General features: G+C 44.0%; 3 protein-coding genes across 4 annotated transcripts; 1 reads left to right on the top strand and 2 right to left on the bottom strand.

Moving 5' to 3' along the window:
• Window positions 1–24889: 24889 nt before the first annotated feature.
• LOC133886996 (DAG protein, chloroplastic-like) lies at window positions 24890–30169 on the bottom strand. The gene is made up of 5 exons (XM_062326908.1): window positions 29721–30169; window positions 28055–28152; window positions 27894–27959; window positions 26171–26850; window positions 24890–25120 (listed from the first exon to the last, which is right to left on the bottom strand). Exons 1-5 carry the CDS (start codon window positions 30092–30094, stop codon window positions 25109–25111), a joined length of 1230 nt encoding a protein of 409 aa, XP_062182892.1. The 5' UTR covers window positions 30095–30169; the 3' UTR covers window positions 24890–25108.
• A 15880-nt stretch (window positions 30170–46049) lies between these two features.
• Window positions 46050–54472, top strand: LOC133887088 (methylthioribose-1-phosphate isomerase). Its single transcript, XM_062327003.1, has 9 exons — window positions 46050–46233; window positions 46324–46379; window positions 51864–52019; window positions 52185–52284; window positions 52914–53056; window positions 53152–53257; window positions 53569–53707; window positions 53790–54058; window positions 54185–54472. The coding sequence occupies exons 1-9, from the start codon at window positions 46168–46170 to the stop codon at window positions 54251–54253; spliced, it is 1104 nt and encodes a 367-aa protein (XP_062182987.1). The 5' UTR covers window positions 46050–46167; the 3' UTR covers window positions 54254–54472.
• A 389-nt stretch (window positions 54473–54861) lies between these two features.
• Window positions 54862–66829, bottom strand: LOC133887087 (uncharacterized). Of its 2 annotated transcripts, XM_062327001.1 has the most exons (18): window positions 66648–66829; window positions 66056–66230; window positions 65302–65434; window positions 65008–65159; window positions 63057–63140; window positions 62921–62983; window positions 62217–62354; window positions 61933–62142; window positions 61550–61663; window positions 59494–59543; window positions 58914–59073; window positions 58709–58831; window positions 58182–58310; window positions 57990–58088; window positions 56759–56848; window positions 56526–56610; window positions 55945–56075; window positions 54862–55463 (listed from the first exon to the last, which is right to left on the bottom strand). In XM_062327001.1, the coding sequence occupies exons 2-18, from the start codon at window positions 66179–66181 to the stop codon at window positions 55329–55331; spliced, it is 2022 nt and encodes a 673-aa protein (XP_062182985.1). In that variant the 5' UTR covers window positions 66182–66230; window positions 66648–66829; the 3' UTR covers window positions 54862–55328. The 2 variants fall into 2 exon arrangements, with proteins under 2 accessions (XP_062182985.1, XP_062182986.1); XM_062327002.1 differs by lacking the exons at window positions 54862–55463; window positions 55945–56075 and having other exon boundaries at window positions 56716–56848.
• Between the last annotated feature and the right edge of the window lie 4568 nt (window positions 66830–71397).

The raw sequence follows: 71397 nt of genomic DNA, 5'->3' as shown, positions 1-71397 counted from the left end.
CGGGAGAGAATGGAGGGAGCGACTGGTTGGCTCAAGCCAAAAAGATAGAGAGGTTGGGCTAGGTTAGATTAGGTCTTCTATTTTCATTATTTTCCTATTTCTATTCTATGTCTATTCTAAAGCAAAGCAAATCAAAAAAAACAAAGCCAAATAAAATCCAAACAAAACCAAGTAAACCCTACATGCCTATTTCTAGCATGAATACACTCAAACAAATAATAATAATCTTATTCTAATTTGAATTTGAATTTAGAAAATAGGCTTTTACCGATTCTAATTATTAAACCTATAATCTAATCTTGGAAAATTTTAGAAATCTGTAAAAATTGAAAATCAGGGTTTGACACATGACTAGCTCGCCTCCTGCGTCCATCGCGAAACCTTATTTCCATATGCATTGTTCTCTTAGCTCTAATGTCCCGCATGACATCCTCGATCACCACGACCTCAGTTCCTCCTGAACCTAGTCGCCGAACCTCAGTTCCTCCCGGAACCTTGTTCATCGATCCATCATCGATCATGTTTGCCTTCGAGCAACACCTGCACATGAATCAAACAACAAACAACTACAAGCACAAGTCCTTTCTGACTTAACTCAAGATCAGTTCATGCAACACCACGCAAACTCCAAGCAAAACCATCATGCTAACATAAGCATACCCAACTTCTTATAGCGCATCAAACCATCTATGCTATCCAAGCATATCCAAGCAATATCTTAACAACTCATGAACATCATCCTAATGTCATTATGCTAAATCACTTTCCTCCGCCAATTTCAATTAGGGATGGCAACGAGGCCAATCCCTACCGGGGAATGCTTCCCCATCCCCGTCCCTATTTAGCTATCGGGGGGAAGATTTCTCCCATCCCCATCCCTGCGGGGAATTTTGTGGGGATCAGGTCCCCAATAGGGATGTAAAATTGAATTATATTTGATTATTTCTATATATTAACAATGTGTACATAGTATAAATAAGTAATTTATTGATGCATACGAGGGTAATTAATACAAGATTGATGCATAGGAGGGTAATTAATACAAGATTGATTAATATCGCAGGTTAGACAAAAAATAATAATAGTAATTTATTATTTACTCAATGTAATATAATATTTGCTCATTTATATACTAAGAAAAACATGTATTGATGTGATATCGGGCATATAATAGGGAGCGGGGACGGGGAGCGCCTTCCCATCCCCGTCCCCATATGAGTACATGGGGGACGAAATCTCCCTATCCCCGTCCCCTCATAGAGGAATTCCATATGGCGAATAGGGGATCGGATCCCCATTTACATTCCTTATTTCTGTTGGAGCAAGAGATCATTTGCCCCAGCAAGTACGGCGAGAGTTTCTTCTTAGGAGGAGCCTCAAGCTTGGAGATGAAGTTTGAGAAGAAGGAACACCACAAATGTATTGATAGTAGAAAAAATGGATCGGCCTAGGGGGAGTATCAAAGCATGACTTTGTGTTTGTGCACCTCTGTGTCTTGTGTATTACCCTCTCCTCTCCCAGATGACCATGGCCTCCTATTTATAGGGTTATATGTAGCTTAGCGTACAAGTTATCGCTATGTGCAAAATATCCAGGACCCGCCCTAGTTAAATGGTCATATCCCGGATAACTACTTTTTATCCTACATAGAAGATCAATATCTACCATGATGACTATTGTGGTGCCTGCACCCTGAGGGGTGAGCCAATCGCCAATATTGGCCCGGCGCCGTGCTGCCAAGGGTGTCAGGATAACCTCCATTGTACTGGGGTGTTAGGACGGCATCCACTAGCCTAGGTACTTAATGTCGGTCACTTCCTTGCAAGCAAAGGATGACCGGCATTCCCCTTCTGGCAACTCTTTCTTGAGGCTTGATGACTCACCCCGTAGCTTTTGGGAAGCCTGCCCGAGCCCCAGAGACAGGGGCTCTGGGGGGCATGGCTCCTGGAGGTGGAGGCTTCGGGAGGCATGGCTCCGGGAGATGGAGTCTTCAGGAGGCATAGCTCCGGAAGATGGAGGCTTCGAGAGGCATGGCTCCGGAAGATGGAGTCTTCGTGGGGCATGGATCCAGGAGATGGAGGCTTCGGGAGGCATGGCTTCAGGAGATGGAGGCTTCGGCAGATATGGCTCCGGGAGATGGTTACTTCGAAGCCTAGAAGTCCAAAAGTGGTCTTCGAGAGGCTTGGGTCCATGGGCATGGGCTAGCTAAGCCAAGGGGACGTCGGGGGTCCTAAACAACGACCCCCAACAGTAGCCCCTCGCGAGGGCGGCTAGCGGAGCGGTAGTGCCCACGGTTATTTTGGAGCAACACCTTCGGCGGTCCCTGGTTTTGCTATTTGATGGCTCATGGTCCCTAGTATCTCTTGGCTTGCCTTGGAAGATTTGATCCACTTGATCTGATCTGTCTATTCGACGATGTTGGTAACAAGGGGCATTGAATGTGCCCAATAAAAAAGGCATGATCGCACCTTGTCAGGCGGACATTGGACGTGTGGCGTCTTGTGGTTGGGGGTCGTGGGGGTGGTTTTGCTCCCCCATGATCGTGGCCTGGCAGGCGAAGGGACAGGGCATGCGCCCATTTTTCTGGGAGAGGTAATCTCTCCCTTATCTTTACTAGGAGAGGGATTACCCTGAGCGGCCTTCTCACGTGCCCCTCGTTCTCGTCTGCCCTTTGCCTCCAGTTGTTCTTGCTTTGCACGTGCATCCATCGATTGCTGCACTTCTTTCTTTCCTTCCATCCAGCACCTTCCACCATCCTCCTGTGATCCGTATGGCTAGCTCGAGTGCCCCAGGTGGAGTTGGAACTTAGGCAGCAAGCGAAGCCGTTGGTGCGGCAGTGGCGGGGGCCCTCCGATGGCATTGGTTCTTCTATTGTTGATGTGGCCAGCACAAAGCTAGGAGCGGTACAACTGCGTCTGCTTTCACCTCGGAGTGGGGGCTCCAGCATGACGAGATCCGCCGGAGCCTACGTCCGCTGGGAAACGAGTGCGTGATGCTCCTGCGACCTCCACAAAGCCAATCCGAGCCCGGCGGCCTTCTATCTCTGAAGGTTCGCATACCAGCTCGATGCTCAAGTCGTCTGACACGTCGCTTGTCCGTAGGAAGCATCTAAGGCGGGTTGAGAGTGCGGGCGACCCATCCGGAGGTGAGGGTCATCTCAGTGGTGGTGACCGGGGGATGGGCTTTGCCTCTCCAGATATTGTCGGCCACAATCAGAGTCGGAGAGGAGGTGTGGCCTTCGTGGAATGTGATTTTGGGTTCACCGGTTCAGATTTCGATGATGTTATGAGCCCTTCTATGAGAGGGTTCGAGGGACTTGGTGAGGTGTCGTTACTTTGTTAGCTATATCCTATTTTGGTCATGCACGAGGATCTTGATTTTTTTTATTGGTATTTTGCACCGATCACCAAGGTGGATGCATCTTTGACTCCTCCCCCAGAGGCTTCGGAGCCCTAGCAGGGGTCAGGGACTCCTCCGGAGCTGTCCCTGAAGGCCGCCTCGGGGGACATGGCCTTGTCTCCGTGGAGCCCTGAGCCAGCTAGTGATTTGGCCCTGGCAGCCAGTGCTGGGGGTACTGTGCCCTCCGTCGGGGCTCCCTTTGCAATGGCCGAGGGGGGCCCTGGCCTTGGGGTCTTAACTCTAGATGACTTCACGTTGTGCCTAGAGGCGTCAAGGGCCTTCGTTGCGGCCTCCTCTCTTCTCCGGAGTGGAGAGGTAGAGCGATCGTTGGCCTAGCGTCCTTTGGAGGAAGTTGAGGCACGTTTGGTAGTGGTAGCTCTATAGGTCAGTACTTTAGTTGTGATTTGCCAGGTCTGGTCTCTGGTTCTGAGTAGCTCATTTTCTCCTTTTTCATCTTATGTTTAGCCTCATAGCAAGTAATTTTGATGAGGGCACTGGGAGATGGGCGACGCTAGGCCTTTGTCGCGGCCCGTGATGAGGTTGAAGGCCTTTGTCAGGCCTTGGAGGAGGCCCGGAAGCAGGTGGAGTCTTCAGAGGGTCGTCTTCAGGAGGAGATGGCGCTCCGCGAGAATGAAGAGGGTCTCCGGCGGGAGGAGGTTTTAAAGAAGGAGCACGTGGAGCCTGAGGCGTGAAAGGCTACCGAAGACCTCCGGGAAATGAGGGACTTCACCGACACAGCCAACGCAGCCCGTGTGTTGGCCAAAGGTGATGTTGAGACCCTTCGGGCTGCGGTGGGCGAGGTGCAGCAAGAGCTAAAGGAGGCTCAGGCATCGGAGGGGGTACTACGCTCAGAGTTCTAGCAGTTAGCTACACTTGTGTTAGAGGTTGCCCGGATTACCTCTAATGCCCTGAGTGGCCTTGGGGCCAGGCGTCCGCCACTACCCACCAACTCGGAGGCATCAGTTATACCACTCTTCTAGCTTCAGTCTACTGCGAAGGTCATGGTTAGGGCTGCAGAGACCTACACGAGGTCTAGTGCACTCGTGGCCACAGCGCTCTAGCTGACCCTGCTGCACCAAGTGTGGGTTGGTCCCCTCGAAGTACTAGAGCAGCAGGTGCCGGACTCTGTGATCGAGGGTTTTTGCCAGAGGCACCTCTAGTGGAGATTCGCGCGGCTCTGGAGAACTTCCATCGTAACTTATGGGCGAGGCATGGCTGGAGTGTGACGTTGCGGTACATGGCAGGTCAGGTGGCTCTAGGTGCCCCATGGGGTATCCACTGGGTTCTTTGTCAGGAGGTCTGGCCTTTCATCTGGAGCCTGCAGGCGCGCCGCGGCTCTCTAGAGGACTTTCGCTTCACGCCGTTGCTCCGCAGGAGCAATCTCTGCATGTGGACGCCCTAGAGGTGTAGCTCTATTGTAGGCTGTCTATTTTTTGCTCTTTTTTCTTTCCGAAGGGGGTCAAAGTATTAGTATGCTAACTACCCCCTTCTGCTTCATGTATTTGGGCTTTTTCTTGTCTAATAGAGCCATGTCTGTCTTGGTGTGGTTCGCCTGTATTGTTCTAGAATGTTCGTGTCTTTGAGGCTAACTGGAGTCTGATCTGCGTATATAGGTGCGGTGGTCCGAAGCCAGAGGGGGCCTTGCTCGTATCTAGGATGGTGCCTCCAGGGAGGGATTGAGTGCATCCAGAGTGTCTGGGGCCACTCCGTCCGTCCGATGGCGGAGTCGCTTCGTTATGCCCCGCAATTCTGAGGGACGCGTGTATCGGAAGGTGGCCACCGATGTCTTGGTCAAGGTTGAGCCGGAGGACCCCCTTGTGTCTGCTCCAGATGTATATTTTGTTGCAAAGGACGACTGGGGTGCAGCCCAAACAACCCGGGAGGTTGCCGGCTCATGCTTCTTTCAACGCTTCATCCTCCCCTGGGATTCTGACGGAAGGGTGCCTTCGGAAATCCTTGAGCCTATTATGGCCGAGGTGAAGGTGGAGGAGGTACAGGCTGTGGAGTCTTCAAGGTGATGGAGGATTATTACTTTGTATGAATCCTTTTTGGCACGGAGGCTAGGCCTTCAAGATGCCGGAGAGGTTATCTCTCCACGACGTAGGTCAGCCAGGCCTTAAAGATGACGGAGGGTCTTTTGCCTGTCTGGTATGGAGGCAATGCCTTCAAGATGTTGGAGCGGTCTTTCCCTCTCCGCCATGTATTTTAGCTAGACCTTAAAGATGGTGGAGGGATATATGCCTATCTAGCACGGAGGCTAAGCCTTCAAGATGCTAGAACGGTCTTTGCCTCTCCGCCACGTAGATGAGCCAGGCCTTAAAGATGACGGAGGGGTATACTTCTTCGGCACAAATGCACTGCCTCCAAGATGCCAGAGGGTTTTTGTTCTCTGGCATGGAGGCAGTGCCTTCAAGATGCCGGAGGTTTTTACCTATCCGGCACAGAGATAGTGCCTTCAAGATGTCGGAGGGTCTTCGTAGGCTTTGTGTGGGGTTGTTGTGGGGTAATGGCTTCTTTGGGAGGTAATACCTCTAGGTTTGGTGGCTATTTGTGGGTGTGTAAACCTACGGTTTTTATTGTGCTAGACCTTTGGAGTGGACTGAGCCTGGGGTCCCCTACACAGTATTTGCAGAGTGTCTCCACGTTCCAACTGTGTTCGAGGGTGGTCCCTTCTGTATCGGCCAAGCGATAGGAGCTGGGCCTGTTAGACCTGAGGACCAGGTATGGGCCTTCCCATTTGTTGCGTAGTTTTCCCGAAGCTAGGGCATATCAAAGTACTAGGTCGTCGGGCTTGAAGTTTCGTGGCCCAACCTTAGGATCATACCAAGCCTTGGTTTTCTTGATGTAGTGATCAAGATTATGTACAACATGGAGCCATGTGCCTTCAGTGAGATCGAGGGAGAGCTCTCTTTCTCCGGTAGTTTGTGGAAGTTGCATCCTGAGCGAGCATCCGTTGACCTCGATGGGAGTCATGGCATCGTCGCCATATAGGAGGCGGAAGGGGGTGAACCTGGTGGCTCATGTGATAGTGGTGTGGAGGGACCATAAAACCTTGGGAAGCTCTTCAACCCATAGGCCTTGAGCTAGGCCAATGAGTCGGCAATTTAGACGGTCATGTTGGACTGAGGATGTCAAACAGCCGTGAAGCATAATTCGATGCCGAGGTCGTTGCAGAATGTCTGAAAGGCCCGGAGTCAAATTGTGTGCCGTTGTCAACCGTGAGCTATCGTGGGACGCCGAAGTGGCAGATTATGTTCTTCCAGAATAATTTCTAAACATTCTTTGATGTGATCGCTGTGAGGGGCTCGACCTCGACCCATTTCGAGAAGTACTTTAATGCTACTACTATTATTGAAGGTTGCCTTTGGCACAGGGGAATGGTCCAATGCGGTCCATGCCCCCAACGAGCCAGGGGCCAGACAGGAGCGATTGGCTGTAGGGGAGCTAGGGGTCGGTGGTTTCGGCGTCCCATCCACTGGCATCCTTGGCAGGTGCGGACGAGGTTTTCTGCATCATACATGATTGTAGGCCAATGGATCCCCTGGCGAAGTGCCTTACTGGCTAGGGCGTGAGGAGCCAAATGGTTGCCGCAAAGACCTTCATGTATCTCCCGAAGGAGGTTGGCCCCTTCTTGTCTAGTAATGCAGCGAAAGAGGGGAGCACAGACACCTGTCTTGTAAAGGGCACCTTCTATGAGACGATAGCCCCTGGCGATGCTGAATGCGGCAGAGCACAATCAGGTCTTCCTGCTCTTCTGTTCCACTGAGGAAGGATAAGAGGGGAGCGGGAGCTCTCCAGTTGGTGGTTTCAATGGGGAGGATGGCGATGACCATCTCATCAAGAGTTTTAGCAGTCGGCGAGTGTAGAGTCTCGAAGAAGGTGCCCAACGGTGGGTCTACCTCTGGCGGCAGCTTTTGCCAGGGCGTCTGCCTGGTCGTTGTCTGTTTGCAGTATGCTCCGTATTGATATGCCGCGGAAGTTTGCTTCGGCCTTACGAATGTCTTCGAGGTATCTTGTCATGTCTGGATGTCGAACTTGGAAGCTCTTGTTGACGTGGCCGGTGACAATATGAGAGTCGGTCCGAACGATGACTCTGGCTGCCCCCAAGGCTCGGGCCTTCCGGAGGCCCAATTGGGCGGCTTCGTATTCGGCTATGTTGTTGGTCGTCTTGAAATCCAGGCGAGCAGCGAATTGGACTTGCTGGCCTGTGGGGGAGATGAGGACCGCACCAACTCCGATGCCCATGGAGTCGTATGCTCCATCGGTGTATATGGTCCAGATGTCTTGGGGAGGGGTAGTGGCGGGTTCGGCGGGCAACGGAGTCCATTCCGCGATGAAGTCTGCCAAAATTTGGGATTTGATGGCGGTGCAGGCCACGAACCATACCACGAAGGGGGCTAGTTCTACTGCCCATTTTCCAATGCGTTCCATCGCCTCCCAGTTGCGTAACATGTCACCAAGTGAGTAAGAGGTTAGGACAGTGATGTCATAGGCAAGGAAGTAGTATCGGAGCTTGCGTAAGGCCATTAGCAGGGTGTATGCTATCTTTTCGAGCTCGGTGTAGTGTGTCTTGGCCCCAGCTAAAGCCTCTGAGATATAGTATACATCCCTTTGAGCATAGCGACTGTCACTTTTCTCCTTCTATACTATGGCGGCTTTAACAACAGAGGTAGAGGCGGACACATATAGGAGCAGCCATTCACCGGGGAGGGGCATCGTGAGTATTTAGAGGTGGGAAAGGTGGGCCTTGAGGGCCTCGAATGCCACCTGGCACCCCAGAGTCCAATTGAATGGTTCGGAGCCCCTCAGCATTTTGAAGAAGGGGAGGTTATGCTCGGCAGATTTGGCGAGGAAGCGGCTGAGGGCTGCGAGGTGGTCGGCCAAGCGTTGTACTTCCTTTGGATTGGTGGGAGATGATATTTCTATGATGGCACAAATCTTGCCCAGGTTGTCTTTGATGCCTCTTTGGGAGACGAGATATCCCAGCATCTTTCCAACCTTAGCGCCAAATACGCACTTCTCTAGGTTCAGCTGCACGCCTACAGCCCAGAGGCTATCAAATGTTTCTTGTAGGTCGGCAACGTGGTTGGCTTTGAGCCGGCTTTTTACCACGATATCATCCATGTAGGCTTCGACATTGCGGCCCAGTTGCTATTGTATTACCTTGTGCACTAGGCGAGAGAAGGTGGCCCTGGCATTCCGAAGACCGAAGGGCATCCGGATGTAGCAGTATACCCCAAAAGGGGTAATGAAGCTAGTCTTGCTCTTATCCTCTATAGCCATCCACACCTGGTGGTACCTGGAGTAGGTGTCCAGGAAGCTTAGCAACTCACAACCGGCGGTGGAATCCACTAGCTGGTCGATGCGAGGAAGGGGGTACGGATCCCGAGGGCATACTTTGTTCAGCGATGTGAAATCGATGCACATATGCCACTTTCCACTGTGTTTTTTTGACCAGGACGGTGTTGGAGAGCCAATCGGAGTGGATGACCTCTCGGATAACACCAGACTTTAGTAGCTTTTGGACCTCCTCTTTTGCGGCTTCTGCCTGCTCTAGGGAGAGCTTGTGAAGCCCCTGGTGTACGAGCCTGGCCTTTGGGTCGACCTGAAGAGAGTGTTCGATAATGCAGTGGTAGACTGTCGGGATGTCCTGCGGGGACCATGCGAAGGTGTTGAGGTTACCCTGTAGGAGGGCCAAAAGCTGGGCTTCCTGCCCGGAGGTGAGGTCCACCCCTATTTGGAAGGTCAGGTCGGATTGGTTTGGATGTATGGGGACACGCTTTATGTCCCCCTCCGGTTGTGGCCTCGGAGGGCAGCGGTGCCCGAGATGAGCCAACAGAGGGTCCTCAGAGCCCTCCTGGGTCACGGCATGGATGTGGCGGCCCGGAAGTGGAGCAGGGTGCCCGTACTCGATGCGTCTAGCCAGGTCTTCGTCACCATGGATGGTTATCAGCCCCTAGGGTCCGGACATCTTCAAGCAGAGGTAATTGTAATGGGGTACAGCTCCGAATCTGTTTAGAGTTCCTTATCTCAGAATGGCGTTGTAGGCATAAGGTATGTCCACAACGTCGAAGGTGATTACTTTGGTCCGTGCTGCGGAGCCCTCACCAAAGATGGTCGGGAGTTCTATCTTGCCTAGGGCATCAAGGGGGGCCCATTGAATCCCTGGAGGAGTCTGTGGCCTGGTGAGAGCCAGCTCCGTGGGATTCAAAGTTTGTCGAAGGCGTGTATGAATAGGAGGTCCACCGAGATGCCTCTATCGACTAGTATTCTTCGGACCTCGACTTTAGCGATGTTGGCTGAGATAACCAAGGCATCAGAGTGGGAAATTTCAACCCCTCGGAATCATCGATGGTGAATGTCACAGGGGCGTCACCCCATTCGTGGGCCTACCAATGGATGTTGGTTGCTCCGACGTGGTGTACCCCACGTGCGTAGTCTTGCTGCTGCCGTTTCAAAGTGCAGCCGGAGCTCCCTCCGCCGGTTATAGTGAGGATGATCTGTTTGCCCCGTTGTACCTCTCTGCAGATGATCAAGGCAGAGAAGGTAGGGCTAGCTGCGGAGGGTTTTGCAAGGCCAGATGATCAACCTGCCGGCTGGCTGGTGGCCTGCAATCTTCGGACCACTCCTTGGTGGCCCCCTCAGTCGAGGTGAAGGCTGCCTACCTCCCGAGGTACTCTTCTCGGAAGGTGGTGAGGGTCCGGCAGTTGTTGGTGTTATGTCCTCGTCCTGCACTGTGTAGAGTGCACTAGGATTCCTCCTTGGAACACTGATTCGGAGCGCAGCTTCGCTCCGGGAGGCCTCCGGGGCATCCCCAGCCGCGTCCCCTGGGATGGTTTTGGTTTGGAGCCCCGAGGCTAGGCTGATGTTGTTGATGTTTCAGTGTTGTCACTGCTGCCCCCTTTGGGACTCGGAGATATGAGCCTCCTCAAAGCCCCTCTTCGGTGAGGGAGAGGGGGCGTGTGACGATCCTGCTTGCGAGAGTGATTTCTCGAGGTTGACATGGAAATTCTCAGTAGCTCGCGAGTGCCTTCGGCGGAGTTTTTCCTCCTTGAACTTGCTCATGAAGACTTCCACCGTGCGTATTGGACGTCGGTTTAGCCGATCAAATAGGAGGCCTTCGGCCAGGCCCTGGGTTGCAGCATCAATGACCGAAGAGTCCGATATGCCCCTAATCTAGGCCTTGGTCTGGGACAACCTTCGGAAGTAATCCCAGAGGGTTTTGTCTGGCTCCTGCCTGATAGTGAACAGACTTCTGGAGGTTACTGGCTGGATGAAGGTGCCCTAGAAGTTGCTGCGGAAGAGGTCCCAGAGTTGGGACCAGGCGAGAATGGCGCTAGGGTCCATTGCCTAGAACCAACGTATGGCCACCCCTTCCAAGGCGAGAGGGAAGCATTTAGCCATGGTGCCAGTCCGCCCCCACTGGACACTATGGTGAGGGCGTAGGAATAGACGAACCCATTAGGGTCCGAATCGCCCTTGAACTTAGGTAGCTTTATGGTCCGAAAGCCCTCCAGGAAGGGCATAGCCTGCAGGTCGGCCTACAAGGGAGAGTCGTAGTCTTGCAGGGGATCCTCGCAACTCTGGCTCTGAGGCTCCGGAGGCCGAACATGCAGGGTCCTGGTGTCGACGAGTTCATTAGCATATAGAGCTTGGGTCGGAACAGTGCCGATCATCACGAGGGCGATGGTGGTCATGCGGGTAGCTTGCTACTCGACCCGCAAGGCCATTTGCAGTTCCTCCATATGGGTCAGGAGTGCAGGCAAGCGTGATTGATGCTCGGGTGGAATGGTGTTTTCGGTGGTGGTGCTGGCAGCACCCCCTAGGGGTGCGGTGGGGGCCTCTCCTTACTGCTGGGTCTCCAAGGTATAGAGCCCTTCAGTTTCGGCCACAGCTATGGTCATGGCTAGGTCGGCGGGGGTCGTAAGGCCCTCATTCTCCCTGGTTGGGGGGGCATCATCGGTGCGGCCTGTGTTTAGTCACCTGGACTATCGCACAAGCATGACCGGGGGGTCATCCGTCGTCGCTGCGGCCATGGTGGTATTCTTCTTGGGTGGCATCCTACCTTTCTTAGCACTTCTGTGCTTGAAATCCCCATGGACAGCGTGCTGTTGGAGCAAGAGATCGTCTTGCCCCAATAAGTACAGCGAGAGTTTCTTCTAAGGAGGAGACTCAAGCTTGGAGACGAAGTTTGAGAGGAAGGAATACCACAAATATATTGATAGTAGAAAAATGGAATGCCTAGGGGCAGTATCACAGCATGACTATGTGTTTGTGCACCTCTGTGTCCTGTATGTTGCCCTATCCTCTCCAGACAACCATGTCCTCCTATTATAGGCTTATGTGTAGCTTAGCGTACAAGTTATCGCTATGTGCAAAATGTCCAGGACCCGGCCGAGTTACATGGTCTTATCCTGGACAACTTTTTTCCCTACATAGAAGATCAATATCTACCATGGTAACTATTGTGGTGCCTGCACCCTGAGGGGTGAACCGGTCGCCAATTGCAGCCCTGCACCGCGCTACCAGGGGTGTCCGGATAACCTCCATTGTATTGGGGTGTCAAGACGACATCCACTAGCCTAGGTACTTAATGTTGGCCACTTCCTTGCATGCAAAGGATGATCGGTGTTCCCCTTCTGGTAGATCTTTCTTGAGGCTTGATGACTCACCCCGTAGCCTTTGGGAAGCCTGCCCGAGCCTGGGAGACAGGGGCTCCAGGGGGCATTGCTCCGGGAGGTGGAGGCTTCGGGAGGCATGGCTCCGGGAGATGGAGGCTTTGGGAGGCATGGCTCCAGAAGATGGAGGCTTCGCGAGGCATGGCTCTGGAAGATGGAGGCTTCGAGAGGCATGACTCTGGGAGATGGAGGCTTCGGGAGACATGGCTCCAGGAGATAGTTACTCCGAAGCCTGGAAGTCCGAAAGTGGCCTTCGGGAGGCGTGGGTCCATGGGCATGCACTAGCTGAGCCAAGGGGCCATCAGGGGTCCTTAACAACGACCCCCAATAATTTCATTATTCAAACCAATTTTTTATCATATGATCTCACAATGGTCGCAAATCGTCTCCCCAGGCTCGAGCAACCCAACCCAGAAGCCAAGAACTCAGGTGTTCAGGATGAGGACCCAGACAAGGTCCATATCATGGGGCCCATAGTTCCAAGTGAGAGCACGGTTGTCGTTATGTCACCGGCGACGTCTTCCCTTGGCAGTGACATACTGGACGAGGACAACTTTTCAACGGGTGATGTTTCTTCGGTCAGAGATCCGTTGCCGCTTCCACCACTGCTGTCTGGCCCATCAGCTCCGGCTCCATCTGTAGCCCCGAGGTCTTGGCCTCGAGAATGACTCCTATGAACCCAGCGCCGACTACGACCATCGAGGACCCGATCCCAACTACAACCACCATGGACCCTACTCCAACTTCAGCAGCCAGAGTGTCTGCCCCGATCTGAGCACGTCTAGGTGCTAGTGCAAGACCGCAGCAAGACGATCATTGGTGAGGACACATCAAGCAGAGCGCTCGTACCCCTACCAGTAGCAGAGATAGGAGGAGATGACCTCGGAAAGCAATCCAAGTGGCTAGCCTCGATCCTAGTCTCGTTGGAACCTCCTCGGGCCAAGAAGCATCTTAGGTATGTGTTGTCGCTATGGATGTCTTTCCCACTCTCATGGAAGCGCAAGTTTCATATTCTTCTCCCGCATGACACCCAGAGCGCTACCTCCAATCCCCAAGTCTCAACCTCTCCAAATCCTGAACACCGCATCCCCTGATAGAGGTGGAAGCACGTCTGGTGAGCCCCCAACATTGGTCACCGACAACCAGGAAGTGGAGGTCTCAACACTAGAGATCGCAGCACCCCCTGCACTCTTGAAAAGGATGTTCAGGCTGCCTTTGAACATGACCTAGAGAGAAATCATCCAAGATCTGGTTGGTCATGACCCAGATTCGGCCTTCACCTCCTTCTTTGGGGTAAGCATTATTGTTTAGCTGATGAAATAACAGGTACTGACCCGATGCTATGCAATTGTTCATGTCACGGATGCACAAGCTCCGTGGTGAGACTAAGAAGGCTATTGCTAGAGTAGCCAAACTCAAGAAGGAGGCCGCTGAGATGCGACACTAGATTTCCTTGGAGATTGCCAAGAAGGAAAAGGCATGCACAGAGCTAGAGGGCCACATGAAAGGTAAGCCTCTAACAAACCAGATATACCACCTCTTCACCTTGTCGTTTTGAACACGAAGTTCTGCAAAACTCTCCTACACCCATGACGCCACGGCCCAGGAGGGGGCCTAGATGTCTGTCACCCAACAACAGCTTGTTGCAGCCCTTGACGCCTTCCAGGAGGCGCTCGTTGGAGTCAGGATTCAAGTCTAGAGTCAGGATTCAAGTGGAGCCATCGGGAGATGCCGATACAACCAAACTAGCCACCCGGGCGACCAATCCTGCCAAGACCTACGGCAGGCTCCAAGGGAAGGTTCCAAGCATATCTTGAGCCATGCCTAGTGAGGCGTGAAGGAAGCAGGTGTTGGCCATGCTAAAGGTCCACTACGAGAACGTCGACACTGATCTTCTCCAGGAGAACTTCACGGGGGATACCGATGAGGAGTCAGTGCAAAATGTGGAGGAGATTCTTGGGAGGGCCAAAGCTTATGTGGAAATGATGGACTTCGTGCTTGGGTCCTCGTCGTAGAACTTGTATCCCGCAGTCTATAATAAAGCACTCGGTAGCTTGTTAGACTTTTAGGAATTTTTATCTTAAATGCTTTTGCATTCAATGAGGGTACCCGGTGCTAGATGTGTTCAACAGCATATCATGATTTACTTACTACTTCTTCCTTCCATTAGTTCAGGACACGTCAGCCGCTAGCTGAAGCGCTTATTATGGTTAGCCTTAGGTCCGCTTGAGTGAAAGGCGTCATAGCCCTCGATCACCCGTGGAACGCAATAAGGAACATTTTTGCAACCCCAAAACTGGCAACATAATGATACTTCCCTTTTCATTTGAAACCAGCTTTCAAAAAAGTAAACAATATGTCATTTTTGGTTTCCAGTAATAGGTACTTGTTTAAGCTCCCAACTGTATGCCCGAAAAGGTTTTTTGGGTAGGCAGTCTAAATAGAAAAAACATAATGAAGAGAAGTCATATTGCCTTTAGGTCATAGAAATAGTTTTTTCCCACCCCTAGTACGTGCATGGGATGAGGTTCCCGAGAGGCGACTTATCCTATTGCTGGGCATTAGAATGCGTGCGAAGACAAGGCAAAAAAAGAGTTCAAGCGACTTTCTAGGCTATATGATCTTTATTATTATGAAGGTACTCTTAGTACTTATACTTAGGACTTACAGAGCTAATTGATGACCCACGAGCTATTGTAGATATAATGTCTTAAATCTAAACAACACAAACTAGATTAAGCCAATAAGCAGGGACCCTATTACTTTGGGGGTAGCGTAAGCGCTGTTACATGGGTTCCGAACTAGCCGTGGAACCAAACCCCCAGGTTTATCGGTTTGCATCTTGAGGCATGGTCGCGGTCATGAGTAAGGCTTCTCATTCACCTTGATCCTTGAGCTCTTGGATTCCTTGCCAGGTCAATGTTGAGACTCCACTTGTCACAGCGAAGACCTCCTTTATGGCAACCCCAGATGGTGATGACCCCTTCGTGTCCTAGAATCTTCATGCACTAGTAAGCGTATTGTGCGGTAGTCATGAACTTGGCCAGAGTTGGTCGTCCTAAGATGGCATTATACGTCATCTCGAAGTCGACCACATCAAACAGAATTTTTTCTATCCAGAAGTTGTCATGCTTTCCGAAGGTAATAGAGAGTGATATCTAGCTGTTGGAAGTGTGAAGGTTTATCTAGCCCTTAAGTGTGGCTTTGGTAATTAATGAAAATACCTATGGACTACAATTATGTTGAGAATTATTAGTAGGTTATTCCATAGATGATGCATGAAGGATTGAGTTATGGATTCATTGAGGAATGTTATGGGATCAAAATAAATGCATCGATGTCATTGAGCTCTAGGTGATGCTCATGTGATGAAGGAGAAGCTAGAGTGGAAGAGATCTCGGACGTTGAGGATTGTCTCAATAAGATTTACAATAAACATGAACGCTAAGTTACTTGTGGAGATCAAGTGACTAAAGGTATGAGATTATCAATTGTGTTTTATGGACTAACTCATATGCTATGTGCTTAAGAGTGAGTGGGGTTAGGTTCCATATGAAGATTGACAATAAAGAGTGAAGGCCAAGTTACTTGTGAACATCAAGTGACTTAAATTATAAAGTTGTCAATTGGGTTTTATGGACTAAAACATGTACTTTATGCTTGAGAGTGAGTTAGGGTTAGGTTCCATAAGAAGGCATGAGTTCAATTGAGATATTCAATATGCTAAGTTGGAAAAGCAAGATCAAGATAAGCTTAGTGGACAACATATATGCTTGATGCTTGCGGTTCATGCCTTGGTGGTGAACTAAACAAAGATGATGTGAAAAGAGAAGTCTTCCATGCTTGGTGCATGGGAAGCAATCAAGTGAATTTCATTAAGCTTCTAGAGATCGAGTGAAGATCAAGATGGAAGCGAGGATGATCATCATTATGAAGAGAAGAGGAGTTGATGATGAGGCTTGAAGAGTTATGAGAAGCGTCAGGGCTTAGATGATGTGTTCGTCAAGTTCGATTGGATTACTCAAGGCAAAGGTATAACTAGAATAGATTTTCTAGTTTTACCGCTCTCAAGGAGTTTGGTGGGAGACCGGGCTATAGGATTAATAACCGTACTATCAAGAGGGGTTGCCGAAAGCATAGCTCGATTGTTGTGTCGAGTGCTCAAACCATGTGCTTAGTGCAGGATAGGTTTATATTGAGAGTTTGATTTAGGAGTCCGTGGTATCTAAAATATATTTTAGATTTAACCCTTTGTTGTTGTTTCCTAGTGGCGAAAAGTGGTTGCAGCCAAGCCTTAGTGGTGGTTGACATGTTCCATGTGGTTCCTAGTTTAATCTTGTTGGATTAAGCTTTAGAAAATTGGAGGAAGTGTCCAAATCGGTCTTCGGAGTGTTCCTAGTTTTTATCCAATGTGTTTCAAATCATGAATTTAGTAGGGATGTGTATCCCTCTGAATAAGCGTTTCGTAGAGTCCAAAATCATCAAAATCAGACTTCGGGATCAAAAGTTATCGTCGTTTTCTGAGTGTCAGTTGTGCTGATCGAAAGTTCCGATCTTAGAATCGGAACTTCCGATGTCAGTGGAAAAGTCCAATTTTTTAGAAATATAGTGCTCTCGGGTTTGGATGTTTTTAATCGGAAGTTCCATCCAAAAATTGGAAGTTCTCATGTGTTGTTTTTCCCAAGTCTGGAAGTGAGTTTCGCCCAGATTTGACCGTTGGGATTCTTGGGATCGGAAGTTCCGATCGGGGGATCGGAAGTTTCAATCTGTGCAATCTGAGTCCAACGGCTAGTTTTTCGGAATGAAGTATTTATACCCTTGTGCTCCTAGTGTGTTGGGGGCGTTTTGGCTGGCTTTGTGGTGCTGAGAAATAGTGTTAGAACTTGGTGTTCCATCTTTGAGTGCTCCCCTCCCCTAACTATCAAGATTTTGTGAGAATCAAACATTTGTGGCTTAGTGAGGATAGAGTGAAATGTGTGAGGTGTGTGGAGCTTGGGTTGCTTGTGCTATTCACATTAGTTGAGTGTGTTTGAGCACTTGGCATTGATTGTGCACGAGTTCAAGAGTTTGTTACTCTTGGAGACCACCATCTCCTAGACGGCTCGATGGTGGATTGCCGAAGATCTCCTCAAGTGAAAATTGTGAGGAGGCCCGGAAGTGGTTGCAGAACTCACCATCTCTGGAGTGGAGGAAGAGTTGGCTATAATGGAGGCAAGTAGTGCATGTGCGCAACCTTATAAGAAAAAGGGTTGAAAAAGACCCGGCTCAAATGTAACCGACCTTCAGTAACAAATCATTTGTCTCTGTATTTCCTTACACTTGTGCATTACTTTGATATATATGCTTATATGTTTATTTGTGTGTGCATTGAATTAATTTCGTGATACTTAAATTAGTTGTTTTTGTACTCATCAGAAGTTCAGATTAACAGTATCAAAACATTTGATGAACAGTAAAATGAGAACTTCTAATGAACAGTGCCTGAACTTTCGATGAACAGTGAAGTCGGCACTTTCGATTTGAGTTTTCTTGTATATCTTGCTATATTTAAGTAATCTTTTTCACACCCTAGGATTGTAATCTTCCCACTTATTTAGAATGATTGTGCACTAATTGAATCTAGCATATTTAGGTTTTTCAATTGTGAAAAATTAGTTAGTTTATTTTTGTTGCAAGTTTAGGCTAAATATCAAAAGGGGTCGAAGTTTTGTTAAAACGCCTATTCACCCCCCCCCCCCCTCTAGGAGACATCATTATCCTTTCAGAGTGGTCGAGGATCCAGGTACTATGCCATAGAAGGCTTGCGTAACTGGCTTGATGGCAGAGCGAGAGATCTCCATCACTTCGAGTGCGCCTACGAAGAGGATGTTGAGAGAGCTTCCTCCATCAATAAGCATTTGGGAGACCTTACAATTGTAATCATAGGCTCGACCACAATCAGGAAGCGGTTTGGCTGTACAAATTCATTGGGCATTTGTCCTGGCCGAAGGAAATCTCAACATTTGACCACTTAATGGCATGGCGACCCTAGGGGACGACAGCTAAGACTTCTCAGGCCACCGTCTTGTACTGCCGCTTGGACTCGTAGGACGCGGAACCGCCAAACATATGATCAACGATCCTCTCGTCCGTTTGGAAAGGTATCGGATCTTAGTCACCCTCGCTGTTGCTAGAGCTAGAGTCTCTGCTTTGGGTTGTGACCTTTATCTTCTTTCCCTTGGCTGCTTTCTCAATCTCAGCTTTGACCATCTTCTTTCCGAGGTGGCACTCATGGAGGCTATGGTTGTCAGTCTGGTGGAGATCACACCAAGGATTATTATCATGTTCGCTAGTGCCTGGTGTATAGTTCTTGCCCTGGGACAAACCAGAGCGCTTATCGAGATGGGTGTCGGGCAGATATGCAAAAACTTCATCAGCTTTAGCTTTCTTGCCCTTAGCTTCCTTGGAATTCTTCTTGCACTTGCTCTTGACCTTGTCATTGTCAAGCCCGGGTTGTAATCGTTTGATGCCCTAGGTCTTCTCCTTGATGAAGAGGAATGCATATTCGGTCTTGGCGGTCATATCGATGATCTTCATGAGCTCTTTGACCATCTTGGGCTCCTCTCTGGCGACGTCTTCAATGAATCATCAGCTCCTAACCCCCTAAGTGAACGCTTGGATAACTTCATAATCGTTGATCTTGGGGATGGTGTTTCAGGTGTTGCTGAAGCAGCACACAATCTCACACAAGGTTTTATTTCTCCATCTACTAGCAACAATAGAGATCATTTTCTATGCCAGGAAAAACATACGTACACTAGAAGTTAGCTCAAAATACATAGCAGAGCTGCTCCCAAAAGTAATTGTTCCTTATGATAGATTTGTCAGCCAGGTTCTAGCTACCCCTTCAAGGGTTGTGGGGAGGTAATCTGACATTACCATCTCGTCCCCACCAGCCACTTGGATAGTCATGGTATAGATATAGAGGAACTTAACAGGATTCATGCTCCCATTGTACTTCTCAATCGACCTGGGGTAGAACCTTACCGGCTAGTCCACATTCTATAGATCTGGAGAGAAGGCCTTGCACCCGTTAATAGCTTGTTTGGTCCGGGTGGCCTAAGGCGTCTTGTCCACGGGGGTTGGAGACTGGCCCCGGCTCGAGCGGTGACGGGATGTCCTCTGATCAGATCGTCGAGGCTCGTCGATGCCTCCTCGAGGGTCTTCGAGTGTCTTGCTCATTGAGAACTTCACAGAGGTTGTTGATTGGATGACCTTTGACCGATGAGGTCCTGAGATAGTTAGTTACTTGGTTGTCCTCCCGGGTCGTCCTATTCTGGGGATTGCGCCTCTCTGAGTTCGATCCATCTCGACAAGGGGTGGTGTGAAACTTCCCCTAGATAGAGCTATTCCCAACGGCAGCTAGATAGGAGTTCTTGACCTGAATGAGAACCTCCTTCATCATGCCAGTCACCGAGTTCATCCAGCCCTTACCGGTTGGGGTTCTCATATCTGTAGTCGGAGGGCGTATGAGAGCCTCTTGTAGAAGGAGGAGCTTTTACACCATTACATATCTATAGCGTGGTCATGAGATGGTAAACCCTGTGCTCCGTTAGGGTTTTAGTTCTATGGAGGCATAGTCAGCGGAAGCTAGTTGTCGCCTGGAATCAGAGTGGTAGGGATCTACGTGTTTGTAGGATCGTCACCATGATTAACCAGACCATCTCTGATGACGAAGACTTCTCGGGGGTAATCTCCACCAGAGGAGGAATCCATATCCATCATGGATTTTTTATCAGATTGCTCCGAGTAGGTCTCTAGACAATTCATGCTGTCGGAAGCTGTGAGGGAGGATCCCAACTTGTGGTGAATATCGCATTCACGATTGCCATGGTAGCCGAGCGGTTCAAACTCAATGTCATTGTCCTTTGCGTATTGATCCATGAAACGCTTACCTCATTGCCTGAATCGTCGCCAGATAATTCTTCATCAAGGTTCATCTGTTGAAGGGGTGAAATTATCGTAGAACTCCTCGTCTGAGAAACTAGTCCTCGGTGCAGGCTTAGGCGAAATCGATGACATGTTGTGTGCAGAATTTTCGACGCTTATTGTCATGATCCCAACGGACGAGACCAACTGTCAACGATTGGTGAACCGGTGATCTTACGAACTTTTAAAAGAGATGGGGGTCCTTCGAGTAGATGAATCAAAGGAACACATAAAAGAGTTTTTATACATGTTCATATCTTCCTTAGAATAATAGTTCTATGTCATGTTTATCTTGTATTGATCTGTGAGACTATTATAAGAGCATACGAGGCTAGCCTTAATAGATTTAACATGTACACAATGCCCATCACACCCTGTGAATTGGTTTCACTAAAGCATCAGACCAATGATCGTTCATGGCTTGTGTGTAACGACACAGAAAGGTGAACAATTGCACCATATTGCACTATAAGAAAACATTTTCACTAATTGCGCAAGCTCATGCGCTACAACATTATGCTCTCTCTTTATATATTCAACTACTAACTTGGGAAGACCACCATCAACAAACATAACGGACTCTTGAATTGTGAAGCATAAGTATCTCCTAATGCTTCAATATGATTGGTTTTTTAGATATTAATTAGATGTTCACGTAAGTAAAAAAAATTGATGTGGTAAGCTAAAGTTATTGTAAGTTTGCCACTAGAAAATTGCAAAAATACTATTAAAACTGTCATTCGAGTGACATCCTTGCAAAAAATAAAAAACTAGAGAGGTATTTGCAAATGCCCCAATAATTTATTATCTCACAATTATCTAGGATTTCTCATAGAGCTAGTTTCTTCTATAACACCAGGAGTAGTGGTTTTTTTTACAATTATTCCTAAATTATTTTAGAAGATCTTAAGAAATAAGTAACACACATACATGCATTAGAAGCTTATTTCTTAACACTAATTTCTTACTCTCTCTCTCCTCTAAAATATCAAAAAAATAAATTAGGAATGGTCTAATGCTAATCTCTGCGCATATGGCTTTGGTAGGAGTTGAACCATAGTTGCACAGTTAGATTCCAGTACTGCCTCATCAAAGTCCACTCAGACGCAACAACCACGTTCCCAGGAAACTAAATTCAAATTTGAATTTGAATTTTGGAAGAGAAATTTTCAGCGGTCATGGCTGGTAAGACCGGTCACGCCAGTGAACAGCTCATTACCGGAGAGATTTGAATCCTGCTCTGGGACCTAGAATAAGAAGAAGGCCACCCTCGATCCGGCGTAAAAATGACTCAGTTGTCATCACGATTCTTTCCTCCATTATTTAATAGATGTTATTTAACAATAAATACAGTTAAACTTTCAAAACTGTAAACATTAGTACACACAAAAGTATTAGGGCAAATTTCTTATGTGCCGTAAAAAACTTCATATTCCCTCTTTGCCACTTAAAATTTTGAACTTCCTTCATTGCCATCAATTTTATCTTTGGTTCACCATTCCGTCCGTATTTCCGTTCAATCCTCCGTTAAATTCATTGTTCACTGATTCCCTATTTACCGGTCATGTTTCTAAAAAAAAATTAGTAGTCTTCTGTTTCTCCAAAAAATTAAAAAAAAAATTGTACGTGTTTTATAATTCATATGCAACCCATATTAATTGGATTAATCTAAAATCCTGTGTAGAATTTAAACTAAAATTCTTTTTTAAAAAAAAAGGCTACTTTTATAACTTCTAACAATTGTTAAGTCTTCAAATAAAATTCCAAAAATCTAGAAAAAATTCACTAATATTATTCTTATATGATGGACCAATTTCTAGAATTATTTTCAGCCCTAAGTTACAGGGTGAAAAAGTGAGTTCATTTGTAATACTCTATTTCCATCTATTTTATCACGCTACATATAATGTAGCATTACAAAGGAACTCACTTTTTAACTGTATAACCTAGGGCTAAAAATACTTTTAGAAATTAGTCCATCACATAAGAATAATATTAGTGAATTTTTTCCAGATTTTTTGGATTTTATTTGAGTGTCTAACAATTGTTAGAAGTTATAAAGTAGTATTTTTGCGGAGAATTTTAGTTTAAATTCTACATAGGTTTTTTTTTAATTCAATTAAAATGAATTGCACATGAATTATGAAACACGTATAAAAAGTTCTAAAAATTTTTAAAAAATAGAAGATCACTGATTTTTGGATAAACATAACCAGTAAACAGTGAATTTAAACGAGGATTGAAAAAAATGTGGATCGAATAGCGAGAAAGTAACGAAAGATAAAATCGATGGTAATGAAGGAAGTTCAAATTTTTTTAGTGGCAAAGAGGGAAGAGGAAGTTTTTTATGGAAAATAAGGAATTTGCCCAAAGTATTAACGGTTGTGACATAAAATGGTGTTAGTATTGTTATGAAAAGTTCTTTCAAAACATTCTATTTCCAGTAACTTTTACCGATATATATTTGGGAAAAGTAATTGTCAAAGACGAATAACTGTGCCACAAAACGACAAGTAAAAATAAAAAGAGGACGAAAAATATACAGTTACTTTTTTAGTACATGGCCTTTTTTAACCTATGACGACGAAGGAATCCTCAGTGCATGCAACGCGCAAACGGCAAAATCACACGTTGGAACTAGCGGTGCACGTGGGAACTATGCTACACGTGTGGCGATCTGGGTCTTGTACGCTGCCACACACGCAGTCACATACTCCTCGTGGCCGTGCATGTTGGCAGGAGCCGTTCTTGGATCTGGTGACTGCCACTGCATACCTGACAAACCTGATGATCATCTACAGAAGCAGTAATATTTTATTTTATTTTTTTGATTCTCAGAAGCAGTAATATTAGTAGCCATGCAAAGGAAATTCACTGCTTTCTAAGAATTAAATAGTAGTAATATGTTGGGCGCCCAAGTTGGATGTTAAGCTGAAAGGCAGAGCTCCTGTCACTTTGCTTTAAAAAAAAGTTGGATGTTAAGCTACTATCCTTTTCACATAAAATGGAAATCAAGATTTCATTTGGTGATCTGGCACTGCATGTCCCCCTTCTCCTGTAAATTTGATGGACTGAAAAACCACATGTTCTTCAATCAGCACCACGGAATTATCTGGATCCAAAACTTCACTGAAGAAACAACAAATTTTTCTTATCTACAAAGATTAGAAACTTTTCTGGAAAGGATGCACGGACAAGAATTCAAAGGCTGGGTTCAGGATACATCACCAAATGTCAGGTGGAGAGAGCTAAAACAGCTGGGAAATTCCCAAATCAGGAAGAGGGTGACCTGGCATGGTGGATGAGAGCCACTCTGGTTAGCCAAGAAGACCGGCCCATGCAGCCACATTGTATCATCCATCATGCAAGGATTTCTCCAGAAATCCTTGCCATTGCCATGGCTGATGGATTTGCTAACAGAAGGCATGCATAGGCAAGTCATTCTTGGCTACCAAAAGGGAAGCTCTCCATCTCCATGTAAGGCCCCCCCTTCTTCTTGAGTTATGGCTAGCTCTGTTTGGCCTGGCCTGGTGTGTGGCAGCACTGGTAGCTTGCACCAGGTATTTATAATGTGGACAAGGAGAGGGGTCAGGTGTATGGCATCTTCATCTGTTGTTCCTTCAAATGGCAACAAAGGTATGGTGTTATTCGCGGCAGGTCGAAAATCAATGGAGATTTTTTTTTCCCTTCAGAGTGTGTTTGGGAATTTCTATGGATATAGATGAAAGTCCTCGCTATCCAAATAGACCTTTAAATGAACAGTGTCTTGGAATTTCTATGGATATAGATCCAAGCCCTCGTTATCAAGGTCTTGAAAGGAATAAATTGTGCCGGTTCAGGGAGAGCCAAAGGTACATGTCAGGCTTTGCTTCACCATATCTGGTAAGTTGGTAAATATCCGGCGGAAACCAAACGTTCAGTAGAATCGTGAAAGAAAATGTACACAAGATTGACCTTGAAAATCAATATGTATGATTGTTTAAGAGTTCTTCAAAACTTCTAATTGTTTAAGAGTTCTTCCAAACTTCTAAGCATGTTTATTGGAGGAGATTTACAATTTCACCGAGGCGGTGGTTTTTACCGGATATTTTCACTCGTAAGTTAAGATGGATGCAATGTTTAGCCTAGCAGCTCAGCTTTAACATGATTTTAACAATATTGGCACATAGATTTACCTTGATAAGATGTACCAATTACACAGTTTTGTAACAAAACCAGTAGCTGTGACATGATTCGCCCACATATTTACTGCCCGTTATAAGAGCTTTATTCAGTTCAAAGGGGCAAATTCTAGATTCGGGAATTGGAATGATTCTGCAAGTCGCCATAACCTAAAAGCTGTACTTTTAATTTTCATGGAAGGAAAATGGGCATCAATAACAGTTGACTTGGCCTAAAATCTTTTGAAATCTCGTGCAAAAGCAACTTCGTATCTGAACAGATCTCGATACCCAATGACAAGATGGAACAAAGCATCCCAAAGGTACCGGCTTCAAAGGACAAAATCTTCAACAAATGTCAATGGGCATCTAACTGATCAACAGCATGAATTCTGAATTTCTGATAACATTCTCTTCAGAGAAAAAGGAGGGATACATTGAACAGGAAGCACTTGATAGGACAAGCAATGATGCACACCTTTGGATGCGCTGCCTCTTTTGCAAATATGGGTGAAATGATGACCATATCTTGACAGTGCATGCATCTCAGAAGACGATACCATTTGTCCAAAATGTTAGGCATCATCCTGTTATATTTGTTTCACTTGCGATGGACATGGGATGAGTTCTTCCATGACAAACATCCATATGATAAAACAGCATTCACCAAAAGCAGAGAACATGTAAGATAAACAGACAAGAATGTTTCACATTTCGCGACACTTAAAAATGTCAACATATGGCTCAACAAAGGAAATTTAAGTTTGCATCCATAACATTGGTAATAAAGCATGCCCATAAGTCTAGATTTGAATGCAACCAAAAAGAGAAGGTAATGCACCGCAGTCGTTTATTTTACAGGTGGGGATTTCTATATCTCAAGTCTCATGCTTGTCTGAGCTTTTACTGACTACCCTGCACAACAGCAAAATAAGTGTCAATGAGCAGCAATAGATAACAGCAAAAGTTTAACCGGAGATAGAGATATAAGTTCATACTCCCTCTAATCCAAAGTGTTGTTTTGAGTTGCATATAGTCAACTATTTCAAACTTTGACTACAAATTACTTTTTATGTATTGAGGTTGATATTGAGAATGACACGAGTAGATTTGTCTCGAAAAATACTTTCATAATAGTATACTTTTGCTATATTTTATCAATATATTATAAAAAAAAAGTAGTAGTCAAAGTTGTATTTTGAGAACCGTGTCAATGTCCAAAACGACACTTATTTCGGACTAGAGGGAGTATATTATTAGTGCCTGGTTGCTTCTGTGTGTGCCTGATAAAGACCGGCTCTCGGCAATAACAGAGATGAAGACATGGTTCAGAAGCTATCACAATGCCTCGCAGGAGCTTTGATTGGTTGCTTCTTTTGTTATGTAACATAGGAGAAACTTCTAAGTGGGGTCGTATGCTTTGTTAGCTTGTGTAAGAGTTGTGCGATCTGGTAAGCTGGTAATGCCAGTGGAAGGCTGTAAGACAAATGTTATTGCTTTCTATAAAGCCAGTGGAACTATTTTCTTAAAAATAGAAACATAAGTTCATAGGCAAATTCCTCCAGGGAAGGGCTGCTGCAGAATCAGTTCTAGCTCTTGCATTTTGTTACAACTGGGTATGATGTATTCTTGCACTTTTATCATGGCACTACAATAACAAGTTGAGAAAAGGGGTATAGGAATCGAAAATGAAAAAAAAAAGTTTGTAATTGTAAAAGACAATTTAATACGTAGAAAACTGTAGCCAGACATCTGGCATACATATAGTCACGGCATGAATTCAATCTATCCCTAGCCAATCATTACACGCAAGATAGTGACAGGTTTCTTTGAAGTTTGAAGGTTGCAACAAAAAGATGCATATTGTAGATCTAGATATATTGGTAGAGTATAAAGTGGTTTATTTCAGTTGAAACAGTAGTACCACTTTACAAGTGAAAATTTGTATATCAAATGTTCTCATACCTGCCAGTTTCCTTGTCCTTCACCTGGGCTAGGATACTGACCAGAACCCCCTTGCCATTTATCTCCACCATATGCAGGTCCTGCTCCCTGTCTGTTGTCTCCACCAAAACTAGGATTCACACCAGGAACGCCCTGGTTACCGCCAGGATACGTTGATGGAGGCAATTGCCCATAACTTCCAGGCGTCGATGGTTGGCCGTAAGTTCCACCATAACTAGGATTCACACCAGGTGCTGAAGGGCCACCAGGCCTGAAATCTCCTCTCTGCCCTTGTGAGAAGTTCCTGCGGCCTTGTGGGTTGTTGTAACCTTGACCTTGACCAGCTGGATTTACATGCCCTTGGTGCTGAGGTGCTTGACCTTGGAATCCACCAGGTGGTCCATTGTAACCTGAACGGTCTGCATAATCATTCCTCCCATAACCTCTAGCATCTTGTCCAGCCTGTGGATAACTCTGCTGTGGGGCATAAGTTCTTCCATCTTGCTGCGAGCGGTACATTTGAAAGTTTCCTTGCTGTGGCGGACTATTCTGGTAACTTCCTTGCTGTGGAGGACCATTCTGGTAGTTTTCGCCGCTCTGGTAGTTTCCTCGGTAGTTACGGTTCCTGTCAGTCCTTGATGGTTTGCTATAATGAACAGGTGGTGGTCTTGGAGTGATGACACCATTGTCATATTTGTCTCCTGATTAAATCAATGCATACATTCAGCATATATTTCTATCAAGTATCCATAGTTGTTACGGCAGTGTGGCAAGGCACGGTGACCCACCACCTTCACACATTTACAGCACCTATGGCGTGTGGTGTGGCGAATACACACATTATACTCTAGGATAGTAGGAAATTATATTGGCAAATGGCAATGTAAATGCAGCTCAAAAGTTGTCTAGGGTATTAGGAAATCAAAATAGCCAAGCTCTAAAATGTGTGCTATAATGCTATCAGAAATTCAGAATTCACAATTGCTAGTGCTAACTTAAGTGCCACCAGCCTACCCGAACTAGTGTGACATATGGTATTGAGCAATACTACAGAAGTGCTAAAACAGAGAAGAGAGAAGAGAGGGGCTGGCATGCACAGAAGATCCTGTTGCATCCAACCGTCCACCATGAAAGCAGCCCAACTTGGCCCAATCAGTCCCAAACTCTATCTCATTCTCTCTCTGTGCAGCCTCAAAACAGCAGCCACCCCCCCCCCCTCGCATCCCGTTCATTCCTCACTCTCTCTCTGTTCGAGCACAAACGAGCAGCGTAAATCTCCATCGCTACCATCTTCCCCCTCCATCTCTCTCAACAATGAGCAGACGGCAACATTGATGGATTGGATCTTGCTGGGCGACGGCGGACTGCGCAGGCCGCAGGGGTGGCGGCGGACGGCGAGGAGCGCAGGTGCGGCAGCGACGGACGGCAAGGATTGTAGGGGCGACGGTGGATGGCGAGGAGCACAGGGATGACGGTGGCAGAGGACGCCATACCCGCTAGCGCCGTGGTCTCGGCGTGGCGAGAGCCAGAAAACCGCCACGCCGATATGGCGTCGCTACACCAACGCCATGACAACTACGCAAGTATCATGTACTAGATGCACTGAATTTTAATTGTGCCATTAGAAACTCAAGGAAATGTATGGAATGCTATTAACTCACAGTATACAAGCAAAACAAAATCAGAAATATTTGAAATTAATAAATGGTAAATTCAGGAAAGCGAAAACAAGAATGGAACAGACCTCCATACTCCTTTGTCTCTGGATATAGATATGAATCAGGCAAAATGAAAACAACTCCAGGCAACTCTGAGCAAAATACCAAAACAGGCACTTAAGTACTATAAAGTTATAATCATATTAGTTGCAAGAAAAACATAAATTTAGTTACCCTGTTCACTCACCACGGAATTTTTCTGACATTTCCTCAGTCATTACAGCCTGAAAACCGATATAAGTTGTTGTGCTGAAAGCATACATCCTCCTCTTAGCCTCCTCATAACTACAAGAAGCTCAGATCAGCAAATGAGGCAAACTATATGTTGCAGATGCTTGGATTCAATTGTTTATCTCAGATATAACAAAGATTAAGCACTCTAAGAGGCTAAGAGCAACGAATCAACAACTTAACTAGTTAAGAGTTATGGCACCGAATCCATGCACTAATGGCCTTGGGCATCAAAAGAACAATAACCTGACGAGTTAAGAGCTGAACCCAGTATATACAATAATTGCATGGGGTCCATTAACCAAAAATAGATCACTGGCACAAATATTCCAGCTGGTAAACCACAGAATAATAGAACAGCACAATGCTGCAGAAACTAGAAACCATATATTTGTATATAGTCTGTGTGATCCTTGAAGCGTAAACATGATTTGACAATGGATGACTGTACATCTTCTGATGACTGAAAATTTATATTGCCAAAAATCGAGTTAATAATTACAATAATTACTAATCCTCCAAAGGTAAATCCTTCTTACTTCCTTTTCTATAATTACTCAAAGTTAACACTGAAAACAGCAAAACAGGAGTAATGTAACAGTTCAGACAATAGATGTTATTTTTAGGTGGACCCTGAGACTACTTTCATGTTTCAACATTGTCCTCATGTGGACCTAGGCTACTTTATGCCCTAAATTAAAGGCAGGATGGTTCCCCTGTGGAAATGTTTATACTGATCAAGTTAAAAATTGTAAACAGGAATGGGAGTTAGATGGTTTTGACATTATGGGGCAGCCTTTATTCCCTCATTAACACAAACTAAAATGTACATGAAACTACTTCTGATGCTCAAACTTCAACACCAGATCTCAAGGACAGAAGAGTTTCAGTGACACACCAGAATTAGAACCGATTCATCACTTTACAACATAACAAAGTAAACTGGTGAGACAATTTCCATCCACAGACACCAAATATGAATTACTCACGCTCTCAAAGCTATCACATTAAAAAAAATATCCAAGATGTGCAATTACTCCAGGTAATTAAACTTCAGATTAATAACAAACTGTTTTGCTAGGGGGATGAACTCTCCTGACTTAAAAAATAGGTCCCTCCAGTCACAAACAGGTGCTATTTTGGGAACTGCCACAGTCTCCAAAACAGACATTGGCCAGTTATTGTATTATATTGGTAAAACCTGACACTATGAAAGTTTTTTTCTCAAGGCAAATTTGCTTGTATCATTTCCACATGATATGACCAATCAAAATCGAAGTTGGAAAGCATGACTGGAAGCATTCTGAAACAACACTTTATTTTTTAATTGCTAGTACATAATAGTATCAAGAGCCAAACCAAATTTGTTATTTTAAAAAATTCCCATCAGCACAGAAACAATACCAATACGTGCAGCCCTTCAGATGAAACACCCTACTCATCCCCTATCACCTAGACCATACACAACACACAACGAGATGAAGCAATCGTACAATTCAGTACCACATTTCACCACCTGCAGGAATTCATTCATCGCGGCACCAAGCCCCATTCCAAGCAAAAGTCACACATTTCTGATACAGAACCGACACCTGCACGAAATGGATGGAATTTTGTTATACCTTCCGACGACCTTGGCGAGGGTCTGGAGGTAGGTCTCGATCATCTCCTCGCGGGACGGCTTGGGGTCCGGGAACTCCATGGTGATGAGCCAGTGATTGTAGTCGCACCCCTCGAAGAGGATCTCGTCGGGGGAGATCTTCATGTCATCCGCCCCGCCCCCATAGTCCCCTCCCCGCGCCGCCGACGCCGCCGTCGATCGGAACCCCGCGGCGGCGGCGGGGACCAGCCACGGCAGCCGCGGGAGCGGCAGCAGGACGAAGGGTGCGAGGGGGAGGGTCCGGGAGATGGAGGCGGAGGTGGAAGCGCGAAATAGGGGGGAGGAGGTGGAGGCGGCGGCGGCGAGGGCTCGCCGAAGACGCAGCGCGAGGGCCATGGCGGACTAGGGTTTCGGGGAAGGAGAAGCTTCTGGGGTTTAGGGGTTTACGTGGGCCGAGGGGGTTGGGGATTAGTAGGTTAGTCGTTGTGAGTGTGAATCACTGACAGGTGGGACCTCGAGTGAGCGTCAGTGGCTGGTGGGGCCATGAGTGCTTTCTATCCGGCAATAATCAGCCCTGGCAGGTGGGCCAGAGAGCTGGGTATTTGTCCGGTTGGCAATAGCAGATGAGCAATCGCATTGTTTAAGAAATAGGAAAAAGTCAATTTTTTAGTTTTAACTCTTGCGTTTGTCTAATTTTGATTTTGATTCGCAACTCCAAAAATCGTGTGAAGCGGTTTAGACGTGACGTGGCAACGATTTTGTACTCTAACATCATATTTTTGTCACATAGGCAGTTGAAATATCCTCCACACACTGACATGTGTCCCCACCCTCCCTCCCTCTCCAAGTGGTATGCTTCTTCTCCAACAGCAAGCAGTTGATCGGCTCCATCTTCTCTACATCTTCTCTATAACCGAATCCTAGACAGAAAAATCCATCCTCATTGAGCCACGTCAGCCAAAAATTTACACCGTCCCTTTTCTATCAGACGGATAAAAAGTCAAACGGATGGCATAAAAAAACCAGTTCCACAGTTACACCACATGGTTAGAGAAATAAAATAAAAAGTGTCTCTAGAGTCTTCGTAGCTTTTCTCCCTCACCGCCGGCCTTCACTCGCTGGTCCACCCTCCGGCTTCGACGCACGGTACCATAGATTAGTGGCGGACCTAGAACTAAAATGACCGGGTGTCCTATACATATGACTATGCATGTTCGGTCCGTCCAGGTGTCCTATTTGTTCAAACAGAAGGTGTCATATGGGCCTGATGTACATAATGGATCCCTGAAAAACGAAAACTATCCAGTGTCCTGTGCACCCCCCTACCTACATGTGGGTCCGCCCCTGCCACAGGTCCTGGGCCCCGGTGGCACTTGTCCTCCACAACGGCGGCGCCGGGGGGGGGGGGCGACGGAGAGTGGACAGCGGTACCACGGCGTCCCCCGGCGATGACGAAGCGTAGGCGACCAGACCACGACGTCCCTGGCAGCGACGAAGCGCGGGCGGCCAAACCACGTCGTCCCCCGGCTAGCCCTGCCGCCAATCCGCGCTGCCATAGGAACACGCACGACACACGAGCACGGCACGAAGGGTGGCGCCACATAATATAAGCGCCGAAATCCGAATCCTAGATCGACGGATCTGGCCCGCTCCTCATGGCGGCTCCTCATCGGCCACATCAAGGCCTCAATGGGGAGGCGGCTCTCCTCGACCGCATCGATGCCTATGGTCGCCCCCACTACCTCCATTGATGCAGAATATGAATGGATAGAATATTAGTTCTTAGTTGAGCTATTGAGCTAGTAGGATCTGACTTGCAAAGCTGTGATGAGGAGGTACCTACTGTCTTGCTCTTCGGAGTGCACCGGGGCTTTGGATTTAGGCGGGTGGTGCTCCGATTGATGATGCACCTTAGGGAAGGGTGAGGGAGCTCGGTCGGGTCCTCTCCTCCAGATCCAAGGGACGGTACTTGTGGAGATGAGGAGCTGCTTTGTTGCTTGCTATTATCTGGTGACAGGAAGGAAATGAGAGCGAGACAGCTAGCAGCGGAATCGTATCCTCTGACTTTGCTTCAGCGAGGGGATAAGGATGCCCGCGCTGGGGTTTCTTGATGGACGGATGGACAACACCGTCACACGCGTCAGGCTAGGATGAGGTTACAGTGTGTAGATGACGTGTCTGAAAGCGCGCAGGTGACCTTGGCTGGTGTGTCGCTCCTCCAGTTTTGCCACAGAAGACGTGTTTCAAAAGTAGTTAACTTTGAGGAATTTTAATTTTAATTAAAAAGGTGTTTTGGTGAATCAAATGAAAATGTTTATTAGTAATTGGTCTGTAAGCACAAAATTTGGCACTATTTTTGGAGCTGTAGACATCATCTTTTCAATTTTTGAAATGGAGATGGAAGAATAATTTTTGGAGCAAAGGGTCTAAATTGCTCGAGACCAGAGACATTGTTTTGCTAGTCCAGACAAGTTGGACCCCACTGGCAGTGTGTCTTCCCTCTTTTCTCTTTTTTTTTTCCTCTTTCTGGTGGTCGGTGATGGGCCGCAAGGTACATGCCTAATATTTCTCATATGTTATTTTTACATTAACATATTTATTGATCATAAGTCATATTTTCATGCTGGTCCTTCTAAACGAGCTGCCCAACCGTGGCAACAGAAGTTGCCCAAGTCAATTCCTTTCTGGTGCATTTTTTGTTCTCTGACATTGATAGTTTGATGAGCAATGTTATCTCCTTGCATTCAGTACACCATTTCCTTTGGTTTGAGATGGAACAAGGATATCTGATTGTGGCTTAAAATGACAAGCAGCCCGCGCAGGCACCGCGTAAGCTTTCTCCGGTCAAGAGATAAATCGCATAAGATAATTATGAATTCACGTGGACTCTTTAGCTCTTTTTATTTTATAAGTTTGCAATTTATATTAACACGTTCGTGTATGTACTATCTTAGAGTACCAGTATGCTAAACAGCTTATATAAACACGGTGGTTGAACTTGAGTCAATGCTCATCACTGAGACAAATTGGAGAAGAAAAACAGTTGCTGTTTTTCTTTTTAGAGCTAAGAATTACTTAGCTAAACAGTAGAAAAGACAAATCTGATACAAATATTGCAAGTGCACAATAGTATTTTTTATTAGAAGTTTGTATACAAGTATATGATAATTACCAATGTGATTCCCCACGAGCCGGGCTCAGCGGCACGGCAAATGCCGCGCCATCTTTCTAGTCCCTCACTGGTGCAGGACCAAAACCACCACGGCATTTCTTCTTCTCCTTCCTTCTTCACAGCAGTAAAACAAGAACAAAATCCCACCTCAAGTTTCGCACGCAGCGGCACCAGCTGCCATGGCATCAGCGAGCCTAACGATGGGGACGAGTGGGGCACCCCCAATGCCTCGCGCAGGAGAGGTGCACTAGCTGCGGCAGCCCGCACGCGGCGTCAATGGGCCCAGAGTGGGGATGGTCGCAACAACGTCAGCCCCAATACCGACTGTCGCGGGGCCGAAGAAGGTGGCAGCCATGGAGCTCTTGTCGTCGAAGAAGAAGACGGCGCAACTTTGTTGCAAGGCTATGTTGTCCGGATACAGCGATACAAATACGCAATACAGCCATACTTCGACTTCGATATGCATTTTTTTAAAAAATATCAATACTAATATATACACTATATTGTACTACATTTAGGATATAGAATATTATCTTACATCTAGACACGATCTAGCCAGCTCCCTGGCCCCGCGCGCCCCCATCGAAGCGCTTGCCCCCTTGCAACTGTGCTTACATGCGCCTCCACGCCCATGCCATGTGTCGCGCGCGTCCGGAGTCCAAACCTAGCATGCAGTTGACTTGCAACTAGCCACTAGCGACCTCCTCCTCGATCCTGGTCGATCACATGTGCCACATATTCTTGCTTGCTGTCTTTAGTATCTCAAAATATCACGTCTTTGTCTGAAATTATTGTGCATATAGACGAATACTATACTCATAGGCTCGCACCATATTAGGCAAGACAAAGGTTTAACTACTACTAGTTCTGTTGGAATCTTAATTTTCTTGCAATTTGTTGTGTAAGAGGTCCAGACCACATCCTCTGGACGCAGATGGTTGAATTGCAACCTAAAAAGATCCTGCTCGTGCGCCCAGTGCGGCTGTGGAGAAAAATAGTAAGAAATCTAAATAAAAATATGTGGCAAGTGAAACAGAGCTATGTTTCATAGTACCCTATGTCGACACCACAACGAGCTATGTTCCAGTCTGCATCCATGTCGACGACTCCAACAGCGACTCCAATGCAAAATAAGCCTAATAGGTAGGCTACGTCCTGTAATGTCGAAGCCATCTCACCGCAGGAGAGGTAGAAAGTGTGGGTTTCAAGCCTCCACCGGTCGACCAGTGTAGTGATCAGCGAGCAGTCGTAATAGAATCGCCTCGCTGCTACCTCAGGGTTCTCTGTCACTCAGGCCTCCACCAAACGACACAGCAATAGGAGTTTAGATGTTGTTAATCTGAACCATTTGAAATATTAAGTGAATGTAGAGCATGGAATAAATAAATAATTAGGTACATGCGTAGCTAATTCACGACATACCGGTGCTTCTAATGATCATCGATCATAAGTAGGTCCCCGAGGCCACGTGGTCAAAAAACTCTTAACTCCGTTTAGTGAACGGCATACAAGAAGCTATGGTGCTTCTTGTCCACTATAGGGTCAAGAAGCTCGGGTGTCAGTGGGTGCATCATATCTACATTGAAACCAAATATAAACAGTCTGTTATATAAAAATATACACACATTTATGTGAACAGTATATAATATACATACACACAAAGTTACATGCACATATTACAACATATAGGTATACAATCAAATACTAATATAAGGTCCAAATACAATGTACATATGTAAGGCGAAAACCTTACAAATATAACATCGAGATATGCTAAATACATTCATACTTGACCGCCGTCATGACCCTATCTACACACTAGGTGCATTTTTCGGACAATACTTGTATGTGTGACATGTTTGATCGCACTTACTGCATTGCTTCATCCTTGGACCTGCCTCGGATACATCTATATCGTTTTGAATCCGCCGAGTTTGTCGACATCCCGGTATGTACTTCATCCTCTCAAAGTCTAGCACATAGATTTGTGAGGGACCTGGATTACTTATAAACGTATCAACAATGTTGTAGCCATAAAGTTCATGGTTCCATATTTTCAGTGTCTGATCTTTCATAAAGTAGTGGGAAACATATTGTCTGGTTAGCATATTGTGCGACCCACATATAGCTATGACGTGTGTACATGGCTTGTGTAGCAATTGTGGCTTCTGGCACATACAGATGCATGTTTCAATCCTAAGCACACACTCTTGCACATGGCGCTCATGTCTGCTACCCCTACGACCCTTATCACGGTACAAGACATTGAATATGTGCTTCGCAGTTCCCCCCTGATTGACGCGATGCATATGTGCCTTCTTTGTAGCCTTCTACATGTACTTATATAGCATCGATCCATACAACATACAGTTATCTGTCATTGCCTTCGAAGCATTTGCGTAGCGATCAATGAAATATTTGTAAGTCTCATGCACAATACCTTCAACAATCTCAACAAGTGGGAGGGACCTCATACCCCGCATAACCCAGTTGTAGATCTCAGCAAGATTAGTTATCATTATCCCATACCTTGCCCCTCCAGTGTCGTACATCAATGCCCATTTCTCTCTTAGCTCATTTTATATCCACTGCGAAAAGTTCCTAATAGCTGACCCTAACCTACTTACTATCTGGGGAGTATCTGTTGGGATGGGTCCAAGAGCAATCGGGTCATCTCCTGTGTCTGCTAGCTCAGATGTCTTCTTCGTGGTTAGTTCATCTTGTCTTGCCCATAGTGTGTTGAACTTTCTCTATTGATTTTGGCTGCACAATTTCTTGAAAAGATTCATCAAGTCCTTATTTTTGAATTGTTTATAAAAGTTTGCACCCATATGCCTCATGCATCACCTGCTCTTCAAGTCGAGCAACTTTGTTCTTACACACCATCAAACATTGCCGTATTGTATATACAGCAAAGCCTGCAATAGCCCTGCATGTCTATCATGAATCAAATATACATCAGGCCGGTCGAGAACAATAGTATGCTTGACCCGCTCAAGGAACCAATACCAGCTCTCTCCGTTCTCACTCTCCATGAAGGCAAACTTCAGTGGCATGACATGGTTGTTCCCATCTACCTCAATTGCAGACAATATCTATCATTTATACTTCCTAGTGAGGAATATCCCGTCCAAGCAAATGATGTGTCGATAGTGCCTAAATGCCTTGATGATTTCCGCAAATGCAAAGAAAGCACACTCCGCAAATGCAAAGAAAGCACGCTGCAATACTCGCTTCTTCTATACTTCACATCAGTCGAGGGGTAATGTTTGATGTCAAAGTAACTTCTAGGGTTTCTCGCACATATTGTCGCTAATTGACGTGGTAAGTTGTCATATGAATCTTCGTATGTCCCAACCTCATCTCAATAGCGTTCTGTTTCGCCCTCCATGCCTTGGTGTAATTTATTGTATACTAGAACCTTTTCTCAATAGCACAGATTATTGATCATGGCTCATACTTTAGGTTATCCACAATCTCTCCATACATAACATTGGTAACAAAAGCATATGACAAGTTCTAGTAGGAGAACTCTATTTCCTTAATATGATTGTTATGCTCCCTAACTATTGAGCACTTCCGATAGTCAACCCACTTCCCTCTGAATACGTGCACCTGCCACGGACAATCAGGCACTAAACACTTGACATCGTACTCTCGTTTGCTCGACTTCACAACCTTGAACTGCATCCAAAGAGACAGCGGCCAGAATTTCACTACATCAATAATAACCTCCTTATTAGGGTACATAGCACCCTAGGACACCTCATTCTCATGATATTTCCCAGGTGTCTGATGATCCTCACTCGTCACTAGCTTTGAAAATTCCTGATTCCTCCACTCTGTAGAAACATGAGCATTTCCCTCCTCGTCGGATGAATCCTCATCGGCAATGACTTTCTTCAACTCTTGATCCTCCCTCTCCATCTCTTCAATTATGCTAGGAATATGCTCCCCCTCATCGGCTACTGTAAAGAAAATGGCCCTATTAAACCATGTTTATGATTTTGGTGATTAATAACAACATAGTCAATAAGACTAATATATTTGTTAAGAATATATATTAGTAGGTCTCATGGATGCAATACATGAAGAAGTCACTGAAGCAGGGACAAAGTTTGGTTGAATTGGAGAAGTCTCATGAGTTTTGTTCTCACCAGATGGTCCGGTGTGGAATGTTTTGCACACACCGGACAATGAGCAGTGCATACAGACAGAGACAGTTTTGCCACACCGGATGGTCCGGTGTCAAATGGGCAGAAACATCGTAGCAATTTTAGCAGAGGCAGTTTCAAGAGTTGAAGTTGAAGATCAATTGACCGGATGATCTAGTGTTGAACAAGAAGTACACACTAGAGCATTTGGTTCTGGGTAGAAGATTTTGAAGGCATCAGATAGTTTGGTGATGAAGCAAGAGTACAACGGATAAATACACTGGACAATGAACAATATAAAAAGGCAGGCAAAGCTCAAGCCATCGGATGGTCCGGTGATGTAGTCTTGTGCACACCGGAGCATATTTTTCAGAGAGGGTTGCATTTGGCTCGGATGACTAAGGTATACTCATCAGAAAGTCCGTGATGAAGAAAAAGTATACACTAAAGTGTCCAGTGTTCACAGTGGCTTGAGTGGGGTTCCAGGGACTAGTTTGTGAGAGTGTACTCACCGGATGATTCGATGTTAGTACTATTGTTTTCACCAGATCATCCGGTGTTAACAGCTTTTCAGAGCCGTTGGGTTAACGGCTAGTGCGTGGGTTTGATGCTATGAATACCACTCCACTCAGTCATTTGAAGGTGTGGCGTGCAGTTGGAGTCTAGAGAAGTTCATATACACCTGAGAAGACATCCAAGCCACCAAAGTGCTTAAAATGATCATCCAAGGCAATTAAGCACAAGATTAGAGAGCGATTAATGCTTATAGGCCTAGAGAGTGTGTTGCTAGGTGATTGCTGCCTAAAGAGTGGATCAAGGAGTGATCTAAGCTTGTACCTCTTGTTACGCTAGCACCTTAGAGTCTTGGCGACTCGCTGGCAACTTGAGCTGGAGTTGCTCAAACTTGTTGACCCTCCGACTTGGTGTGGAGCAGCGATGAGAAGCATGTACAGAGACGCAAAGACCCTTGCCTTGGTGACTCAAGCTCTAAAGTGATCATGGTGGCGAGTAACCAGAAGAGAGGCTAGTGATGAGACCTTGCCTTGGTGCCTTAGTGGCTCATCCGGGTGGGGGCCTTATCTTTGTGACTTGGTGGTTCAAGAGCCGTGACTGGGTGCCGACAGGGAGCATATCTTTTGTGGAGCTCCTACGTGTACTAGGGGTGACGTTCATGCTATCGATACCACAGAAAAAAATCCTTATGCCGAGTTTGCTCTCTCTACCTTATTTACGTTTCCGCATTTACTTATTTGCAATTTATCTTTTTAGATAAGTTGCAAGCATTTTGATCGGTAGAGTAGACATACTAGATAAACCTAGAGCATATTTAGATAGAAATTAATATAGGTTTATCTTGTGTTGTTTCTAGAGCTGAAATAGTTCTAAGTGTCCTAATTCACCCCTCTTAGGACGTCATCGATCCCTACAAGTGGCATTAGAGCCTCGTGCTCTTGACATGCTTAACACCCTAGAGTTGTTACGTCCGGAGTTGGGATGGATTCTCATAGTGCTTCACTTTTCGATGGTACAAATTTCCCTCATTGAAAAATTCTAATGTCTTATTATTTGCAAGCCTGAGAGTTGGATATTTGAAGAGTCACCGAGGAAGGGATGAAACCTCACATCAACAACAAGGAGAGATAATTAGATGCATTGTACAAGAGTGTCATTTTATCATCTATATGTATTGATACATTTAATCGTGTTTATTCTCTCACTAATGCACATGATAGTTAGACTAGTCTCATTGAAATACATGAAGGCACAAATGATATGTGCAATTAGAAATATCATGTGCTTGTTACTAAGCTCAATGACATCAAGCAACTATCCTATGAAAGTGCTAATGATATGTATTCTCATTTGAATATTGTTATTATTGAGATCAATGGGTTAGGTTTAACGCCAATTAAAGATGATCAAGTGGTAAGAAGAATACTTCAAGATCTTCTTCCTAAGTACAAGTTGATCATCCCCATCATCTACGACAACAACGACATCAAAAAAATGACTCCAAGTCATGTGCTCGGTAAGATCACCGCCCATAAGATAACCATGATCATAGAGGTGGAAGATCCTATCTCATCCGACACCAAAAATCTTGCTCTTACAAGCAAGTAAACTCAATGCCAATACATGAAGGCAAGGATGAGGAGACAAATGCAAGAGTCAAGCTCAAGTGAAGAAGATGAAAATGAAGATAAAGAAAGCTATGAAGAAGATGAGCAAAACACCTCAAGCGATGAAGGGATGGATCCCGAAGTCACCAAGCACATCTCACAAGTAGAGAAGAACATTAAGAAAATCAATTCCAAGATTGATCACCTAATCTCCATGAAGGACTTGGTCAAAACAATTGATCACATCAAGAAAGAGAAGAAGGCTAAGATCAAGAAGAGGGAGACAATGGGAAGAGCCAAAGCATTCGCAAGCATAGGGAGATGGGTGAGTGATGATGAAGATTCGAGCTCAAGTGATAAAAGCCTCACCGTCCACTCCTCCAAGAGAATCTCTTCCTCAAGTTCATCATCACACAAGTCATCTCGCAAGTCATCTTACAAGTGACTTATAGCCAAAGGTATAGATAGCGATGGAAGAGATGATAAATCTGATGAGGATTCTTCCTCCTATGATGAACTTATTCATTTGATCAATGGGAAACAAAGGACCCTTAAGAAATAATCTAAAGAGCTTAAGAAATTCAATGCACTTAATGATATTCATGCTACCTTTGTTTCTAATTATGAACAATTATTGTGTAAATTCAATTTGCTAAACAAGGAGCATGGAAAGCTTAAAGCTAAATTTAAGTGCATTGAATCTCAAACTAAGGTCCATTTGAAGCTATCTACCTCTCTTTTTAATTACAATCATAAGGTAGATGCTTCCACTTCTTGTGATGATTTATATGCTTTATCTAGCTCACCCATTTGGAATGAGAATTGTGTTGAGAATGTTGTTATAGAAAAATCTAATGAACTCATTGCACAAGATAATGATGAACTTAAGCAAGAAGTGAAGAAGCTCAAGAAGGACTTGGCAAGATTAAAGAGCAATTCTCCAACCTCTTCAAGATAATCATGCTTTCATGGTGAAGAAGCTTGCGGAGGGGTCAACCGTGATATGCTTCAAATATCATCAAGAAGGACACAAGTCCTTCCAATGTAAGCAAGTGAAGAAGGAGACCAAGGAGAAAAAGAAGACGGCGAACCTCTCCAACAAGACCTCCAACTTCTACACCAAGCCTAACTACAAGAACAAGATAAAGAGCAACCACTACAAGCTTAAGAAGAAGGAAAATGACAAAGTGGTTGCACACATGATTGGAAAGAAGGATAGGAGGTGGAACCAACCTATTTGGGTGCAAAAAAGTAATCACCAACATAAAAGGGTCCACATTAGTTTGGGTTTCAAAGAAGACTTGAAGCCCCGAAGCGGCTATGGGGATTTGGAGACTTGGCTCACAAGACGAAGTAAAAGTTTAAACAAAGAAGCTAAGTGTACAAGATTGGGTGCGTTGATGAAGATCATGAACATCATATACCCAAATCCCATCCAAAAATAAAAGAGGTAACGAAGCTAGTTTCAAAATCATTTCATTCGATGTAGCTCACTTACCTTGACTAGGTTTGCATGTGCTTATTTCAATTTATTACAATAATTAGGTGTAAATATTATATGGTAGGTTGCTTGTGTTTATCTCTTATCCATGAGCAACCTACATAGTTTATTAGTGGTAGGTTTATTTTATGGCACTAGTTTTATAATTGATATATTTTATATGCTATGATCCAATATATAGGATAAATCCTCATTATTATCAATAACAAGTGCATATATCTCATAAGTATTCAACACTTGTATGTATACTTTTAGGGAGAGTATATCCTATAGATTATGATTTTGAGACTAACATGTGTTGTCAGTGATATCTTTTGTAGTCTCATGGAGCAATCAACATGTTTGCAGAGATATGTAATGCTCAAACGCTTTAATTAGTATCATTGTCAAATCTTTGTTCATTTAAGCTACCTCCATGCATAATATAGCTTAAACTTTCTATCTTGACATATTGTTTAGTTGTGCATATATTTTATTCTCATCATATATATGCACACATATAGGGAGAGTTTAGACTATATTATGTGAATTTCATAAATCGTAATCCATGCGCTATCATAGCCTACAATTGGTATCATACCCTGCAATTGGTATCATTCATTTGTAGTGATATCCATTCATTTGTAATACTTTCAATTAGATCATGATGTGTGAAGCTCTCTCCCATATGCTCTAATATTTTTCTCTTTGAATTTAACGTGTGCGTATAGTCCTTTTTGGAGATTGTTGATAAAGGGGGAGAATTTGGATGACCAAAGCAAGAAGCAGGTAATAAGGTAAAGGAGATTGTAGCAATAAGCAAGATGGTCTAGAAATACCGAAGTTGACAAAAGGAGAGAAGAAGAAGATGCTAGAAGCAACATAAGGTGTCTAGATCGACAAAAGAGAAGCTCTTGCATAGATCAATCAAGGGAAATAGTGGCAATAGAGAAAGGGAGAGCTACAACAAAGGGGGACTAATTGGTAATAACATTCATCCAAGTAATATGTTAAGACTTTGTGCTCATTTATGATCTTTACATTTGATATCATTTGTTGTTTGTCATTTGCTTTGGTTGTGTTGTCATCAATCACCAAAAAGGAGGAGATTGTAAGGAAAATGACCCTATTAGCCCATGTTTGTGATTTTAGTGATTAATGATAACATAGTTAATGAGACTAACATGTTTATCAAGAATATATGTTAGTAGATCTCATGGATGCAATACATACAGAAGCCACCGAAGTAGGAACAAAGTTTGGTTGAATTGGAAAAGTCTCAGGAATTTTGTTCTCGCTGGATGGTTCGGTGTTGAATGTGTTTCACACACCGGATAATAAACAGTTCATACAGATAGAGGCAGTTTTGCCTCACCGGATGGTCCGGTGTCAAATAGGTAGAAGCATCAAAGCAATTCCAGCAGAGGCAGTTTCAAGAGTTGAAGTTGAAGATCAACTAATTGGATGATCTGGTGTTCAACAAGCAGTACACACCAGAGCATTTGGTTCTGGGCAGAAGATTTTGAAGGCATCAGATAGTCCGGTGATGAAGCAAGAGTACAGCGGACAAATACACCGGACAAAGAACAATACAAAAGAGGCAGGCAAAGCTCAAGCCATCAGATGGTCTGGTGATGTAGTCTTGTGTACACCGGAGCATATTTTTCAGAGAGGGTTGCATTTGGCTCGGATGGCTGAGGATTGCTCACCGAATAGCCCGGTGATAGATTGATAAGCATTAGAGAAGACATCAGAGCAATTTATACAGAGAAGATGTTGGCTCAGATGGCTAAGGTATACTCACCGGAAAGTCTGATGATGAAGAAGGAGTATACACCAGAGTGTCTGGTGTTCACAGTGGCTTGAGTGGGGTTCCAATGGCTAGCTTGTGAGAGTGTACTCACCGGATGATTCGGTGTTAGTACTACTGTTCTCATCGAATCATCCGGTGTTAACAACTTTTCAGAGTCGTTGGGTTAATAGCTACTGTGCGGGTTTGATGCTATAAATACCCCTCCACTCAGTCATTTGAAGGTGTGGCGTGCAACTAGAGTCTAGAGAAGTTCATATACACTTGAGAAGACATCCAAGCCATCAACGTGCTTAAAGTGATCATCCAAGGCAATTAGGCACAAGATTAGAGAGTGATTAATGTTTATAGACCTAGAGAGTGTGTTGCTAGGTGATTGCTACCTAGAGAGTGGATCAAGGAGTGATCCAAGCTTGTACCTCTTGGTACGCTAACGCCTTGAAGTCTTGGTGACTCGCCGGCAACTTGAGCCGAAGTTGCTCAAGCTTGTTGACCCTCCAACTTGGTGTGGAGCGACGACGAGAAGTGTGTATGGGGATGCGGAGACCTTTGCCTTGGTAGCTCAAGCTCCAAAATGATCATGACGGTGAGGATCCGAAAGAGAGACTAGTGGTGAGACCTTACCTTGGTGGCTCATCTGAGTGGAGGCCTTATCTTTGTGACTTGGTGGCTCAAGAGCCATGACCGGGTGCCAACTAAGAGAATATCCTTTGTGGAGCTCCAACATGAATTAGGGGATACCATAGGAAAAAATCCTTATGCCGAGTCTGCTCTCTCTAACTTATTTATGTTTTCGTATTTACTTACTTGCAATTTACCTTCTTAGATAGGTTGCAAGCACTTTGATCGGTAGAGTAGACACACTAGATAAACCTAAAGTATATTTAGATAGAAATTGATATATGTTTATCTTGTGTTGTTTTTGGAGCCGAAATAGTTTTAAGTATCATAATTCACCCCTCTCTTAGAATATCATCATACGCTACATCTACATCACTCGAGTGCATCTCCCGCACATCGCCAACGTCTTGCTCGTCCCTCACAGTTGTCGAGTCTGCTTTATCCACCACTATCTGACTTGTTTCTACTATTGCTTCTGCAATATTTATCTCTGTTGGATCCTTCTGGTATGCCTCTGCTAGCAAAACAAGAGGAGACCATATTCACATAATATATCTACGTACTGTCTCCAAGTAGATGTCACATTAATCGGGATGAGCTCCCCAAAGTACCCCTGAGTAGCACGGCTTAGCACAACTATCAGCTTAAACTCATGTTGCTAGGGATCTAGTTAAAAATGACGCATCAGCCACTTGCACACGCCCACGATAGTCCTCTCATTGGCTCTACTAAGTCCCTTGACGATATGTTGAAATCCAGAGAGATCTACATCGTTAGAACCATAATCAATTTGATTTTCACCATAATATATTTGAAAAATATAATTTATCGGGCATCCCTGAAAACATCCAAAAATATGTCCAATGTTAATACCAGAAAACTATACTTCTAATTATCGAAACTCTAATAAAATTATCAACACCGATGATCACCTAACAATACATTTAGTTCACTATAATCAATATTGTTGCTAAGCAAACTAACCAATTTAAACTAATTAACTACCCGTCTATTTAATAAAGTTTCTAATTATCTATAATTATTACTTAGATCATTATTATGTAAATCTAGATAATTAAAACTACCGTACTCTAAATACTACTATACATCTGATGGCTATCCTATCATGTTAAAATTGATGTTTACAATATACTACAAAAGACAGCATATTATATCTTTCTAAACCATAGGTCTCATATAATATAACTATTGTTATGTCGCTAAACCCTAGATCTAGTGGTACTTCAATTACTAATAAAAACATAAGTCTAGAAAAATTACTAAAAATTAAGATCCAAAATTCACGGATCAAAAACAGTAGGGCTTCGCCGTGTTGCCTCCCTCTCCTCTTCACCCATTCTCTTTCTTTTTTTCTAGATTTAAATGACTATTTTGACTGATTTTTAGCATTTTATACTGTGAGGGAAGTGGAGAGGGTGGGAACGAGGGGCTAACTACCCCTGAGAGGGCGGGTACCCCTGAGAGGGTGGCAAAGAGGCTACTCGTCTTCTCAGTGGGCAGTAAGAGATAGTATGACCGATGGGTGCGGGGTGGGCCCTACCTATCCTTTGAAAGAGTGGTAAAGGGTGTCGTTGCCACCGTAATATCCTTACCACCTCTAAAATATAAAAATAAAAAACTCGTCAGTTCTATGATGAGCTACAATAAAACCTAGACAGTAACCCAAGGGTGCTGGGCCCTAGCTCCACCTCTATCTCGAATCCAACATGGTGATGACAAACGTTTCCACCTGGAACATGTACTATGACCGTGTGACATCTAAATTTTACCGTATTCCTTTTTTAATGAAATAGACCCAATTTATATCATCCATCATAAAATTCATGTACCTCGGCTACACGATTTCCAAAACGGAAAGAAAGCTATGCATCCTATCGCAATCCAACGGTCATCATTAACGGAAGCTATTAGTAGCTTTTTATTTTAGATTTGAGAAAAATATAATGAGTATAAGAATTTGAATACCGTATCATATTTGGGCTCACGTGTATGACCGTAAAAAGGCTACATTTCATGCACATGATGACCTGAAGTAGCAGATCCCTTATTTTACAGTATGACCTCACGTGCGATAGAATAACGAAACTCAATCTCGATGCATCTATGTACTGTTCAACAAAAACTATCCAAACTGAACTCCAAAACAGGTGGAATGGAGGATTCGTCAGCAACGAGGGCAAAGACACAATTGTCGCCGATTTCTTCACGAGCTCAAGTGCTCAAAGAATGATTCCCCTCGCCTCCTCGTTTTTTGGGAATCTGCATTCTTTTTGCACATTTGCCCTTGGCATCCTCACATATCGTGGAGACGTGGAGTTCTCAGGCATGGCAATGGCATGACTCTTGCCGCCGCCGACGAGTTGCACATCATGGTTTCGCGTCACCAGCTCAAACCAACTATTAATATTCCAGATTTTTTTTAACTGGTTTAATTTTCTGATTTGGTCAAAACTTACATAGGATATTTGAATAGAGGAGTAGGATGACGATGTATCTTTCGATCCTAGCTCCAAACCTATTTTTCTTGTTTGATTTATGAGATAGATTAACCATCGTCATTTCATTCCTGTTGGATGGTCTCGTGGTGAGCCAATTCCATCTATGATCAATTCGACTCCTCGATCAAATCACACAAATAATATTTTTTCTCTTTTTAGGAGGATACGTTGAATGCATCTGTGTAGTTATCCTCTGTTGTGTTTGCAGGAAAAAAGTTGTTTTCCTTGGAAGAAGAAAGTCTATGAATTATCGTACTCCTTTTGTCCAAAACCATTTTTATTGTTCCCGCAAAAAAAACATTTTTATTGTTGAAGAAAAAAAAGTTGGCTGCAGAATTATGTTAGCAAGAATTCCGCGCCACACCTAGACCGATCGGACTCTGTTGCGTCAGACTTCCTTTGACGCGTAAATAAAACTAGTCCGAGGACCTTGATGCAAAAGAGGTGAGACATCTACTTAGCCCCTCGCCTCCCCCAGCTCGCGGGACAGAGGTCACGGGCTCGCGTCCGCACTCCGCACTCCGCAGCTCTGCTCCCGTTACCTGAAACCTCCGAAGTTTTTTCCCAATTCTGGCCGGATTTCCCCTCCTAGAATGGGTGGATCGGATGCGCTTCAGTCAATTGTGTACGCCCGTGGATCACTCCGCCTCCTCGATCAGGTTTGTTCCCCTAGATTTTTTCCACTTCGTGGGAAGTGGGGGTGAGCAGTTCTTGATCGGGGTTTTTGGCTTGGTTTTGATTCGATGCAGAGGAAGCTGCCGCTTGAGGTGGTCTACATCGACGTGAAGTGCTCCGCCGATGGCTGGTGAGCTGGATGTTTTCTCTTATCGATTCGTCTCCTCGTTCTTGATTGTGTCATGGGTGCGCTGGGGAAGTTGTTTGCTCCAGCAGACGAATCTTCGCACCACGTTCTTGGCTCATGTGTCCCACCTGCGTAGCTGATGGCTATGACGGAGGATGGTGTTTTTGGTTTTTTTTTTCCTAAAAAAATCCGCACTCATTGGATTTGATGCGTACACACGCGAGCACGCACAGTTAGCAGCTTCTGATGTGTATTAAAAAACAACCAAAAGACCATAGCTGCTAATAGTATCTAAAATACAGGAGTTTTCTTACTACGAGTAGCTTTTGAAGGTTTATTCAAATATATAAAAGCCTACAGTTACTACCGGTCTCTATTGGATTTAAACTCATCCAAGGTGTACGTACGGGGGTGTTGCCCATTATATAGGGTCTAAACCGGCCTGCTGGTGCTACAGTACGCAGGCTGATACAGTAACCGTTGTACCGTTCTCTCACAACTGAGATAGGTGTGCTACAGTAACCACCATACTGTTACAAACAGTATCACACAGTGATTATCCTAACATTACTTCCCGTAAGCCTTGTATATCAGTATCACCGCCGATGTCGTTGTCGTTGTAGCCGACCAGCCGTCCTCTTCACGGCCATGATATGCTCCTGAGTTGGTCGCTCCATGAAGCAAAGATGTGGTATGCCGAGCCCTCGAAGGTCTCTGACATCCGACGCGGCCGTGCTAGCCCTGCCGGTGGCTTAATCTTCAAATCTGACGGGTACTTGTCCAACCCCAGTAGCACTATCACACCCTGCGGCGATGACCTCCTCCACGTCCAACTTCGCAGCCGCGACGGTGATGGGGCTCGATGATGTGGCAACGAGAATGCTCTATAGCTCCTTGACACTGTCGCACGCCCTTGAGTAGCACGTTCTCGCTCCTCGTCTCCTTCATCGCCTCCTTCACCACCTTCGTGTCCTTGACGGCTTGCTTCAGTATTGTCCCACAACTTAGAGATCTTGGCCCACCCGGAGCGCTGAGACTCGAGTAGACGTGCATTCTCACACCGCGCCTCAACGAGCTCGGCCGTGGACTTCATGCATGCCGTGAACCCATTCTCCTTTTCCCGCCACGTGGCGAACGACTCCTTGGCTTCGGCCTGGAGCCGGACCACCTTGTCGGACATGGCGCGGAGCTTGTCATCCTTGCGTTCGACCGACACGCGCATCCGGTCGGCCTCTAGCTGCCTCATGCTGCGTGCGCGCCAGCTGCTGTCGCGTCGCGTGCAGCTTCGCGTTCACCTCGACGAACTTCATCTCTTCCAGCATCGCTGCTCACCACGCCGTGTCACGTTCTGCCTTGACAAAGGAGCTTGGCTCTCCTGTGCTCGCCCGGTGTAGCTCGGCGTCGTTCAGGATGCAGGTAGCGTATCCCGCCGGAGATCCTCGCCGTTGAGTAGCTTGTCGACCATGCGGTAACGTACTGGGCTGTCGCCGCGGTGTGCGTCGAGCCTGGCACTATCATTTGGCAGTGGCGTGACGAAGTCCATCTCCCTAGTAGATTCGTCGCTCGATGTTCTGGGCGATGCATTGGCCGCCGCTGGACTTGGTCAGGTGGTTCCGCCGCTGGTGTTCCTCCTCCGGCTAAGGTGGGCCCTTCAGCCGCCGGGAGATAGACTTGACTCACCATGAACTCCATGGTGAAATGGCTCGATGGAGTCACGCTCCTAGCTGCATTCGCCTCCTAGCTCCATCCGGCATCCTCGTCAAAGATCACATCTTGCGATATGCGGACGTGCTTGAAGCTCGGGTCGTAGAGGCAATACGCCTTCGCGCCACACCTGTAGCCGATGAAGACACAGGGCGTGCTCCTATTATCAAGCTTTCGCAGATGTGGTCACGCCTCCTTGACGTACGCTAGATAACCGAAGGTGCGCAAGTTCACCGCTGGCTTCCAGTTGTGCCACGCCTCAAACGACGTCATGCCATCCAAACTCTTCGTTGGTGTGTTATTGAGTAGGAAGACGGCGATGCTCACCGCCTCTCTAAAAACTCCACCGGCATGCCCCTCTGTTTTAGGAGCACGCGCCATCGCGACGATCGACTGATTGCGCCTTTCCATCATGTCGTTCTGCTGTGGGTTGTACGACACGGAGAAGTATCGCTGGACGCCGCGATCCGCACAATGACGTGTGAATTCAATGGACATGAATTCACCGTCGTTGTCGGTGTGAAGGACGCGAAGCTTCCGACTGCTCTCCACCTCCGCCTCTGCCTTGATCACCACGGTCGCGTCGCTTTTCGCAGCCAGAAGCCTTAGCCACATATAGCGGCTGTCGTTGTCCACCATCAGTAGGGAAGAATCGATGTCCACCTAGTGTCGCTGGCGTGATAGGATCGTAAAGATCTCCGTGGACAAGGTTGAGACGCTCTTTTGTCCGACACTTGGCCTGTGACGGGAACGAAGCTCGACGGTGCTTGGTGGTGACACACGTGTCGCACAGCTGCTCGACATGCTCTAGTTGCGACAGGCCTAGCACCATCTCATGGCGCGCCAGCCATCGGAGTGCGTCGAAGCTTATGTGGCTGTAGCGTGCGTTCCATCGCTAGGCGTTCTCATCGTGGCGCACCACGAGCCAGATGGGACGGGCAACTTCGAGGCGCTGGATGTACAGCAGGTTGCACCCGCGACAAACTTTGGCGAGAAGGTGGCATTGGCCATCCCAGATCTGCAAGATGCCATCCTCGATCAGCACCTTGAAGCCCCTCTCATCCAGCTGGCCCACACTGATGATGCTGTTCTTCAGCTATGGGATGAAGTAGACTCCAGAGAGCGCCTTGTGCTCTCCGTTCTTCCTAGCGAATAGGATGGTGCCACAGCCGCGGATGTTAACCACCGATCTATCTCCGAAACGGACAGAGCCCACTACACATTGATCGAGCTTCGCAATCATGGCGACCCGTCATGTGGTTGGTGGTGCTGGTGTTGAAGTACCAGCCCTCCTGGTGGTCACCTTCGTCAGTGGTACCAAAGTGGACTTGCGCGCGCAGCTCGTCGAGGTGGACCTGGCTTGGCGGTGGCTCTTGCGCATCACTGAGAGCGCACACCTACACCATCTGGACTGCAGGCTCGTCTTCTTCCTCGCCCTAGGCCAAATAAGCATGCGCCTTCTTGGACGATCGGCAGTACTTGGCCCAGTGGCCATACCGCCCGCAATTGCGGCACTTGTTGTGGGAGAGATCGCGCGCGACCTCCTTGCCATCGGAGCCACCGCCTCCCCCTTTCTTCCTCGGTGCACACGCACGGCGACGGGCATTGCCACCGCCCTTATCACTACCCGAGGACCCTACGCCCTGCTTCCGCTCCTTGATGCACGCGAGCCATTGCTCCTCGGTGAGCAAAAGCTTACCGCTAACAGCAGAGGATTCTTTCGGATCAAGACAATCCTCCACTGCCTTTAGCCTTCCAGTCACTTCCTCCAGCATGATTGTCGAGAGATCGAGAAGAGTCTCAATAGACAGAACAATTTGCAAAAATCTCTTAAGGACTACTTGCAGATATCTTTCTACCACCTTCTGTTCTTCCTCCACAGCCACAGAACGAAATTGCTTTGAATTCCTTCTGCAGTTGTTGCACCGCGGCCTTGCGGACGCGATGCGCATCGACGTGATGGCATCCCAAGCCTACTTGGCACTTGTTTTGACAGCCAGCGTGTCGATCATCTCCTGGGGCACGGCCTGGAGGATGGCCTCCAGCGCCATGCAGTCTTCTTGGAAATCCACATCGCCAGATTCCACTGCATCCCAGAGGTCGCGAGTCTGCAGCATGACCTTCATGAGTAGGCTCTAGTCAACGTAGTTGCTCCATGTGCGTATCGCGTATGACGCACTGCTAACCTCCTTGACCACACGCTGGACGACCACATCGTGACCACCGGCGTCTCGGTGTCGCAATTGTTGTGGCGGCGCCACAATGATGGGGAGCCGCAGTGGTTGAAGCGCCACTCAGGACTCAGAGCCGCACCACTCGTAGGAGCCGACATCGTCAGGATCGATCAACCCTAGCTCTGATACCAATTCTTGGTTCGATCCTACGAGAGGTGGGTTGTATGAATACACACGCAAGCACACATTGTTATCAGCTCCTGATGTTTATTCAAAAACACCTAAAAGCCTATAGCTGCTACCAGTCCCTAAGACACAGGAGTTTCTCGCCGCCAGCAGGTTCTGATGTTTATTCAAACACATAAAAAACCTATAGCTGCTAACAGTCTATACTGGATTTAAACTCATCCAAAGGTGTAGATACGAGGGTGTTGCCCATTATACAGGCTCTAATGGGCTACAGTAAGACAATGATACAGTAACCTGTGTATAGTCTCAACAGTAACCGAGGCACTTCTGCTAGGGTAGACGACTTACTGTTGCAAACAGTACCTCACAAGGATTATCCTAACAACACTTTACTGAACTTGAAAAGTTCAATGGTGTATTGCTGAAGCATAAGACTTCAGCTGTCTGGAGCTAAAATTCCCTTTTAAAATTAAAGCTCCGAGATTTTAGTTTCTCTAACGTTCTTGAGAATCGAGGCTTTTGAGTTCTGTTGTTCAATTGAGAAGCGAATCTTGGGAAAGTAAAGGGAAAGATTGCAATGGAGGCACATATGTTGTTATCTCATACATGAACTGATCAATGTGGAGTACAGGAGGAAGTATATGGTCAAACAGAAATGATGATGAACCCATGTTCTTTCGTAGTCATAAAAATTATTCCACTTTTAATTGCCAGTCATCGTTACACAAGAAGTTGTGGTGCATATGGGAAGACTCTGTATCGTGTTCTGCAGTCTTTGTGCCATATATGTAAATCGTTCTGTGTTCAGCATGTTTCCATTTTAGCGGTTGTTGGAAGTCGCTAGGTCAATCAGGATCGAAATTATCCATTACAGTAACTATTTAGGGCAAGTAGAACTGTGTCCTTGCCATGCCATGGTCAAAATCCATAGAATCATTCTATATTTGTTTGCAACCGTTCCTTCTGTGGTTCAATTGATTTGTGTATATATTTCTAATCAATTTGATGGAGCTCGTGATAACTGATAAGTTTTTTACATTGCTTAAGTGCTTTCTGCTTGTTCGTGATAACTGATATGTTTTTTACATTGTTTAAGTGATTTATGCTTGTTCGTGATTATCATAGTGACTTACTTTATGGTATTTTCATCACTAGAGCTGTAGAAGCATACCATACTGAATTTTTTATCAGTGCCTTCTGAACTGCCATTGATAAATTTAGAGAAGAAAAATACAAATACATACATTACAGTAACTTCGTTGTATACTCACCTAGTAATAAGCCTACTGCCGCGTTGAAATGTAGCCAGTGATGCATACCACTGTATAAGCTTACAGATGCAAGCTCTGGTGAATTTTTTTGTTTTTTGGTTAATAATGCCTGTTTCATATTGAGCATTGAACTCCACAATATTACTCAGGAATGCAATCAGAGACATGGTTGTCCGTGGTGCTCCAGCAATAGCCATAGCAGCGGCACTATCGTTAGCTGTGGAAGTTTCTGATTTAGATTTCATTGGTACACCTGCAGAAGCAGCTACTTTTGTCTCCAAGAAACTGGAATACCTTGTATCCAGGTAAGCATAGTTCAAGCATTGAATATTAGGAGTTGAGGATGCATATAATTCCTTTTCTACTTGCGTGCCACAAGTTTTGTCTTTTTGTTCATGTTATCCTTTTGAACAGTATGTATACTTCTAGTCATGCATATCTAACCTCTGTTTTTTTTATTTCTGTATCAGCCGACCAACTGCAGTGAACCTATCTGATGCTGCAACGAAGCTTCAGACTTTGGTGTCAAAGACATCTGAAACGGCGAAAGATTCCAAGGCTATCTTTCAGGTGCTAACCTAGATAGAAATTTTAGTCCATCTTTCTGCTCACGAGTTGTTAAGAACATGCAGAAACATTCATTGTGAATAAACTATGTCTACCAGCTCTGTATAGCTAATCTGTCCTGCAACTTGTATTTTTTAATCTAAAGATGGCAGTAACCAACCTGATGAAGTGATGGTACGCTTGTGAAGCCAGAAATTACTTGTGTTGAACCAACACTTTTTAGAGCTGTCACTTCAAATTTTCCTCAAGCTTTCGCACTGCACGGTAGAGTCAAAAGTGAAATCTAGAATCATCTAGTTTGAATATATTCTTTAGTTTTTTCTCAAGTTGACTGTGTATCTAATTTGTACAGCATAGGTTTGGAGAGATAACAGGGATTAGTTGATGTGCCCAAGGATCTATATGTAGTATATTGGAAAGTTTAATATTTATAGACTATAATTACTTAAGTTTGGGCTTTTTATTGCCAAATAATTATAGTCTGCTGCACCATGTCATTATACCATGTAATGCGTTGCTTCACATGATTTCCAACAATGAGGGAAAACCCTCAAGCTTTCCTTTTTGGTTGAGGGTTGGCTGGACAGATCATACCTCTTGCTAACCTGTTTTATAATCCTGTGGCCAACCAGGTCTATATTGAGGCTGCAGAGACTATGCTTGTTGATGATGTGGCAGATAATAAAGCTATTGGCTCATATGGAGCCGAATTTCTTCAACGGCAGCTTGAAAATTCAAAAAGTATCTCTGTTCTAACCCATTGTAATACTGGCAGGTAAATTTGTAAAACAAGATGATTCCTTTTTTTTTCTATGTATGATGCTCGAATTCCTTATGTAATGAAACTTAATCGTTTTCTTTCTAACCCAGCCTTGCAACTGCTGGTTATGGAACTGCCCTTGGGGTTATTCGGGCTCTTCATTCTGGTGGAATTTTGGAGAAGGCCTTTTGCACTGAAACTCGTCCATTTAACCAGGTAGATATTCCATTATATACATTACCATGGGAGTTCTCATTTTTTTGTTCCAAAATGTAGAATTTGACTGCAGATAGTCACTCTCTGACATAACTTTCAAAGACTAGACCATTGAATATCAATTTAGTTAGGTCAATTATACTCCGACAGGGATAACTGATTATTTTAGTTTGGTTTCATGTATTCTATAGGGATAACTGATTACAACCTTCTGATTACAACCTTTTCTTCACCATTTATTCTTAAGACAACTTTTTCCAGTGTTGTTTATGGACATGTAAGGTTCATGCCGATTTGCTGTCAATTTCCAGGGATCCAGGCTTACAGCTTTCGAGTTGGTTCATGACAAAATACCTGCAACACTCATAGCAGATTCTGCTGCAGCTGCACTGATGAAACAAGGGCATGTTCAAGCGGTAATTGTTGGCGCTGATCGTATAGCCGCGAATGGTACACATCCGCATCATATCTCAACCTAACGGAAAATTATATGTTCCTGTTGTTGACTCTGTTCCTTTTGTGGAATTTCGAGGTGACACGGCCAACAAGATCGGTACATACAACCTTGCCATTTCTGCCAAGCATCATGGTGTCCAGTTTTATGTGGCTGCACCGTTAACTTCCATCGATCTCTCCCTCCCATCTGGGGAAGAAATTGTCATAGAGGAAAGGTCACCCAAGGAGTTGCTGAACTCTGAAGGTGGTCTAGGAAAGCAAGTTGCCGCGTCGGGTATATCAGTCTGGAACCCAGCCTTCGATGTTACTCCAGCAAATTTGATTACTGCAGTCATAACAGAAAAGGTATATATCTCTCCACACTTTGTAACTGTTTTATTGTGTTAGCAGATTTGCTATTGGTCCAACATGTTGTAGAATGCATTGGTTGATATAATCTGGGTTGACCAGGGTTTCTTCGTTAATTTGCAGGGTGTAATCACAAAATCTGATGCTGATGGAGCTTTTGACATCAAAGCTTTCATTCAGTCTGCGAAATAATGCTCTCTAGTGAGGCCCATTTTTGTATGACAAATGCGCTGGAGCACCCTTACTGCTCAAGTGATGGTAGAGGGGTTCATGTTGTAATCTATACAATAAGATAGCTCCTAGTGAAAATGGAAAATAAAGTTTTGGTAGCAGCATGTTCTGTACTACGAGGATGTGGCCGCACCTATTTGGAGTAATACAAAACTTTCTTGAGAATTCTATTCCGTTCAATCCTTGAGAAAATCATGTTTCCATTGATCCTTAACAGTTCTTTTAGGCAAATGGCAGTTGTGCTCATTCATTAAATCTATATAATAGGACTGAACGGAATAGAATTATAAGGGGAGACTGCTGATCTAAGCTTTAGCGTCCAGAAGTTTGTCATTGAAGTCAAGCAGGTGCTTGCAAAGTAATGGCAAACAGAAACAGAACCGGCAAAAGCCTGACGAGGGAAAGCTCAAAACAAACTGTGAAGGATCATTCTGTCCAGCGACAAACTCATGATCATTCCAGAAGGGGAATGGAGAAGGTAAGCCGCAGATTGATTCTCTTTCCAGACGGGAGTGACAGCATGCCTCAAGGGAGTGCAAGCTTGGTTTATGGTGTAACAATTGCCCGGGTGAACCAAAAACTCATGAACGCAGCATTCTGAACCCATTACATGCATGAACCACATGACATCGTCACAAATGAAAATACACCTAGAAGACAAACTCATGAACTGAACCCATTATGCAGGAGATGCCAACCCAGTGCACCCTACATTTATTCTAGCACAAGGCAACGAGACAGGTTACATACACCTAGAAGAACACACTCCCTCTTGTTAAACGCTATTCTACACCCATGCAAATAAAACCATAGGAGAGAATATAGGAACATAGGATACACGATTTACAGGGCTACTCTGCGGCGACGCCTATACACAAATGAGTTGCAAAGAATTAGTTGGCTGGCCAGCCAGCCATCATCATAGGGTCCTACTGAAACAACCTCTACTAATTACACAGCTACTGGAACCAGCCACTGGCCAGAGGCGGTAGCAGCGCTGTAGCAACGAGACTAGCACTCACTATAGTGGCACTTTTCATCTCCGCCGATGTTGGGCCATCTTCGCATGAGCCTGTGCTATCCTATCGGCATACATCGGGAGGCGCCTGATCTCATCGATCTCTTCGAGAAGCTTTTCTTCAGTGATGTTATCTGTGATGCTCCTCATCACCTGTAGGTAACACAAATAAATAGTGAGAATACTGCTGTAGTTCCGCTTTCTCATCCCAAATATGCGGTACTTTTGTTCAACCTATGGGCAAATTATGATGCTCAAGTATCAGAAGAACAAGACAGCATGCAGTTTAATCTCTGACGCATGAGTTGAAAATTGCTTAAGTGAACATATTAGAAAGAAAGATCCTAACACGATGATGAAGGCAGAATATGCATTACTGCATAAATCTCTAGATTACAGCTTTGGTATATGTTCAACTTATAAGGGGAGTTAGCCGTGAATAGAATAGAATACTACGATGCCAGGTAATACACCAACTATATTCTGAAACAACATTTAAATAAATACATCTAAATTTTTCAGCAAGGATCAAGATCATATTCACATGCAGCCATATGCTTTAAGAAATAAATTAACCAAGGCTGTAAGAAAGAATAACCAACACAGTAAGACAAAAAAGTATAAGAGAACCAGCCTTTCGGTATGTGTTGATGTCGTTTGGGGTTGATTTATCGGATCTAATACGCATGCAGACCCAACACTGTTCTTCCTTATTCCAAGAACACTCAACAATCCTCCCAGCAACAGAGGATGGATCTATTTCGCCTGCACAAATTTCAGAACATTAGCAATAAATATGCAAAACAATAAAATGGGATATTTGAAGAAAAAGGAAAAGGCAAATACATGAGCAGGAAAAGTATTCAAATTCTAGCACATTCCAATTTTGATTTTGATTTCATTGTGTTAGTGCCTGAATTTACGACAAATTTATGCCTATGTCTTGAATATAGGGACTGAGGCGAGAAGTAAAGCTAATGTGACCAACCACCACACAAAGCGAGCAGAATAAGGAATATGCTACCCTGCTAGAATTCACATTTTTCAGGATAGGCTTTAGTTACTGAGAATTTCATAGACATAGGCAACTATCTAAAGGATAGTACTCCTAAAAATATTTTAAACTCATAGAAAAGAATATTACTCCAGCAACTTAACAAACAAATAAGCTGCATGCACAATGAAGTCATCATAAAAATTGAAGGGCATGCTCACCTGGAAATGCTATTCGAGCACCGTCCATAAGTTTCTTTTTGCCTCTCTCATAAAGGAAAACTAGCTGACGATTATCATTCGTAAGCTGCAACAGTTAGATATGACAAAACAAATCCCAACATAAAAAAATAATCTTCACTGTGACTAAACCATTTAAAACTTCAATAGTTAAAAACACAGTCAGAAGAACCTCAAACAAAAAGTCCAATAGTTAAAAACACAGTCATAAGAACCTCAAACAAAAAGTCGACTGAATTCATCTCAGGGTATTTCCACTTTAGAAGACCTTCATGAGTACGAGTTACATATGGATCATCCCAACCCTGCAAGAAGAACAATTGAAGCGTATCAGCTAAGTAAAAACAAAATGTACTTACTAAATTGTCTGAAAAGAAGTGCTAGCAGACATAAAACAAATAGTTAACAGAGGATGCTAAAGGTCAGTTGGGAGTGCAGTTTCATATTTAGTACTGTTTCAAATTTGGTCCTTCTACACCTCCACTTTAAGTTCTAGCTATATATAAAACTCGCAAATAAGCATCTACTTCATGATTAAGCACAAAACATGAAAGAACTCCAGTTGAAACAACTTTTAAGAAGGAAAAACAGAAAGTTGAACAGATGCATAACAGGAGAGAATGTTTTGGTGTGAAAAGTAAAAATGCATTTTTAAGAAGGAAAATAACAGAAAGTTGAAAAGATGCATAACAGGAGAGAGAATGTCCTGGTGTGAACAGTAAACAATGGAAACAAAGTATAGCTCAAACCACCACAACTGCTAAAAGTCTGCATTACTAGAATCTTGGATCTATAAATTGATCACCTCCTCTTTCATTCTTCCAACTAAAAATAAGATGAATTCTGCTCTCTGCGAATCAAGTGAGTGGCAAATTGAAGTAAAGAGGCTCAAAGGTTTTAGTTTGTTCTAAACACCTCATGTATACAACCAGCATTCATGTGATGCTTCAAACCCAAAAGGCATGTGATCTCAAAAAGGGAACGACCATGGCCAAAACTCAAAATACCATTGTTAAACAAGACAAGAAAGTCGAACGACCAAATAAGCACCGAGTAAGTTTACTTATCATAGCACTGCATATTAGAAATAACTAACAGAACTAAAATGACAAGACCATTATCAGGATGATTACTACAATAAAACGAGCTATTCCCAAAACCAAAGCAATAAGTCCACAGTCCATACGCATCAAGAAGTCCCAATAGCACATAAAAACCAGGTAGACCGAAATCATCGTTACAGTTGCTAGTTTTTGCAAGAGGGTATATCCAAATAATATGTATAAGATTATTAGCGTTGATCTGTGGGGTTGATCCACGATAGCACTTTTTGTTCCTGTTTAAAAGACTACATATTGCACCAATTTTTATGGAAAACCTTGATATACGTATACATGCCACAGAAAGCAGACCACATGTCTTCCCATCTTCATAGGACAAACCTACCTGAAATATAAGGCCATCAGCATCATGGCAAAGTGATGGAATAAACTCCTTAAGCACCTTTTTTACTGTGGAGAGCAGCCAAAAATCCTTTCTCCTAACCTGGTAGTGTCGCATAATAAAAAAGAATGAAAATTTGCTTTGCAAATCTCATGAAATGAAACAACAAAATTCAGATGTTTCAGATCCAGATACCGAAAATAGTTCCATATCATATTTGTACAATGGATTGCTCTTAGCACCACTCTCAAACTGCTTTTTCTCATAATAACGTGGCCGTATTATTTCATCTTCCAGCATTCTCCACCTTTCAGAAAAGGGCAACTGCACACATAATTTTCTAAAGTCAAAGATAATCCTAAGACCAAAAAAAAATAAACTGTCTATAGGACCCAATTGTAGAATAAGAGCTCACATTCGCAAGTTACAACGGAAAAAATAATTTAACGCATCGATTATAGTCCATGAAACACATGGCAACAGGAACCTTGTAGTCCCTTCTGCTTGTCATATGGAGGAAAGAAGTGACTAAGCAAAGATGATTATGGTAGAGATCAAAGCAAAACATGTGGACATAGAGGGCAGCTTCCAGGAACTAATTCAAAAGGGTGCTCACTATATCTCTTTTTTAATTACTATATGCACTGAATAAAAAAAGATCTAAAGATAAAAGAACAAGACAGAAATAACACAACTTTATATATCATTCCACACCATATTACCTTGGTTTTGGACAATGCGTCAAGTGCCATTAGATCATATGCCAAGTACCTCCTCTTCAATCCTGAATCTGGTACCGTGTCTATAATCATTTCTCCATCAATCAAGGTCATGTCATGCAGACCCTTTAATAGCAAAGAAATAAGGTTAATTTTGCAGAAAAAGAAATGCACTATGATTGTTTCTTCAGCAGAATCGGAACCTTACTTCGAGGTTCTTATGGGGAAAGCGCATCTGAATTCTTCTAAAGCAAAAATTCCGATCAATCAAGAAACAGCCATCTCTCATTATAAGCATCATATACCGTGTTCCATCAGCTTTCCATGTAGCATAGTAGTATCGCTGTCTAAGTAGTTGCAGATTATCACTGGACACAGCAAAGAAAAATACATTAGATCAAAGAGGATGTAGCATAGCAGTATCACTGTCTAAGTAGTTGCAGACTATCACTTGACACAGCAAAAGATAAATGCACTAGATCAAAGAGGATCTTGTTTAAACATACTGGCTGAATAGCCAGCCCAAACTCAGCACACGTGTGAGAGAATACAAAAAACCCTGCACCATGCATAATTTCAGCTCATTCAATGCATGCATCTGCATACCTAGGCTTTTTCTTATTATCTTTGTAAAAATTTGCATGTTCTAATAGCGGCTTACAAGAATTTCTATTCATGGCAAGCCCTGTATATAACATAAACATCATTATAAAATGTACAAGGAAATAAGGATATCAGAATGCACAAAAAAAGATGTAAGAGAAATTTTAGTTCCTTGCTACTGTTACCTGTTAAGAGAGACCGGATGTGATCCTGGAAATTGTGTGTGCCCTCTTACCTATAACCAAATAAAGGCTATCATAGCACCAAATGTATAAAGGACTACTTGTTTTAGAGCAATACATGCATAAACTTCCAGAAATAGTAAGTTACAGAACAAGTATCAACTCAAAGTAATGCACAGGACAATAGATACAAGATATGGTATACCTGCACAATGTAACAAGTTTAATCAACATAATATTAAGGGAAAAAATCCATTTTACTCCCCCGAACTATCGCATTTGTCCGGATAACCCCTAAACTATTAACTGGTTTGTTTTACTCCCCTAAAGTTTCAATACCGGATCACTTAACCCCCTAGAGTGGTTTCCCTAAGCGGTTTTGATGACATGGACGCCACGTGGCGGCCACATCATCATCTTCCTCCTCACTCTCTCCTGTACTCCTTCCCCCGCTCTCCTCTGCTCCTGCGAGTCCTCCTGTGCGACCTCCCCCGTTGAGCCGCTCAGCCCGCACAGCCGCGAGCGCGGCAAGGCAGCGGCAGGATGGCTAACAGATCGAGGCAGCGTTGCGACGGTCGTGGCGGTGGCCAAAGCAGGGCAGAGGGTGGCTGCTCAGGCAGGGCGAAGCCGGGCAAATGGGTGCGCACACAAGCACACAGGGGTCTTTAGTGGTCTACCTGAGCGGTCGGTGGCAGAGGGGCTTCACGCGGGCAGCCCTCCTCAAAGTTCCTCTAACCAAGCGGCCGCCACGGTCGGCTTCAAGAAGGCCTAGAGTCGGTTCAACCGCAAGCAATCGACCGGGGTCGCGGCGAGGCAACCTGGCGACGATGAGCCCGATTTGCCAAAACAGAGGAGGCTGTCCACAGTGAGTCACTGCGGGGAATTGGCCGGCGATGGCTTGACGAGCGACGACGATGGAAGCAGGACAACGGCGACGGATCATCTCAGCGACTCACGACTGAAACTGGTGCTTGGGGAAGCTCCACGAAGTCCTAAGGAAGGTGCATGCAAGCTGGATTGACCGGAGACGCCTCGAATCGACGAGCCATCGGAGAGGGCGGCAACCGAAGCAAGGCATCGATGCTAGGGGCGATTGGCCGAGTCCAGCTGAAATTGAGCATGACCGATGGTGAGGAAGAGGGAGGTGGTGCCCAGGAAGGTGTGGAACACGTTCCCGTCGTCTTCACGGTCTTTGGTTTGTCGAGGTGGCCGCGGCGGTGTCCCTACTTCGGCGCGGCCATCGGCACAGGGGAAGAGGGTCGCTTAGCTGGCCCAGCCAGCTGTTCTCGCCCGCGCCGCACTGCCATCAAGCCGACGCCCTCCACTTAGCCTCCTCCCGCCACCTGGCCTCTTGCACACCGATCACCCCTTCCCCTGCTCCGACGCCCCCATCCTCTCTCCCTCCAGTCCCCCTCTCCCTCTCCCTCTCCCTCTGTGAGCCACCCACACAAACCAGCAAAAGAGACGACCCAATAAACAACACCGGCTTCCTAAACAACTAAGGGTGCAAAGTGAGGTAGATTTATGAATCCAGAGGGTTAAATAGATGGTTTTATAGTTTAGGGAGTTATCCGGACCAACGACATAGTTTGGAGGAGTAAAATAGACTTTTTCCTAATATTAAATACCAAATACTAAATTTCCCAGCATTTTCAAAATGCTATAACTAGATAACTGAGCCTGCACTTGTCAATATTCCAGATGGATGATGTTAAAGTATCTTGTTAATATCCTGCCTTGTAATTTAGTACAAAGCTAACATGTATGTTGCCAGCACATCAAACTGCCACATACTTCATGTGAAATGGACTAAATTATTGCATAAAAGGCTTGCATTGCATGACATGCACAATGTACCCATTCATGGATTTGCTTATGCATCCGGAAATGAAAAGAAAGGATAACTGTGAACATAGCTACTAAAGATGGAATTGGTGGTATTGGAACTATATTCTACAAATGGCTACAATGGCCTTTATTAACAATTTATAAAATAACATCATTATGCAGAGCTGGAAATGGATACATATTGGGTAGAACTAGAAACACTAATACTTACAACGGGCATTTCAAGTAACCGGTAACATAGGACACGCAAAGCTTCTTGTTGATCATATGGAACGGCATCCCCTAACACATCGTCATTAGTGATAACTTTGTCCTCTGACTCATTCTGCAAGATACATGGGGATATCAAAACAGTCAGAAAACACTATTCTATTGTGAATAATGCAAGCAATGTTTCTTAGCAATGAAGCCATACAATGAGGCAATTGTCAAGAACACAAGCAATATTTTTCAACAATGAAACACTAAGATGATACAAGACATAGTAACTTGATTTAAGGTAATGTAACAAAAAAGCTATTCAAATACTGAGCTGGGTAGGTACAGAAGTAGAACTGAAAATTCTGTAGAAATTTTGGAGAAGAAAATGCATACATGTGGTGGCGCACGATCACCATTATCATCATCGTCGTCCTGCTTAGCTTCGCCATTTAAATCGAGATCATCAGGTCTCTTCCATTCTGGTGTTGAAGGGCATGCTATCATCATATTCTCGGGGACCTCATGATAAAATGAATACAGTGCTTCAATGTAGTCCCTCTTGTATATGCCAGGCGGTCTCCTTTGAGCAAACATGTTTATTGCCTAGAAAAAATGTGGTCAAGAAAAACCGAAGAATTGAATCAAATCAAATAACATTCAGAATCTATTTTCCCTACCTCAGCAACACAAGAGACATGTGTGCGCATAAGGTAATGAATAATCATGAAACCTGTACGATTGTGACCATGGGTACAGTGAACCAGAATATATTTAGGATTCTTTGATTGCTTTTGTCGGTCAAGGAACATCATCGCCTGAAAGAACAGCAAAATTTGTTAACAAAGATGGCTTACAGGAAGCTCTTTCTTTAAACATGGTAGCTAATGACCTAAATATGTATCAATATGATCTATATTGATGACAGTTGGGAGACTATCTATACCATTTACACCCCAAGCATGTTTTAGGCAAAATGAAATGAACATGTGACTGATATGCAGCATCCAAATCAATTTGGTATTGAGGATCCAAGAATATGAAAAATGCAAAAGGGTGCAGACCCCCTTGAAGCTAGTAAAATGAAGAGCATGGAGTAGAACATGGAAAAGTGGTAACATGTTCACATCACACACAACCCGCTAACTATCCACCAAGCCATAAACAATTGGCTATCACTATAAGGTAGGTACAATAGATAACCAGCTTGTCTTTGAGTATAAACTATGGTGCTGCAGAAGAAGGTAAAATATTTGGTGGTGAAAAAGGAAACAAAATATTCAAAACAATTAACCATCAGACCCCCTCATTGGGCATATATATACAACATCTGGAGTCAAATATACTGCTGTTACAGAGATCTGTATTCATATATTGGCGTTACCTCATAGACAAACATGTTAATAGATTCATTGTCAGGTACCGCATCTCTTCCCCTGCACGGAATCTAAAATGAAGACATGTTAGTCCAGAAAAAGGTCTTTGAAAAGCAAGGATGCATTTAAGTGGAGCGCTCTCACCTTGACATGCTTAGTACCTTGCTTCGTCCATTCTGCTGATGAATAATACCGAGTAGTATTTGTCAAATCAATCACCAGACCTATCTGAAAAAAGAAAAAAAGAAAAAACATTACATAATGTTCTATCAGCAATATCACTAAATAGGAATCTATTCACACAAGAAATGGTGTAACGAAAAATCTTAAAACTGTTATTAAAAATATTCAACTCTATATAAGTCCATAAACCCCTCCTATAAATCACCTGCCCTAAACTTAGGTGATTTGTCATCTATTAGTCAGTGTGCATGTGGAATACATGTCACAATATAAGACAACAGAAAGGGGGTGCTGCTTGGACAAAGGGATGGTAAAATGGCAGGACCATAGTCAAAAGAGTCTGGGTCGATGGCGCGTTCCACAATCCCGGGACATCGACCCGAATCGAGGGACAGGGTCGAACAGGGTCGACATCCCGTTTTAGGCTAGGTCGCAGCCCTGTTGCCGCCGGGATGTTGAGAAGACTGCAGCGTGGCGATTTGCGGAGGTGAGGGTGTCGGCAGAGGCGATAGCGAGAGATCCTACTCCCATTCGATTGTCTTCCACTTGTACGTCACCATCGCAACCCAGCCACCTTTCCCCCTCCCCCACAGTTGCCGGCTCGGCTCCGTGCGGCAGGGGGATCCCACCGGAGAGGGCAGCTGGATCCACGACGAGGGCGTGCATGAGCGAGGTAGCTAGCTGCAGCAAGAGGACAAGGGCAGTCGATACGACGGTCTCCAACGAAACCGAGACTACTGGACCAAAGAGGAGGACAAGGGCAGCCAATTTTAATGGCCATTGATGACCAATTTTTGGCTGGCGACGACGGATCTATAGCTGGCGGCGTTGATGGTATGCGTGCAAAGAGGAAAAGAGAGGAAGAAACGGGCTGGCGGCTGCGTGCGTTAGCTGAGACTAGGGGAATGTGGACTTAGGGCAGTACATTAGCTGGGGTGGATGGGCCAGAGCACAACAGCCTATTTGAAATTTCCGCTTTTTTTCATTTTTCTTTTATTTTCTAACTCTACAACAGATTTGCTATATCTACTTATGTGTTGCATATCCATAATATACCTCATTGACCCAGATTAGTTGGGGTTAGGTTCCACGTCCCGAACTAGCATCCCAAAGAACAATAGCCCCGAGCCTTGACCCAAATGACCCTATTTTTTGTTAGAATTGGTTCGTAGGGAACTGTCGTGACCCTCGACCCGATGCTTCGTACCGGGGTCATCGATCCGGAATCCTTGGGATCACGTACTGTGTCGCGAATTGTCGTCCCAAAGAGGTATACCACCTTGGTACCCCATTTTTCTTAGGTGTCGACCTGTGTCCCTCAACCCGATGCTTTGTACTGGGGTCATCGATCCAGAATCCTTGGGATCACGTACCGTGTCATGAATTGTCGTCCCGAAGAGGTATACCCCCTTCGTATCCCATTTTTCTTAAGTGTCGACCCACGTCCCTCGACCCAGTCGACCTAGATTTCTGGTGACTATGGGCAAGACTAACTTCAAATCTGAGCCATTAGATTCTATTGATTGGGGTCGAGTATAGACTGCTGGGTGCGGTGGACAGAAGGTAAAAGTCTAAAAGAAGTGGTTGAATGGCATATCCAACTTTGAAAATGATAAATTAGATTGATCATACAGTTTTAAATCAACTGAGACACAAAAAGGTGCGCACATAACAAAGAACTAGCTCTTTTTACACTAGTGTAGGCACTAGGTGTCACCTAGCACCGACCACTTTCTAGAACACTAGGGTTACAAACAAGAAAAGAAATTCACTTCTAGGGGGCATGAGGTCAATGAACCAAATTACAGTATATATCAGAAATTGACCAAACACAGCACTACCTTCACATAATTAATACAACAAGAGGGACTACAGTATGATCCGCGAGAACAAGCAAGCAATCAATACTTACTTCACGACCAGCTTTTCTTTGTTTATTAACTAGTTGCTTCGAGGAGTATCGCTTCCCAGGAGGCACCGACTCATTGAATGTTTCATCAAGAGGAACTTTGGATGGTATAATTTTATCTATCGGCTCTCCAAATGCAGGACAGTCCAACCAGCCTGAAATCGCACCAAGATAATACATATAAAATCAACAAAGAAAAAACAACAGTGCAACTAAAGAATAACAAATAAACAGAGGGAACGGACAAAATCAATTGTATCAGCTGCAACTATTTAGAAATTGCTGAATACTTCGTACCCTGAGGTGTCTCTTTGATGCGACTATTTCTTTTGTTTTGAGGAACATAATCATTCCTAATCTGCTGGGCATGTAGCCTTGACCCTTCATCCGGTTGCTCTCTCTTTAGTCGCATGCGTCTCTCTTCACGCTCCTACCAACAATCACAAGACTCACATGAAAGGTATGGATAGCAGATCAATTAAACCAAGCTTACATGCTAGATATGAAAAAAGAAACTCCAATAGATTGTTTAAACAACCATAAGTCCCTTTTTGGGTAGTCTCATTATTTCCAATAACAGCAGCATGGCACATGCATAAAGCCAAAAAAAGGAGAAGAATGGCATGCCAGCATATATGCAAATAAAGGTAGTCGAAGTAAATCCCCTGCCAATCAGGGAAAATATATTGAACATCAAAATCAATGGATCTAACAACAAATCCAGCGTATAATTCATTATGCCTGTGGTGTAGATTATGACGACAAAAAAAGTGTATATATCTAAATATGCCTCTAATGAAGACTACGGTGCACTAGGATTTGTGCCTACATATTCTGAGGTATATTTGACAGCTTCATCTCTATGTGGAGGTGATTTTCTTTAGCTAACAATGTCAACCAAGCAGTTGTACACATGCATACCAACTAACATAGTGTAAGGTTCCTCTCCCAATCATAATTAATCAGCAATCATTAATAAGATTTAAGAACATAGATGTCAAGAGCACGATGCATGGGACGGTCAGCAATATCGATAAAGATAGTTGCGTACCCTTCGCATTATTGTGACAGCAGACTCAACACGTTCCTCCTGAGCATACTCAACTGGCTCTTCATAAGCCTGCTGCTCATCTTCTTCGGGCAACGGTGATGCATTCAAATCCATAGAGAAGGTCATTCAACGCCCACTACTTCATATATCCCGCAATCACCTCTTGCACTTGCACCTAACAGCAAGAAGATATATTTAGACAGGTTGTATGTGGACAAGGAAAGAAAGAATCTTGGAGACGTCCCAAGCAATTAGAAGCAAATACGGTAACACACATTCAAAGAACTAGTGCAAAGGCAGCGCACGCTGAACAGTCCCTAAGGCAGAGCGGCAAAAAACCCGCACCCCGCGCAAACCGCCGCAGGGAACACCACACCGGCACGGAAAGCATCTTGGGAGGCATTTCAAACAATTAGCGGAAAGACAGCGCACGCGGAGCAAACCCTAAGCCACAGCAGCGCGGAGGCCGCGCTCAATTCCCATGAGCGCGCGAGGCACGGAGCCAACCCGACGAGCCGCGCCGCACCGCGCGGCGCGTCGAGCAAGCGCAACCCTCCCCAGAAGAAACAGAGCGGGCTGGATGGTACCCTACCTCGCGCGGCGGCGGATGCAGGCGCGTGGCCGGAACAGCTGCAGGAGAGGCCGCGCGGGAGGGGGAGAGACGGAGCAGGGGAGGGATCTGCGGGTTAGGGTTTGGGTGCCGCCCTGCGACGGGCGAGTGGGGGACGGGACGAAGCGGTTCGATTCGGACCGAATGGAGCCGAGGCGAGTCGAGAAGAGGGCTCGTGGTCGGAGCGGGTTTACGAGCCGTCTGCGTTTCAGCGCCGCGGCGATTCCAGCCCCCACGTGGCGCCGATCTGGGGACGCCAGCACATCAGAACGACATGGTGACGCCAGCGATCATATTCTCTTTATTTAGTTCCTTTTCCAATTTCTTTTCTTGTTTCCATTATTTTATTTTTTCTCATCTTCAACAGTTTTCTTTTGAGCAGAATTACGAAGGAAAATAGAGAATCTCGTTCTGAAGGAAATAACTTTAGAAATCCCTTCGTGAAAAAAACCAATGTTAAAAAAACGAAAATCCTTTTACCACGAGAATCTGAACGCGGAAGGAAAGCCCTTGTGGTTGGTCTTAGGATCTCTTTTATACCCGTGGAGTATAATTCTGCAATTTTTTAAATATAATTTTTTATTTAAAAAATATAGAAAAATTAAGGAACGAGTTCATTTGATGGTGTTGGCTTCGAGTTCTCTCCTGGGTCAATATGAGTCTAGGCCTAAAAAGTAAAGTTCTTTTCCATTTGAACTTGTGATAGGATATACTAGTTTGATTAGCGCGCTTACGCTACGTCTGTTTTTTATTTTTTAATAGAACATGACAAAAGAAGACAAAAAATTAGGTTCATAAAATTTGTATATTTCAATATTTATTTATGAAATTATAAATGTTACACACATTTAATTAATTATAGAGAAAACAATAGTATTTTTATGCATGCACGTAGTTTTAACATGTAGGTGAAAGTAATACTAAACTAAAAAATTGTTTCATATTTTTTAGTTTTAGATATGTTTCTTTGCATTTTAGATTTTTTTTCAGCTGATTTATTAATATAACTAATATTCATTTTGACATTTTCTACAATTTTTTGAAAAAAAATTACATATGTATATATATATATACATATATATAAGTATATGTATGCATGTATACATATATACATATATATATATATGTACATATACGCGTATACATACATATATATACATATCCAGCCAACTGCTACAGTAGCAACAGTAGCAGGGGCCCTTAGCGCGTGAGAATTCTTCCACCGTTAGTATATTGACTAGTCTAATTGGCGCGTGTACGCCGCGTCTATTTTTGTTTTGCTGTGTAGAGCACGATAAAAGAAGACTAAAAAATTAAGTTCAAAATTTTTGTACATTTCAATATTTATTTATACAATTATTAATGTTAAACATATTAAATTAATTATAGAAAAAAAATAATACTTTTATGCATGCACATAGTTTTAACATGTAGATGAAAGTAATATAAAAAAAATTTGTTTCATATTTTTTGAGTTTTAGATATTTTTCTTTGCATTATAGATCTTTTTAGTTGATTTAAATGTAACTAATATTCATTTCGATATTTATCTAGAATTTTTAGAAAAAAATTACATATGTATGTATATATATACGTATATATACATGTATACCTATACGTATGTATGTATATACTTGTAGGTACGTATACGTATCCAGCTTACTGCTACAGTAGCAGAGCCCCGAGAGGCCTCCTACAGTAGTAACAGTAGCAGGGGCCCTCAGCAAGTGAGAATTCTTCCACCGTTAGTATATTGACTAGTCTAATTAGCGCATGTATGTTGCGTCTATTTTTATTTTGCTGTGTAGAGCACGATAAAAGAAGACTAAAAAATTAAGTTCAAAATTTTTGTACATTTCAATATTTATTTATACAATTATTAATGTTAAACATATTAAATTAATTATAGAGAAAACAATAATATTTTTATGCATGTACATAGTTTTAACATGTAGATGAAAGTAATACTAATAAAAAAATTTGTTTCATATTTTTTGAGTTTTAGATATTTTTCTTTGCATTATAGATCTTTTTAGTTGATTTAAATGTAACTAATATTCATTTCGATATTTATCTAGAATTTTTAGAAAAAGATTACATATGTATGTATATATATACGTATATATACATGTATACCTATACGTATGTATATACATGTAGGTACGTATACGTATCCAGGCTTACTGCTACAGTAGCAGAGCCCCGAGAAGCCTCCTACAGTAGTAACAGTAGCAGGGGCCCTCAGCAAGTGAGAATTCTTCCACCGTTAGTATATTGATGACTAGTCTAATTAGCGCATGTACGTTGCGTCTATTTTTATTTTGCTGTGTAGAGCACGATAAAAGAAGACTAAAAAATTAAGTTCAAAAATTTTGTACATTTCAATATTTATTTATACAATTATTAATGTTAAACATATTAAATTAATTATAGAGAAAACAATAATATTTTTATGCATGTACATAGTTTTAACATATAGATAAAAGTAATACTAATAAAAAAATTTGTTTCATATTTTTTGAGTTTTAGATATTTTTCTTTGCATCGTAGATCTTTTCAGTTGATTTAAATGTAACTAATATTCATTTCGATATTTATCTAGAATTTTTAGAAAAAAAATTACATATGTATGTATATATATATGTATATATACATGTATACCTATATGTATGTATGTATATATATACGTATTCCACGGTTAGGATATAGTATTAATTTGTATAGCAAGGAGTAGGATCCAAATCCTTAAAAGTTAGGCTAAATTTGAACCTATTTTTTATTAAAAAAATTCTAGCACAGTCCCCTTTTGCAAAATAGACCCTAATGGGGAAAGAAAAAGACTTTTGGGCCGAAAAACAGCCCAGGACAAACCGACCGTCTTGTGTTTGGATACACAACAGTTTTTTCATTTATTTATTTATTTTGTCACGGGTGCACATTGCATTGTAGCATCCAGCTCGTGTTTGCCTCTTAGCTTGTAAATCAGAGGAGCCATTTGGTGATTCTTTTTTGCGACTGCCATTGGTGATCCCTGTTCACAAATTCAGGAATGGGAAAAAGATGTATGGACATCTTTCCTTGTGTCAAGGTTTTTTTTTTGGTGGCGTGTGAATTATGTTGCTCAAAAGTTAGGCTCAAATAAATATTTACAGTGTTTTAAAATATACATGCAGGGCGTGTGAAAGGTCTACATAGTTGAAATATATGTCTTTAGAGGTGCGGACCTTTATTATGTAGAGCTTGACTACTCGAGCCCTGAATCGAGTGGATCATAGAGCTCAGCCACAAGTAGACCTGAGCATTTCTTGGGCCGGACCAAGAAAAAGCCCAGTTCTTATCGGGCCAAATTTTGCTGTCTAGGCCCATCCATCACAGCCTATTGGGCCTGAAATTTTGGGTCAGACCCAGTCCACCCGTTATTTTTACACGGCAAAAATGAAAAATAAATGCTTGTAGGGATGGGCCTAGGCTGGGCTTGGGTATCTTCGGGCAACTACTAGGGCTAGCTTTTTCGGACCGGGCTCGGGCTCGGGCCAGGCCTGATACGCTCTGATCTAACCACAAGCTTCGACATGATAGCTCTGGGTCTAGCTTCAATCGAGCTTAGGGTCTGTTTATTTCAGCTTTGAATTGTGGCTTTTAGCTTTTACAATCCGAAGCTGAAACAAATAGATAATTTTTAGTTATAGCTTTTTAAAATCTGCTGATTAGATTACGGGAATATGAGAAGCTGGTTTTTCTTAGTTTTTGATAGATTGTGAAAGTCTATTTTACTAAATTATCCATCAAAGTTTTTTGAATCTACGATCTTAAAGCTTTTTACAATCCAACTTTTTATAATCCAGCTTCTATAAACTGTTTTTTAAATCTCTAGCTGAAATAAACAGGACTTTAATTGAGCTGGACGAGCTCAGCTTGTCGTCAAGCTTAGATAAACAAAAACTATAACATCCTCTACAGCTAATTATATGGCGATGGTATTGTGCCATTGTCAATGTCAAGCCCAAGACAATAAAAAACTATGGCAGACTACGAACTTGAGGATGCTGGGAACCATTTCTTTTCGGGGAATCACTCCTGTCGAGAGGCCCTCTTCCTCCCCTTTTCTGAAGTAGGACTTTCAAATGGTTTAGTGCTTCATTGGCTTTATCGCATGATGTCTTGGCTTTATAGCATAGGACAATAAAAAAACTGATCAGTACATGTCATAAATAATAAGGAAATCATTGATGTTATTCAAAATAAAGCTTTGAAGATTTTTCTTTTCATAAAGACAACGTTATAGAAGAGAAGTGGAGTGGCGGCTGGCGCAACTGGTTCGGCAATATAAATTTTAAAACGTGTAGTTTTAAAACATAAAAATTATATAGGTGGATTTATCTTAAAATATATTTTATAATATCATATACTTATTGGATTATATAAATATATTATAGTTAAAAAATAGTGCCAAAGATATGAATTGAAGACCGTGCTATGTCCAAAATATCAAGTATTTTTTACTGGAGGGAATATTATATTAGCCACGCACATATAGTTTTCCTTTGATTTGTTTAAGAAACCAAGTGGAGAAGTTTATTAGTTTGCATATGATGAGGTATTAATAATATTTAATGTACCTTGAACTTGATTAGTATGTGTTTATGGATGTTTATTCTTGTTTATGTCTAACTTGAGTTTACGGTGTTTGGAATTGATGAATTCTTCTTTGTACGTAGAAAATTTACACATA

This window comes from Phragmites australis, chromosome 12 (genome assembly GCF_958298935.1).
Source record: "Phragmites australis chromosome 12, lpPhrAust1.1, whole genome shotgun sequence".
Classification (NCBI taxonomy): Eukaryota; Viridiplantae; Streptophyta; class Magnoliopsida; order Poales; family Poaceae; genus Phragmites; species Phragmites australis.
The sequence above is the reverse complement of the archived record's forward strand: the minus strand, read 5'-3'. Positions and strand labels throughout refer to the sequence as shown.

What these genes read in the sequence shown, in the direction of transcription:
- LOC133887088 (XM_062327003.1), top strand. Translation starts at nt 46,168, where the DNA reads ATGGGTGGATCGGATGCGCTTCAGTCAATTGTGTACGCCCGTGGATCA. An exon ending in CTGGAATACCTTGTATCCAG is followed by an intron (nt 52,020 to 52,184) that starts GTAAGCATAGTT and finishes TTTCTGTATCAG; the next exon opens with CCGACCAACTGCAGTGAACC. An exon ending in AAACTCGTCCATTTAACCAG is followed by an intron (nt 53,258 to 53,568) that starts GTAGATATTCCA and finishes GTCAATTTCCAG; the next exon opens with GGATCCAGGCTTACAGCTTT.
- LOC133887087 (XM_062327001.1), bottom strand. Translation starts at nt 66,181, where the DNA reads ATGACCTTCTCTATGGATTTGAATGCATCACCGTTGCCCGAAGAAGAT. An exon ending in AAAGAAAAGCTGGTCGTGAA is followed by an intron (nt 63,141 to 65,007) that starts GTAAGTATTGAT and finishes TTCTTTTTTCAG; the next exon opens with ATAGGTCTGGTGATTGATTT. An exon ending in TGCTCGAATAGCATTTCCAG is followed by an intron (nt 56,076 to 56,525) that starts GTGAGCATGCCC and finishes AAATTTGTGCAG; the next exon opens with GCGAAATAGATCCATCCTCT.
- LOC133886996 (XM_062326908.1), bottom strand. Translation starts at nt 30,094, where the DNA reads ATGGCCCTCGCGCTGCGTCTTCGGCGAGCCCTCGCCGCCGCCGCCTCC. An exon ending in CTCGCCAAGGTCGTCGGAAG is followed by an intron (nt 28,153 to 29,720) that starts GTATAACAAAAT and finishes AGCTTCTTGTAG; the next exon opens with TTATGAGGAGGCTAAGAGGA. An exon ending in AATGTCAGAAAAATTCCGTG is followed by an intron (nt 27,960 to 28,054) that starts GTGAGTGAACAG and finishes TATTTTGCTCAG; the next exon opens with AGTTGCCTGGAGTTGTTTTC.